Consider the following 72,089-nt stretch of genomic DNA (forward strand, 5'->3'; position numbering starts at 1 on the left):
CAGACACTCCTATCAAGGTATCTTTACACCATGCTTCTTAGAAGTGGGCGTACCCAAACTCACGTTGGAATGGCACGGATGAATCCTATCAGGGTATCTTTTAGCACTTGAATGGTTATTCTATCCGATCCTTAGAGATTTCACCAATCAGTGCGTAGTAGTAAAAGGAATCTGATAATATTCACTGATGCCAATACGTATTTATATCCAAAAAGATTCAAATATAAACGGTGATATAAAAAAAGGTTTTTTAATCCATTCCAGAAAGAAAGTTTAAAAAGTACATATAAAAATGCATAAAAAATCAAAACAACATGAAAAAAATTCTCTCTCTGTCGAGAAAAATTCTTCCAAAAAAGAGTGTGGAATAAGGCTACTCACAGTCCAGATAATGTCGACGCGTTTCGGTCAGTGGACCTTTGTCAAGACATATCTGGACTGTGAGGAGACTGAGTATTTATGAGGCACCCTGCCTATCCGTGAGTAGCAGGAAGTGAGGCAATTAATTAGCCACCTTCCGATTCCTTGGTTGTGTTAATTGAATCAAAATGTCCAAAATACAATAAATATAAGTTGAAAACTAAGAGTTCCACCATATTGCTAAGGTGGAATGCATATAGTTCGTGTTCTTTGTATAGAAAGTCCGTTCCCGGAGCATCGTAATTGCCGCGCTTGGCCTTCTGGGAATCGTAGTCTTCTTATTCAGCTATGATGTCCATATATGGTTTTTCCGCCGGAACCGGAAGCGGAAATGACGTCTCGGCCGCTCGGACCAGCGTAATACGCCAAGCATTCTGGATCTTGTAGTATAACACCCCGGACTTAGTTGGAAACGAATTTCTTAACAATAAACGAAATAAAGTTCAAAGTAAATGTAGAAGATCGATCATCATGTTAAAAGTCAAAAACATAACTGAAATTACTTTTTTATATTAATAATAAGATTTTTTGTTGAAACATCACTATAATTATTATACCCCCTTCAGTAATGTGAAGAATCCTGCAAAAAGTAGTGCAATAATAAAGATATTCCTAATAGTAATTGAAGTAATCTCTGATTGTTCCTCCCTTAAGTTATTAAAAAATCATCCTCACACGTCTGCCAATCAGACATATTATGAAACAAATTTTCCTTTTCATTGGAAACAGATACTGCTGGTATGTCCATTGTCTTAATGACATAGTGTCATCCCATAATATCACAAACGGTGGATATAATTTAAGATGCCAAAAACTTGGTTGATTGGTTAGCCTAACCCTGTGTGTATATTCAATCCATGGTCCTAACTGATATTATAGGAACCACTTCAACTCAAAATCACTGTTGAGACCTCTCGGAGTCAAGGTGTTATATGTGAAGATAGCCTTCATTTCAGCTTTTGCAAGTTGGGACATTGTGTCCCTATATCGGATGTTATTTTTGATATGTTTAATTCCATAAAAACCAACAATATTGGAAACTGCACAGTTATGGACCTTTTTGAAATGTGAAGAAAGTGAGTGGGTCACAAGACCCTTTTTAATATTTCTTACATGTTCCCCCATTCTAACTTTCAAATCTCTTGTGGTTCTTCCAATGTAAAATAGGGAGCAGGTACATTTGATTGCATAAATTACATTTTTCGTGTGGCAGGTAATGAAGTCGGTAATCTTGACTTCAATATCATTTATGCAGATACTTTCAATCTTGTTATGTCCTTCACTGGTAATATTTTTGCATCCCTGGCAACCCCCACATCTATAGAAGCCTTTGGAAGTTATTCTTGATATATGCGGGGCAGAAGGGAGATTGCTAGAGACAAGTTTGGACTTCAAGTTGGGTGCTCTATGATAGATATGAATGGGCTTTTCCGGAACAAGGGTGCCTATTATGGGGTCTTTACGTAAAAGCTCCCAATGTTTTTTGAACACTCCTTCAATCGAACGGTGTTGGGAGGTGAACTCAGTGATAAATGCCCATTCAAATTTGGGATCATTCTGTGACACTGTTTCATTGTTAGTTTTTTTCTCAAGAAGACTCTCCCTATTAATGCCCGTGAGTTTGAGTTTGGCAGTGTCTACCTTATTCCGATCATATCCATCTACGTTCTCTGCCTGAAAAGCCCAATATCAGCTAATATCAGCTCAATATCTGTGCTCAGTATCAGTGCTGCATTGTGGTGACTGTATACTACAGTACAATAGTCCATTGCTGCATCTTGCTGCTCCCGTGTCAGTTCTAGTATCCTCATCAGTGCTCAATATCTGTGCTCAGTATCAGTGCTGCATTGTGGTGACCAGTATATAATACCACTAAAGTACAATAGCCCATTGCTGCATCTTGCTGCTCCGTGTCAGTTCTAGTATCCTCATCAGTGCTCAATATCTGTGCTCAGTATCAGTGCTGCATTGTGGTGACCAGTATATAATACCACTAAAGTACAATAGCCCATTGCTGCATCTTGCTGCTCCGTGTCAGTTCTAGTATCCTCATCAGTGCTCAGTACCTGTGCTCAGTATCAGTGCTGCATTGTGGTGACCAGTATATAATACTACAGTACAATTGTCCATTGCTGCATCTTGCTGCTCTGTGTCAGTTCTAGTATCCTCATCAGTGCTCAGTATCACTACTCATTGTCTTGTGCTGCATTGTGGTGACCAGTATACTACAGTACAATAGTCCAGTGCTGTTCTCGCTGCCCAGTGTCAGTTCTAGTATCCTCATCAGTGCTCAGTATCACTACTCATTGTCTTGTGCTGCATTGTGGTGACCAGTATACTACAGTACAATAGTCCAGTGCTGTTCTCGGGGTAATTCTGAGTTGATCGCAGCAGGAAATTTGTTAGCAGTTGGGCAAAACCATGTGCACTGCAGGGAAGGCAGATATAACATGTGCAGAGAGAGTTAGATTTGGGTGTGGTTTGTGCAATCTGCAATCTAAATTGCAGTGTAAAAATAAAGCAGCCAGTATTTACCTGCACAGAAATAAAATAACCCACCCAAATCTAATTCTCTCTGCACATGTTATATCTGCCTCCCCTGCAGTGCACATGGTTTTACCTAACTGCTAACAAAGTTCATGCTGCGATCAATTCAGAATTACCCCCATAGTGCCTGTTGTAGCGTTGAAAGAAAATTGGCTATGTACAGTATGCTCCAGTAATGAATGTATGGTAATAAATTGGTGGTTCGGTTCTCCAGAAATCCAAAACCACACAAATTTTGAGGATCCGAACCAAAACCAGATCCAGATTTTCACAGAAAATTTGATCCAAAACGAGTCCCGAATTTCGGATTTTGTATTGCAAAAATTACATGATTTAGCTATTTTCAGTGATTTCTATCAGTGATTATCGACTATTTTTATAAAAATATTTTTAACCAAAGACCAAATCTGAACCAAAACACTTAAGGGTGGTTTTTCCAAAACCAAAACACAATGATGAATTAGAACCAAAACCAAAACATTGGGGCCCATGCATAGCTCTACTTAATAATATAATTTTGAATATCCTTGATAACTTTCACCTTTATAGAGTGTCAGGTTGTTAATATTTCTTTATTGCTCAGATTATCCTGTGTTCAGGATTATTAATAAGGGTTATTTTAGCAGCTTGTTTTGGGGGAAGTCATTTCTTGAAACAAAGCCTTGAAACAAAGCCTCTGCTGTTTCTGCTTAAGACCCTAGAAGTAGCAACACTTAATCTATTTTTTTCTTTAAATCTCGGAAACCAAGCCATAAACTGAAACAAGCAGAAACCCTTTGTTTTTTTCTTAGATTCTCCTGCATTCTTCAGGTGCTGTAATTTTTATGCTCACATATCGCTGCTCCCATGTACTCTGGTAATGCTAACTAACGCCATCTTCAAATCTCATTTTGAGATAACTTCCTGGGGGAGAGGGATTATTAACTACATAAAAAAAAACAAAATGCAGGAGTACAGGGCTGGCTCCAGGTCATAAAAACAAAGTATTTGATGGCAGATAAGAGTCACTTGGCCCATCTAGTCTGCCCATGTACATATACATACTTACACAATAGGGTTATTTTTTTTTTGTGGTGGTAGCTAATTAATCTACCAGTATATTTTTGGATTTTGGGAGGAAACTCATGCAAGTACGGGAAGAATATACATACAGTTAGGGCCATAGTAGAAATTGAACTCATAACCTCATGCTGTGAGGCAATAATGCTAACCAATACATCACATCCGTATTGCCAGGTTGACTATAACCATATGCGAGAAACGTTACGATGCCTCCCCCCCCCCCACTCATCTAACTATATCCATATTTATTACAGTTATCATTAAAAAACACACATTGCCCCCCACATGAAAAAAAACTCATATTGGCCCTCATGGGGAAAAAACACACACAAATTACATGAAGAATAAAGAAACACATTGGCCCCTACAGGAAAGTTAATAGCACACATGCAACCACAGGAAAAACACTTGAATTGCCCCAGCCCCCCACAAAAGATCAAGAAGAGAGAGAGGAGCTCCCAGTCCTTCCCTTGCCCTCAGCTGCTGCACTGTTATATATATGAGCAGCCCAGTGCTTGCTGTCATCCATATGGTTACAAGTACATGTCTAGTATACATGGATGACCCTCACACTGAGAGCAGGGTCACTCAACATGATGTGCCCACACACAGAGACACTGGCCCCCATAATAACCACAGCCCAGACCAGTGTTTTCACTTTAAAAATGTGCATACCTGGGTCCCGGAGCGATGGCTGCACTGCAGGGTAAACACTCCACTGGTGATGCTGCTTGAGGCTGGCATTAGGATTGCCTCCAGTTGTAATAAGTCCAGGCCCTTGGCAACAGACGCATTTAGCCCCCCATGGGGAGGAGCCCCCGTTTAGTTGCTGTATTAGAACGGGTTTTGAGCAATCCCTGCAGGAGTAGGTAGAGGTGTCAATTTCCCCTGTACCTAATGCCCACGTTCCACCTGCGCCAAATCCTGCAAGGGACTGCAAGAAGTAAAAAAGGTATTTGTATTGTCCTTAAGAAAGGTGCCCTCCAGTGGCCAGCACCAGTGGCATCACTTGGGGGGTGCAAGGGGTGTGGACCTCACCGAGTGTCACCCTCCAAAGGGGGAGGGCCAGCACCAGTGGCATCACTTGGGGGGTGCAAGAGGTGTGGACCTCACCGGGTGTCACCCTCCAAGGCACTGGCGTTTCTATAATGGGTGCAGTGTGTGCGGTGCACATGGGCCCCTGAGTCCAGAGGGGGCCCCCACCGCACACACTGACTGCACCCATTTTTAAAATACTCACCCCTCCGAAGTCCAGCGCCGGCATACGTAGCGCTATTAGAACTCCGTGAAAATGGCTCAGCTGCCATTTTCATGGAGTTCTGCGCATGCGCAGTAGAGAAATCTCAGGGAAAATGGCCGCCGCGCCATTTTCCTGGAGATCTGCGCATGCGCAGTAGAGTCTGAGTGCTCTAGTGCTCAGACTCTACAGCTCTCTGGGCAGAGAGGAGGGGGCCCGAACGGAGGAGGCTGAACACAGGCCTCATCCTCTCTTAAATCGCCCCTGCTCCAAGGGGTGAGACTAAAGTGACCGGGATCCGGGTGCTGCTCTGTGACATTATCATAAAGGCTGTGTTGACAATTGATAGGAGCTGATTGATTGGTACTTTTATCTTTCACCTTGGCTTAATACATCTCCCCCATCAACTTGAAAACCAATATTCATGTAACGAATACATACTGTATGATATTGGCAGACGGTATGCCGGCTGTCACTATACCGACAGCGGCATCCTATCTGCTGGAATCCCTGCATCGAGTCCCCTCGCTACGTTTGCCACGCATCAGGCCCGGGGGCTCGCTTCACTAGCAACAGGTTCTGTTTCCACTCGGTTGGTGGCGTGGACCCACCAACCGAGTGGGAATACTGGGGAATTCCATCTATTGCTAAAATGCCGGCTGTCGGGATTCCGCGTCAGTCTCCTGCATGCCGGGATCCCGACAGCTGGTATATTGACTGCATCCCGTGTAACATCTATGTTACAACTGACTTTGTTTTGCCACTAAGGGGCAGATTTACTAAGCAGTGAAAAGAGTGGAGAAGTGAGCCAGTGGAGAAGATGCCCATGGCAACCAATCATCATTGAAGTAACATTTATAATTTGCATACTATAAAATTATACAGAGCATCTGATTCGTTGCCCTGGGAAACTTCTCCACTGGCTCATTTCTCCACTCTTATCACTGCTTAGTACATCTCCCCCTAAAGGGGGCTGAACATGGAGAGATCCATGCTTAAATTCTGACTAGATTGCTTAGAAATTAAGCACGGATCTCTCCGTGTGTAGGGTGCCGGCGACAGCGATGCGCGGTCCCGCGCGCAGCTATCGCCGGCTCTAGATTTGGCATTCATGCATGCCAAATCTAGTGAGATTGCTCATTTCACCGCTGGGTTAAATGAGCGGCTCCCCCCCCCCCCCCCCCTCGCTCAGCACATAACGTGCTGAGTGGGGGGGGGGGAGGGGGGAGAGGTGTGTCCTGAGCGGTCTGTGCTAGATCGCTCAGCACAAATCTCCCCCGTGTGTATGGGGCTTAAGTTTGCCAGTAAATTTACTGTCACTTGGCAATCTTGCATTGAACAAATGTATATTACTGATATTGGATTGTTCCCTTCTCTAACAAATTGCTGGTTGGTATTGCACCATCCTGCACACTGCAGCTCACTGTGTGAAAATGAGGAAAACAAGGTCTAGCTTCAGAAAGTGGCGGGGGATTTGCGATAGAACAGAACTACATTTCCAAAATGTTGATTATATGCTCCATTAAATTATGATTAAAATGTAAGTAAGCCTGGGTTACTGCTCCTAAATCCTCCGTGCTTTATGTGCATTCACAGCTCTGCACTTCAGCTACTCATAGTGAGGGGAGCCAGGGAGATTTATTCCGGGCTGGGGGTGGAGAGACCGCCCTTCTCACAAGCACCACTCTTTAAGTGCTTTCTGATTCCTTCACACCTGGAATTTAAAGGATTTTATTCTGATCTGCATTTTTCGCACATTCCTACTCAGTAATCCTCACCATGAAATGTTCCATAAAAAAAAAAAAAAAAGAACTTAAGGGATTTTTGGTTTCATCACAAAGCAATATGTATTTTCTGTGTTCACTCTGGCAAGTCTCTTAACACTTGGTATAGTATGTTGATAGAATATATGATCCTGGTAATTCATTGCTGTGTATTCCTTGAAACCAGCCAAAAAAAAAACAACATATAATAATAATAATAATAATAATAATAATAATCATCATCATCATCATCATCATCATCATCATCATCATCATCATAATCCTGATAATCATAAAATAAAAATGAAAGCTGTGTTATTCTAATTCAATTTGGCTGTGAGTCTCCTTTGTTTTCTGATTTCTTTCTTGAGTAATGTAACCAGAAGGTGCTTTTAAAACTATGGGGTTTATTAACTAAACCTTGTGGAGAGATAAAGTAGAGAAAGAGTGGGCTCTATTTACTAAGCCTTGGAAAGAGATAAAGTGGAGAGAGCTAAAGTACCATCCAAGCAGCTCCTGTCATTTTTCAAACACTGCTTGTAACATAGCAATTAGGAGCTGATTGGTACTTTATCTATCTCCACTTTATCTCTCTTCAATGCTTGGTAAATAGGCCCCAAAGCACCACCACCAATCAGCTCCTATCATTTTTCAAACACTGGGGCAGAGGTATTAAGTCTGGAGAAGTGATAAAGCAGTGATAAGTGGAAGTTGATAACACACCAGTCAATCATTACTGATTTGAAAAAAAGACAGTTAGGAGCTAATTGGCTGCTGCGTTATCACCTTCCAATTATCACTTCTTTATCACTTCTCCACCACTGTCTGTAACATAGCAGTTAAGAGCAGATTAGCAGATACTTTATCTTCCTCCACTTTATCTCTCATCAAGGATTAGTACATAGACCCCTTTGTCTCTAGTTTTGGTGGCTCAAAAGGAATAGGGAGAATCATTAAACCTTCTAAAGAGGACAATCAGAGCTGTTGCCCATAGCAACAAATCAGGCTCTAGTTATCATTTATCTAGTACTGTCTGTTAAAATTTCAGCTAGGATCTGATTGCTTTATATGGCCACACCTCCACTCTTTAGAAGGTTTGATAAATTCCCTCTTAAATTCTCTCATAATGAACAGATCAGCGATAGATTGTGCAATGTTTTTTATGTACGCGAACCACACCACATTGACATAGACACTTACAAAACATTTATAGACTGTAATAAAAATTTGCCTGGCCGTCTACACGTTGCAGGGATCACGTTTGACCCTCCATTCCCTCCTGTTTCCCCCTGTCAGACAAATGTTCCATGTTCACCTTGTTAGTGAAGGGGAAAAGCGCATAGACTAGTAGTGGATAGTAGCCAGCAGATCTGGGATTGATTACAAATAAAATCTTGGATAGGATCAGGAAAATTTAACCCATGTCTGTGAAATATTTATGTTAGTGGAACAATGTTTGAATGTCATTTTCATACATGGTATGCATCATAGCTCTTTCTGAGGACCATTAACAAAGTGGCTACAATTTGCAACAAGCCCGGTTGGATTTCTTTCTATGTACTGACCTCATTGGTCAAAATTGCCCCATTTGTTGGTACGTTGACAGCTAGTCAAAACGGAGGAACCTGTTATGATCAGAATTGCGGACTGTTTCTTTTAAAACTTTACTACTTTTGTTTAGACATCTTGCAAACCACTTAAGGTGCTTCATGTCATAGGGGGAGATGTTTCAAACCTTGGAGAGAGATAAAGTAGATAGATAAAGTACCAACCAATCAGCGTGTGGCATTTTACAAGCTGTGTTTGAAAAATGACAGAAGCTGATTGGCTGATCCTTTATATTTTACCACATTATCTCTCTCCATGGTTTGAGACATTTCCCCCTTTAGGAGGGCTTGCATTCACATTTTAATCAAATTCTTTGGAGGGGTTCCTTCCCAAAACCCTTGCAGTATGTGTGATACTTCCTAATTGCTGGTATTGAGTTGGAGTTTTTTTGGGAACTGGTGATGTTGCTCATAGCAATCAATCAGATTCTACTTAACATCTATCTAGCTTCTTCTAGAAGATAATAGATAGAATCTGATTGGTTGCTATATGCATCATCACCAGTTATAATAAAACAAACTCCCACCTTAGTAAATTTACCCCTGTGAATTTTGCTGGAGATCCACAAGCACTGCAGGAGAGAATGGAAATGAAATGTCTAGTCATTTTTTATCTTCCTGGCATATTTGTATTCTTGTTTTCCTAGTAAAAATCAACTCAGCCTTATATTGTATGTTATATTAATTCTCGTCGATGTTTTTATTACATATTGTACTTAGAATTGTTTCCATACATTTCCTTCCATTTATAAAGAACAGTCAATGAAAAAGATGCTTCATTGACAATATAGGCTAATATCCAAACACTGACACTTGGGAGGAGGGTTGAAAGTCAGACTGTTTTACAAATGGAAAGTGCTCTTTGGCATAATATCCACCTCTTGGACCTCATGTAAAATCTGATGCTGAGTTTGCTTATATGTGCTGTGGAATATGCTGAGACTGTAAATAAATTGTGCAGAGAACAGACACTACTCTACCATGTTCCTAAAATCAGAATGAGCACAATACCATATCTGTGTAGTAAATACCATATTTGAAACCTATGTACTTTCCCATATGAATACTGATAATTGTAAGGGGAAAAAAAACAGTACAAAGCAAAACCATTTTTCCAGCTTTATAATTTATCCTTTTTGTCCCATGTTTAACTAAGTACAAGATAACTGCCAACTGTTGATTTCTGAGATCAATCTATGACAATGTATCCAGTTATTTGTTTAACCAATTATAATACATTTATTTTCTTGCTGTAGTCGGAGAGTAAATTGTGTACAATGGCCCTCATTCCGAGTTGATCGCTCGCTAGCTACTTTTTGCAGCCGTGCAAACGTATAGTCGCCGCCCACGGGGGAGTGTATTTTCGCTTTGCAAGTGTGCGATCGCATGTGCAGCTGAGTGGTACGAAAAAGTTTCTTGCAGTTTCTGAGTAGGTCTGAACTTACTCAACCCTTGCGATCACTTCAGTCTGTCCGGTCCTGGAATTGACGTCAGACACCCGCCCTGCAAACGCCTGGACACGCCTGCATTTTCCCTACCATTCCCAGAAAACGGTCAGTTGACACCCATAAACGCCCTCTTCTTGTCAATCTCCTTGCGATCGGTTGTGCGAATGGATTCGTCGCTAGAAGCATTGCACAGTAACGATGCTGTTTGTACCCGTACGACGCGCGTGCGCATTGCGGTGCATACGCATGTGCAGTAGTAACCTGATCTCTGCACTGCGAAAAACGTCAGCGAGCGATCAACTCGGAATGAGGGCCAATGTTTTTATATCAAATATTAAAGAGTGTGGATGGGACATTGGTTATGTGTGTATAAAGGACGGACATCAAAATTGACCATTTATTCTGAATTAAAAGAGCTTTTCCTAAATGTTTAAAGGATTTGAGGTTGACAATCAGCCATTTGATATAATGTCTCTATTCCTTTAACAGCTCCATTGCCTCAGTGGCTGCACAGTAGATGTCTCCTGTGAGTGTTAGACTGTTCCTGGGAAAATCTATTACTGGAGTATCATTAATCTGAGGCTGCCGCCTCTGGCATTTTCTGCCTATTCTATTTTATGGGTCTTTGCTTCCCGTGCTCTGGGGGGACGCTGTTTTGCTCTCTTGATCAGCTTTGTTTAATTATCAAAATATTTGATGCAGAAAATTGACATTAGTGTTCTGCAGCTTTGGCCTCCTGTTCTCTCTCCTTATGCTACTTGGTGACATTGAGGTCCTGTGTAGGTTAGACTTTCATTAAAAACAAGCACCGGGGTTTTACACTTATGCAGACGGTCTACAGCTACTGCAGGTAGGGCTGGGAAGTTTTAAAGAGTTTTAGAGCACAGAGACTTTCTAGAGACAGAATTTGTAGGCTAAACATTTCTGCTAAGGGAAAAACGTGTTACTTTATTTAAAATAAACAGAATCTTGAAACTTTACAAAAATAGCAGAGTTCATACTTGTTCCGTGATCAGTCTGACAACAATGACTATCTTCTAACTCAAATTTTATATATATATATATATATATATATATATATATATATAGAAGAGAAATATTCGGCACTCACACTTGTAGAGAAATTCACCTCACCGGGTGCCCTCCAAGCTAAAGAAGCTATGTAGGTAGACGTAATGGCGGCACTCTCGGATTTCTCCAGTGCAGTAACGGAGATCACTCGGTACTGCTCAGACTTAACGTTTCGGTTTTATTCAACCGTCATCAGAAGATACAAAATATCTTATAAAACAATCTTACCTTTATGCTCTAAAACACCCCCACGTGCACAGTCCCCGGCTCACGCCGCCGGACTTACTTCCGGGTACGTCATCACTTGGAGACCACAGAGTCAACGTGATGACGTTTACCCGACCAGTGAACTAAACCATCACCATGGAAACAGTAAAACAAGACAGAATCGTTTGCAGAACTGGAAACTAAGTTACATTCATGCTTTATGTACTATGTATACTTCTAAATACCGCAATGTTGAAATGGTTACTGTAAACCTATCCAACAATACCAAAGTTACAATTATAATGGCTATTAAACTTTCTATTCAATACATAATGCATCTTCTATTTCACAGGAAACAAGCAAGTGACAGTGTCTCATTTAGGCCGTTAGGAGCCACCGTATTAAGCCGGTGTATCCAACGTGCCTCCTTTTGTAACAGAGTTTTCTGTCTATCTCCCCCTCGCTTAGTTAAAGGGACCTGTTCCAACATTTTATACCGTAAGGTGGCAAGACTGTGTTGATGTGCTTTAAAATGTTTAGCGACCGGTTGGTCCACTTGCTTACCCTCCAGTATTTGTTTTATTGCACTTCAGTGTTGGCCCATGCGTACTTTAAATGGGCAGGACGTTTTACCTATATAATAGAGCCCACATGGGCATTTGATGCAGTATATTACGAAATCACTTGTACAGGTGAGAACTTGTTTAATTTTGATCTTAGCGCCGGTGTGTGGATGTGTTATATAATCACCGGTTTCAAGATACTGACAAGTAACACAGCCAATGCATTTATAATTCCCTGTTTTTTTTGTTAGAAAAGTGGCCTTCTCTGTAGCAGCATATCGTGAGATGTCATTGTGTACAACAACATCTCGTATGTTGCTACCCCTCCTGTAGCATGACATCAGTTTACTAGAACTAATACTAGAGAGATCTGGGTCTCTCTGTATTATCGGCCATAATCTTTTAGCTGTTTTATTAATTCTTTGACTGGATGTGGTATAATCAGTTACACAGACAATCACGTCCTTGTCCTGTTTTTTCTTTAAGGCCGTTACAGCAACTGGAATTTTTGGTTGAGACATGGCTTTTTTTCTAGCTGATCGCAACAAGTCACTATTGTACCCCCTCTCCAGGAATCTGGAAGTCATAAGTTCCATTTGTTTATATTCTTCATCCGTACTGCTACAAATCCGATGTACCCGTAGGTACTGTGAGTACGGAAGACCACTTTTCAAGGGTTTTGGGTGATGGCTGGAGGCCATTAGTAGACTGTTGACATCAGTCGGCTTTTGGTAAATGGAGGTAATAAATATGCCATTTTTTCTAATAATTTTCACATCCAGGAAATTAATGGTCTCTGCCTGTATGTCAAAAGTGAATTTAATGGAATCATCCATCAAATTTACTTGATGCATCATGTCTATAAATGTCTCACGTGTCCCTGTCCATAGCACGAACACGTCATCAATGTAGCGAGTGTACATAGCTATATTGGATTTGTACTGGGGATTGGAGAAAAATAATGCCTGTTCCACACAGAACATGAAAGCATTGGCATATGCCGGTGCGGCACAAGACCCCATCGCACAGCCTTTTATTTGTTGGAAAAATTCATTGTTGAATAAAAAGTAATTCCTGTTAAGTATAAGCTGCATTAGACTCATAAAAAATTGAATCACCGGACCTGTAAATTTGGAATTACCAAATCTACATTGATGACGTGTTCATGCTATGGACAGGGACACGTGAGACGTTTATAGACATGATGCATCAAGTAAATTTGATGGATGATTCCATTAAATTCACTTTTGACATACAGGCAGAGACCATTAATTTCCTGGATGTGAAAATTATTAGAAAAAATGGCATATTTATTACTTCCATTTACCAAAAGCCGACTGATGTCAACAGTCTACTATTGGCCTCCAGCCATCACCCAAAACCCTTGAAAAGTGGTCTTCCGTACTCACAGTACCTACGGGTACATCGGATTTGTAGCAGTACGGATGAAGAATATAAACAAATGGAACTTATGACTTCCAGATTCCTGGAGAGGGGGTACAATAGTGACTTGTTGCGATCAGCTAGAAAAAAGGCCATGTCTCAACCAAAAATTCCAGTTGCTGTAACGGCCTTAAAGAAAAAACAGGACAAGGACGTGATTGTCTGTGTAACTGATTATACCACATCCAGTCAAAGAATTAATAAAACAGCTAAAAGATTATGGCCGATAATACAGAGAGACCCAGATCTCTCTAGTATTAGTTCTAGTAAACTGATGTCATGCTACAGGAGGGGTAGCAACATACGAGATGTTGTTGTACACAATGACATCTCACGATATGCTGCTACAGAGAAGGCCACTTTTCTAACAAAAAAACCAGGGAATTATAAATGCATTGGCTGTGTTACTTGTCAGTATCTTGAAACCGGTGATTATATAACACATCCACACACCGGCGCTAAGATCAAAATTAAACAAGTTCTCACCTGTACAAGTGATTTCGTAATATACTGCATCAAATGCCCATGTGGGCTCTATTATATAGGTAAAACGTCCTGCCCATTTAAAGTACGCATGGGCCAACACAGAAGTGCAATAAAACAAATACTGGAGGGTAAGCAAGTGGACCAACCGGTCGCTAAACATTTTAAAGCACATCAACACAGTCTTGCCACCTTACGGTATAAAATGTTGGAACAGGTCCCTTTAACTAAGCGAGGGGGAGATAGACAGAAAACTCTGTTACAAAAGGAGGCACGTTGGATACACCGGCTTAATACGGTGGCTCCTAACGGCCTAAATGAGACACTGTCACTTGCTTGTTTCCTGTGAAATAGAAGATGCATTATGTATTGAATAGAAAGTTTAATAGCCATTATAATTGTAACTTTGGTATTGTTGGATAGGTTTACAGCAGGGCCGAAACTAGGATTTTTGTCACCCGGGGCAAGGTAGTCATTTGACACCCCCCCCCCCCCCCCCCCCCCGCAAAAATAAATAAATATATATATTTTACAATAAATTAATAAAAATAATAAAATAAAATAGAAAAAATAAAAAATAAATGAATAAAAATATTATATATATATATATATATATATATATATCTCTCTTTCAGAACTTTTTTACCTGAGAAACTGCCTTTTCTAACATAAATTTCATATCCAGGAAAAAGTGTCCCCATTTTACACAGTACGACAGGCAAGTGTCCCCATTCCCCATTTTACACATTGCGGCAGACAGGTGTCCCCATTTTACACATTGCGGCAGGAAAAAGTGTCCCCATTTTACACATTGCGGCAGGAAAAAGTGTCCCCATTTTACACATTGCGGCAGGCACAGGTCCCCATTTTACACAGTACGCTGGCAAGTGTCCCCATTTTACACATAGCGGCAGGCACAGGTCCCCATTTTACACAGTACGCTGGCAAGTGTCCCCATTTTACACATTGCGGCAGGCACAGGTCCCCATTTTACACATTGCGGCAGGCACAGGTCCCCATTTTACACATTGCGGCAGGCACAGGTCCCCATTTTACACAGTACGCTGGCAAGTGTCCCCATTTTACACAGTACGCTGGCAAGTGTCCCCATTTTACACATTGCGGCAGGCACAGGTCCCCATTTTACACAGTACGCTGGCAAGTGTCCCCATTTTACACATAGCGGCAGGCACAGGTCCCCATTTTAAACAGTACGCTGGCAAGTGTCCCCATTTTACACATAGCGGCAGGCACAGGTCCCCATTTTACACAGTACGCTGGCAAGTGTCCCCATTTTACACATTGCGGCAGGCACAGGTCCCCATTTTACACAGTACGCTGGCAAGTGTCCCCATTTTACACATAGCGGCAGGCACAGGTCCCCATTTTACACAGTACGCTGGCAAGTGTCCCCATTTTACACATAGCGGCAGGCACAGGTCCCCATTTTACACATAGCGGCAGGCACAGGTCCCCATTTTACACATTGCGGCAGGTGGTGGAGGGAGAGAGAGAGAGAGAGAGGAAGGGAGAGGGGCTGACTTACATTTGAAGCGGTTCTCGCCGCTCTTCAGCCGCCTCTCCCTCCTCGTCTGCGCGGCTCCGGGCTCCCCCTTCTCCCTCCTCCGGCGGGGTTTCGTGGAATGACGCGTTTGCGCCGTGACGTCACGACGCAATCGCGTCATTCCGCGAAACCCCGCCCCCCGAGCTGGGCACTCGGGAGAAGGGGGTTTTTAAAAGTAAGTGCCGCGGCGGGTGTTAGGGGGTCTCGGCGCCCCCTCCAATCTGGCGCCCAGGTCGCCTGCCCCCCTAGCCCCCCCCTAGTTTCGGCCCTGTTTACAGTAACCATTTCAACATTGCGGTATTTAGAAGTATACATAGTACATAAAGCATGAATGTAACTTAGTTTCCAGTTCTGCAAACGATTCTGTCTTGTTTTACTGTTTCCATGGTGATGGTTTAGTTCACTGGTCGGGTAAACGTCATCACGTTGACTCTGTGGTCTCCAAGTGATGACGTACCCGGAAGTAAGTCCGGCGGCGTGAGCCGGGGACTGTGCACGTGGGGGTGTTTTAGAGCATAAAGGTAAGATTGTTTTATAAGATATTTTGTATCTTCTGATGACGGTTGAATAAAACCGAAACGTTAAGTCTGAGCAGTACCGAGTGATCTCCGTTACTGCACTGGAGAAATCCGAGAGTGCCGCCATTACGTCTACCTATATATATATATATATATATATATATATATATATATATATAAAATCCATAGAAACAGCCCGGCACTCCGCAGTCCCCGTAGGGGTATCGCTCCGGTGCCCTCCTAGGGGTATGGCAGCCTCAATATGCAGAAGAGTAGGTGGTGGCGGCACTCAGAGTCTTTCACAATTGGTTGAATCAAAGCAAATAGTGCATTTATTGTCAAAATAATGATTCAACCAATTGTGAAAGACTCTGAGTGCCACCACCACCTTCTCTTCTATATATATATATATATATATATATATATAAACTCAACTATCTATCTATCTATCTATCTATCTATCTATCTATCTATCTATCTGTCTGTCTGTCTGTCTGTCTGTCTGTCTGTCTGTCTATCTATCTATGGGATTTCAGACCCAGAGAACACTAGCAGAGAAGCAGTTAAATCTTCTCACTTTCAGAAATTGCCCTTAAGCGGTAGCTTTTCTGGTCAAGAGTCACAGCAGAATATTGTGCTATCAGGGACCCTGACTTTACTCTGTGACACATACCATTATTACAGCTCCAGGGACTCATTTTCTTTGCATGTCCACCCGCTGACCTAGCCTGGAAACCCAACACACATGGAAACGTAACAACAAAATAGGAAACAAAAATATAAATGGAAAAGCAGAGACCTTTCTGAGCAGAAACTTTAACATAGTGTCAGCTATTCTCACTGACAGCGCAATCACATTATCAGCCACTGCTCCTCTAGAATCATTTCCTGAAGATGAAAACTATTTATGTTGTTATTAGCTTGCCTCTTGAAATAGACATCCTGAATATACAGTACGTATTTACGCCATAGTCTAAGACTATATTTCTGCTGCATATATATATATATATATATATATATACATACTGTATTTATATAAATATATATATATATATATGTATGTATATATATATATATATATACTAGAGATGTGCACTGGAAATTTTTCGGGTTTTGTGTTTTGGTTTTGGATTCGGTTCCGCGGCCGTGTTTTTGGATTTTGGCAAAACCTCCCTGAAATTTTTTTGTCGGATTGGGGTGTGTTTTGGATTCAGGTGTTTTTTTTCAAAACCCCCTCAAAAACAGCTTAAATCATAGAATTTGGGGGTAATTTTGATCCTATAGTAGCATTAACCTCAATTACCATAATTTACACTCATTTCCAGTCTATTCTGAACACCTCACAATATTATTTTTAGTCCTAAAATTTGTACCGAGGTCGCTGGATGACTAAGCAAAGCGACCCAAGAGGGCGGCACAAACACCTGGCCCATCTAGGAGTGGCACTGCAGTGTCAGACAGGATGGCACTTAAAAAATTGGCCCCAAACAGCACATGATGCAAAGAAAAGAGAAAAAGAGGTATAATGTGGTCGCTGGACGGCTAAGCTAAGCGACAAAAACACCTCAAACAATATCACAGGAATTATTTGTTCTAATCAATGGTATTATTGGTCCAAATCACTGGAAGAAAATGACAAAATCACAGGAATTATTTGTTCTAATCAATGGTATTATTGGTCCAAATCACTGGAAGAAAATGACAAAATCACAAGAATTATTTGTTCGAATCATTGGTATTATTGGCCCAAATCACTGGAAGAAAATGACAAAATCACAGGAATTATTCGTTCTAATCAATGGTATTATTGGTCCAAATCACTGGAAGAAAATGACAAAATCACAGGAATTATTCGTTCTAATCAATGGTATTATTGGTCCAAATCACTGGAAGAAAATGACAAAATCACAGGAATTATTAGTTCTAATCAATGGTATTATTGGTCCAAATCACTGGAAGAAAATGACAAAATCACAGGAATTATTCGTTCTAATCAATGGTATTATTGGTCCAAATCATTGGAAGAAAATGACAAAATCACTGGAATCATTTGGCAAGATCACTGTAATTAATAATTAATTTTAAATCACTGATATTAATTGGTAAAATCTCGCTATCGCCTGCCTAGAGAAGTGGAGCCTAGATGGTATTTGGTATCGGCTACCTCAAGAAATTCTCTAAGTCTCTGTGAACTAACGCCGGATACCGGACGCACGTCTAACACCAACACAGCTGCCAAGGCTGAGTTATCCGCTTTGCAACAGGATGACTGCTGTGATATTTCATCTTCCTTGCAAAGGACTGTTGGACAGTCAATTGCTTACTGGAAGTAGTACAAGTGGTCTTCCGACTTCCCCTCTGGGATGATGATCGACTCCCAGCAGCAACAACAGCAGCGCCAGCAGCAGTAGGCGTTACTCTCAAGGATCCATCGGAAAAATCCCAGTCAGGAGAGGACTCATCAGACTTGCCAATGACATGAACTGCAGGATTATTGGCGTTCCTGTCTAAGGAGGAGGAAATTGACACTGAGGGAGTTGGTGGTGTGGTTTGAGGGAGCTTGGGTACAAGAGGAAGGGATTTAGTTGTCAGTGGACTCCTTCCGCTGTCACCCAAAGTTTTTGAACTTGTCAATGACTTCTGATGAATGCGCTCCAGGTGACGTATAAGGGAGGATGCTCCTAGGTGGTTAACGTCCTTACCCCTACTTATTACAGCTTGAAAAAGGCAACACACGGCTTGACACCTGTTGTCCGCATTTCTGTTAAAATAATTCCACACCGAAGAGGTGATTTTTTTTTGTAATTTGACCAGGCATGTCAATGGCCATATTCATCCCACGGACAACAGGTGTCTCTCCGGGTGCCTGACTTAAACAAACCACCTCACCATCAGAATCCTCCTTGTCAATTTCCTCCTCAGCGCCAGCAACACCCATATCCTCATCCTGGTGTACTTCAACACTGACATCTTCAATTTGACTATCAGGAACTGGACTGTGGGTGCTCCTTCCAGCACTTTCAGGGGGCGTGCAAATGGTGGAAGGAGCCACCTCTTCCTATCCAGTGTTGGGAAGGTCAGTCATCGCAACTGACACAATTGGACTCTCCTTGGGGATTTGTGATTTAGAAGAGCGCACAGTTCTTTGCTGTGCTTTTGCCATTTTAACTCTTTTCAGTTTTCTAGCGGGAGGATGAGTGCTTCCATCCTCATGTGAAGCTGAACAACTAGCCATGAACATAGGCCAGGGCCTCAGCCGTTCCTTGCCACTCCGTGTCGTAAATGGCATATTGGCAAGTTTACGCTTCTCCCCAGATGCTTTTAATTTAGATTTCTGGGTCATTTTACTGAACTTTAGTTTTTTGGATTTTACATGCTCTCTACTATGACATTGGGCATCGGCCTTGGCAGACGACGTTGATGGCATTGAATCGTCTCTGCCATGACTAGTGGCAGCAGCTTCAGCACTAGGTGGAAGTGGATCTTGATCTTTCCCTATTTCACCCTCCACATTTTTGTTCTCCATTTTTTAATGTGTGGAATTATATGCCAGTAATATTATTATATCAATAGCAATGGCCCACTGTACTGTACAACTATATACTGTTGGTCACCAAAATGCTGCACTATACTACTATATATACTGCTCACAAAAATGCAGCACAGATATGGAATGGATACTTGCAGTGACACAGAGCTGCTAGATACAGCAATGGCCTACTGTACTGTACAACTATATACTGTTGGTCACCAAAATGCTGCACTGTACTACTATATATACTGCTCACAAAAATGCAGCACAGATATGGAATGGATACTTGCAGTGACACAGAGCTCCAAGATACAGCAATGGCCTACTGTACTGTACAACTATATACTGTTGGTCACCAAAATGCAGCACACTGAGCACAGATATTTGCAGCACACTGAGCACAGATATGGAGCTTTTCAGGCAAAGAACGTAGATATTTGCAGCACACTGAGCACAGATATTTGCAGCACACTGAGCACAGATATTTGCAGCACACTGAGCACAGATATGGAGCTTTTCAGGGAGAGAACGTAGCCACGTCCTCTCCGTTCAATCTCCAATGCACGAGTGAAAATGGCGGTGACGCGCGGCTCTTTATATAGAATACGAATCTCGCGAGAATCCGACAGCGGGATGATGACGTTGGGGCGCGTTCGGGTTAACCGAGCAAGGCGGGAAGATCCGAGGCTGCCGTGTAAAATAGGTGAAGTTCGGGGGCGGGGGGGTACGGATCTCGGAGAATCGAACCCGCTCAGAAGTCTGGTGTGACGAAACGCGTTGGTTTCCCTGCAGTGACCCCCTTGCCTATCTTAAAGTTAAGTCAGAATTCCTTACCTTTTACAAAGACCTTTATGCTTTTACCAGTGTTTGTGAAACTTTTTATGTTTTATTCCACTTTTATATATTATTAAAAAACTTGTTTGTAATATTATATATTTTTTGGCTCATAAATTTTAAGTTTTAATGATCATGTTTTAAACAACACAAGTCGCCGGTACCCTTATCCCCCCACTCTATATATATATATATATATATATATATATATATATATAGGGCATGGCTAAACGATGTGGGCATTGTGACATCCGGAGCTGGTGCGAGAGGTTATCCGACCAGATCAGAGGACTGACGGTTTTATTCATGGTAGAGTTTTGCTGAAACAGATGATTTTAAACTATAATGTATGTGGATATCTACTACCAGTATAAAAGTTACCAAATTATACATTGATGTGTGCGCTCTCCGTTTTCAATGCATATATGTGTGTGTGTGTGTGTGTGTGTGTGTGTGTGTGTGTGTGTGTGTGTGTGTGTGTACTGTATATATGTATATAAATGATCAAAAAGTCTCTCCGCAGTTACTGTGTGCTAAGCAAGTATCACCACAAGGAATGTGTGACAACAATTGGTTTTAAACCCTTCATTACATGCTACTTATTTATCTACATCGATAGGCATTTTTAGCACAATCAGAACCGCCCCATATCACATTGCGATAATTGAATACACAGTTGTCGAAGTGGAAATTTTAAAATGGGGGTATGGAAAAGTGAAGGTTGTAATTAAGGGGGCATGGCCACTCAAAAGGGGGCGTGGTCACTCAAAAGGAGGCATGTCCATAAGTGTAGTGTACCAAACCATACACACATTATGCACCACAATAGTAGGACCCCTTATACTAGCTAGTACTGGTGCCCCTTACACATTATCTCACAAGGAATGAGCCAAATTCACATTATGCCACACTGAATGAGCTAAAATTCCCACAGAATGATCCAAAATTCACATTACACCACACAGAATGAGCCAAATAACTATATGCCACACGGAATGAGCCAAAATTCACAATATGACACACAGTATGAGCCAAAATTCTCAATATGCCACACAGTATGAGCCAAAATTCTCAATATGCCACACAGTATGAGCCAAAATTCACAATATGCCACACAGTATGTTCCATAATTCAGGGACAGGGAGAGAGAGTGACAGTAGTGACAGGGAGAGTGACAGCAGGGACAGAGAGAATGACAGCAGTGACAGGGAGAGTGACAGAGGGACATAGGGAAGCAGGGGAACATTACCTAATGAGATAAGCAGTGGAGGTGTGGAGGGAGCTGTGGTCGGCGGCTGTGCAGAGGTGTAGTCGGCGCTGGTGAGGAGGAGGCCGTGTGCGGTGGCGGAGGAGCCCATGGGCAGCGTCGGTGAGGAAACCATGGGCGGCGGTGGCGGCGGTGAGGTCCCTCTGAGATTTGAAATCTGGCGTGGACCGGCAGCCACTCAGGAGCGGCCACGCGGCCGCTGCTTATTGGCTGCCGATTCCACAGCTCCGATTGGCAGCACGGAAGTCAGCAGGGGAGGGAAATCAGTCGTCAAAGTGCCGATATGCCATACCGGTGTATACTGGCCCTCTTCGAGCACTGTGAATACATCAAAGGATGTTATCAACTATCGCATGTGGGTACAGAGCTTGCGAGAAAGTACAGCAAGCTTACCGCAATTCTCAGGGTATCCTGAGACTGTACAGCGCATTTGCCGCCACTGTTTACCCCCCAAGACACCTCCACTACCTACGCTACTTACACTACCAGCCAGGACCCGTGATCTGGGAGAGCAGCCAGTCATCTGATCCTGTGCTATACTGTGACCACCAGTGTTGTAAAGTGAGATGCCTACTTTACAACACCAGAGGCACAGTGATCGGATGACCGGCTGCCCTCACTGGATCATCAATAACCAGTTCCTGGGTGCAGGGAAGTATTTTTTTACATAGTGATCAACCTATGTGTCCATCAGACACACATGGCTGAACAGAGGGGCCAGAACCCATCTCACCCTTCATTGCCAGTAGGCAGAGAAGGCTGTGCACGGGTAGGGGAAGCAGAAGAGAGCCCTGATGTTATCTCAAAACATCATTATTATCACAGGGCTTCCTCTGGTATATTTTTTACAACTGTTCTTGTTTTTTACAAGTATTGGAAATGCGATCTGCTTACTAAGAAAATGCAAATTCATGAGCGTGGAGGGGGAATTTTAAGAATTCACCTCCAACTGCCCTTTAGTACAATCAGGTGACACTAAAATAATGTGAAACGGGTGTGAAAAAAAACACCCTTTTTCACATTATTTTACCAAAAATAATTTTGATAAATATGCCAGTAAGTGTTGGAAGTGTTGTTCCTCTCTGTCCTCATATTGCTGCAGAGGAGATATGCAAAGACAGCATCCACTACGGAGGGGCTTTTTCAAGGATCCCTGCAGAGATGAGGGACACATGCCTACCATACACTGCAGGGTTACATTAGCTGCGGCTTTCACGAGGAGGTGACACTGTAAGTCCCAGCATGCCTTGCCATTGATCAGTCACAGGTGGTATATACGGTATATACAGTTCCCAGGGGCAAACACAGGATTTGTGAAGGGGGGTTTCCAATGTGGGTGTGGAGCCATGCATACAGTAGGTGGGGCAGGGGAAGGACTAAAGTGACACTATATATGTACATAAATATATAGCACACATACCTCTTTCACGTTATACGCACACAAACACCTCTTTCACTTATTACGCACACACAATCTCTTTCCCTTTGTATATGCACACACACCCCTTTCACTTTGGTGGTCATTCCGAGTTGTTCGCTCGCAAGCTGCTTTTAGCAGCATTGCACACGCTAAGCCGCCGCCCTCTGGGAGTGTATCTTAGCTTAGCAGAATTGCGAACAAAAGATTCCAAAATTGCGAATAGAAATTTCTTTGCAGTTTCTGAGTAGCTCGAGACTTACTTTGCCACTGCGATCAGTTCAGTCAGTTTCGTTCCTGGTTTGACGTCACAAACACACCCAGCGTTCGCCCAGACACTCCTCCGTTTCTCCAGCCACTCCCACGTTTTTCCCAGAAACGGTAGCGTTTTTTCACACACACCCATAAAACGGCCAGTTTCCGCCCAGAAACACCCACTTCCTGTCAATCACATTACGATCACCAGAACGAAGAAAAAAACTTGTAATGCCGTGAGTAAAATACCAATCTTCTTAGCAAATTTACTTGGCGCAGTCGCAGTGCGAACATTGCACATGCGCAATTAGCGGAAAATCGCTGCGATGCGAAGAAAATTACCGAGCGAACAACTCGGAATGACCACCTTTATACGCACACCTCTTTCTCTTATTACACACACTTTTCACTTATTACGCGCACACATGCACATCTCTTTCACTTTATACGCACGCACACCCCTTTCACTTTATATGCAGACCGCTTTCACTTATTACAAACACACACTTCCAACTTAATAACACACACACACTTCACCTTAATAACACACACACACGTCACCTTAATAACACACACACACACACACACACACACACACACACACACACACACACACACACACACACACACTTCACCTTAATAACACACACACACACACACACACACACACACACACACACACGCACACACACACACTTCACCTTAATAACACACACACACACTTCACCTTAATAACACACACACTTTACTTTCCCCTCTCCCGTATATCTCTTAATAATATGTACGCAAATAAACACAGGTGGATGCGATGCCTCCCCTGCCGTCCCCCAGCACCCCTTACTTGCGCCACACATGCTTGATCCGCGGGCTCATACTTGTGCCTATCGCTGGCCGGGACGGAGGAAGAGAGTGCTTCTCCCGGCCAGCATTGTTACCATGGGCACTGCTGCTCCTGAGGAGCTGTGCTCTCCAGCGCCACCTATTGCAGAGTCAGCCCGCTGCCGGCGGCTCTATGAATATAAGGAGGCAGCTGCCGTGTCATAGACCGGCAGCTCCTCCGTCTTATTAAAAAAAACAAAAAATTAATCGTTCAGCTGGGGCGATGGAGTGGAGAGCAGGGGAGGTTTCTAGGTACTCAGAAACCCCCCCTGCGTGCGCTAGTGAGTTCCCCAGGTGCTCATTAATTGGTATGCTTGGGTGAGGTTCTGTCTCTTTAAGCCAATGAGCTAGTACACCAAACCCATAAAAAAAGCATAATTTGTGTTTAAAAGCTGGGTTATACCTTGTGGCAAATGATGCAGATGTCAGGGTAGGCACTGGCCAGAAGGGAAAACTTTGACATTATTTAGCCGGCTTGATAAATTTTTGCAATATTTTGGACCAACATTACCTGAATTTAAATTAAATAGAGTTTGAAGTGTAATAAGAGTGCAGAGCATGTATGTTTTTTTTATTCAATTGTGTGCTCACATATGTCAAGCACTGCAGATAGTATTTTGCAAGCCCCATACTTGTTGCCAGTATGTTCTCTGAGCTTGCTTCTGGTACAGTATCTATACACTCCCGAACCACTCCTGTGCAGAGAAGGGACCCTAACACCCTGTACTCATTGAAATGGCAACAGATAGATAGATAGATAGATAGATAGATAGATAGATAGATAGATAGATAGATAGATAGATAGAACATCTTGCACTTTGTTTTAATGAGATTAAAACTTGTAACTGTGAGTCTGGCTGTGGCAGTCTTTGGCATATCTATAACAAGTGCAGAGTGTGCGGTGCCCACGGGCCCCTGGCACAATGCCAGAATATACTGTGCAGCAGATAGGAGGGGGCCCGCATGGAGTCTGCACACTGGCCGCCTCCTCTGTTAAACCACCGCTTGTTGCAGCCCACCTTAATCATACAGATACAAAACTCTAAATCGTGCACTGAAGAATACACATTACATTTTGATAAAGTTTTAAAGCTGCCATAGCACATTTTTGTCCACCACTTTGCAGCATACTGTAGTGTGCCTCCCAGTAACCTGTCAACCAGTGCCAATACATTTGTATCGACTATACAGGCGCCCAACACATAACCCCCCCCCCCCCCAAAGCAAATAACCACTGCCACTATATTACATTTGGAATACATATGTATTCCCGGCGGATGGGATGCTGGCTGTCAGTATCCCAACAGTGGCATCCCGCCCACCAGAATGCCATCAATGTGGCGAGTGCTACGAGTCCCCTTGGGGGCTCGGTAGGTCGCTGCTCTCACCACAGGATCTATTCCCACTCCAGGGTTGGACTGGCCCACAGGGGTACAGGGGAAACCACCAGTGGGCCCTACTGCCTGGGGTCTACCCCCTCCTCTAGGGATCAGGTTCCAGACTGTGCTGTTACTAATCTAGTACATTATCATGCATGCGCTACAGTATTTACTGTATATATATTTATTTAGGGGACCAACACTTGCAAAATGGTTAGGTAAACCAATGTGGCGGCTGGGCACACCCCCTCTAGAGACTGGCCACACCCATAAACATGGGCCTCTACCACTGTATTCCCCCGGTTGGCACTACATGCCCCAGTCCGACACTGTCCCACTCTATGGGTGTTTTGGACACCCACGAGTGGATATAGCCCCTGTGAGCCGATATTCCAGCTGCCGGCATTGTTGGCTGTTAGGATTCCGGCCTCGGTATCCTGATCGCCGGGAACCTCATAGCCTGCAAATTAATTGCCTCCCTTACGTTTACTAGGCTAAAGATATTTCTATCTACTTTTTTGTATATATTTGTAGATAACATTGTAGCCCCAAGTTCCAAACTCATTCCAGTGCTAATACATTTGTAGTTCCCAGTTCTGAACATTTTGTTTCCCCCAATGATGAGTAATGAATAATGGGTTATGGATAGTTCAATATCATGTGTCACTCCATGCTCATACTGTATGTGACAAGTGATGAATGATGAGTAATGAATAATGGGTGATAACTATTTGCATATCACCTGTCACTTAATGTTCTTACTGTAGGTGGCAAGTGATGAATGATGAGTAATGAATAATGGGTGATGACTAGGTCCATATCACGTGTCACTCCATGTTCATACTGTAGGTGACAAATGATGAATAATAAGTAATGAATAATGGGTGATAACTATTTACCTATCACCTGTCACTCAACGTTCTTACTGTAGGTGGCAAGTGATGACTGATAAGTAATGAATAATGGGTGCTAAGTAGTTACCTATCACCTGTCACTCAATGTTCATACTGCAGGTGGCAAGTGATGACTGATAAGTTATGAATAATGGGTGATAACTAGTTACCTATAACCATTCACTCCATGTTCATACTGTAGGTGGCAAGTGATGAATGATGAGTAATGAATATGGGTGATGACTAGATACCTATCCCGTGTCACTGAATCTTATTACTCTAGGTGACAAATAATGAATGATGAGTAATGAATGATGGGTTATGACTGGTTCCCAATAGCATGTTACTCCATGTTCATAGTTGACAAGTAAGGAATGATGAGTAATGGAAGACTGGTGATGAATAGTTCCCCATCACGTGTTACCATGTTTATAGGTGACAAGTGAATAATGATGAGCAATGAATAAAGTCACTCATATTTATGAGTGACAAGGGAACAGGTCAGTTTATGGTGGAAGAGGATTGAGTTACAAGAGTATGAGAAATTAGGATTAAAGTTAAGAAGATAAAACCTTACTACATCATAATTTGCTTCTAATTAGAATTTTTAAATACAGGCACAGGTCATCAAATAAGGCTGATTGTTGCTGATATGGCCCATGACTTATAATTAGACTTCATTCTGACCATGTCATTAAACATCCCTTATTGAACATGACACATTCCTTATAGTTCTTCACTCATCTCTCATGACTGCCACTCAAAACTCATGATTTGCCCCTCATAAATCATGGTTGGTCCCTAATCTCTCAGGGCTTGTCAGTCATCACTCATGCCTTGTCCCTCATCACTCTTGGCTGGATCGTCATCTCTCAGATCTTGTCATTAATCATTTGTTACTTGTCACTAATTTCTCATGGCTTGTCCCTCATCACTCATGGCTTGATACTTATCCCTTATGGCTTGTCATTCATCTCTCAAGGCTTGTCACTTATCACTCGTGGCTTGTTCTTCATCTCTCATGGGTTATCACTGATCATTCATGCCTTGCCCCTCATCAATCATGGTTTTTCTCTCATCACTCATGACTTGTCCTTCATCACATATGGCTTGTCCCACATCACTCTTGATTTGTCTTTCATCACTAATGGCTTGTCCATCATCTCCCATGGCTTGTCCTTTATCTCTCAAGGTTGTTCCTCATCACTTGTGGCTTGTCACTCTTCTCTCATGTGTTGTCACTGATCATTCATGGCTTGTCCTTATCACTCATAGCTTGTCCCTCATCCAGCATGGCTTGTCATCCATTACTTGTGACTTGTCACTCATCACTCATGACTGTCACTGATCTGTCATGGCTTGTCCCTCAACACTCATGATTTATCCATCATCTCTCATAACTTTTCCCCAATCACTCATGGCTTGTCTCTTATCACTCTTAGCTTGTCCCTCATCTCTCATGGCTTGTCACTAATCATTCATGACTTGTCCTTCATCTCTCATGTCTTGCCACTGATCATTCATGACTTGCCATCCATCACTTATGGCTTGTCCTTCATCTCTTATGTCTTGCCACTGATCATTCATGACTTGCCATCCATCAATTATGGCTTGTCACTCATCACTCATGACTTGTCACTCATCTGTCATGGCTTGTACCTTATCACTCATAACTTGTCCCTCATCTCTCATGACTTTTCCCTTATCACTCATGGCTTGTCTCTCATCACTCATGACTTGTCACTTATCTGTCAAGGCTTGTACCTCATCACTCAGGACTTTTCCCTCATCTCTCATGACTTGTCCCCAATCACTCATGGCTTGTCTCTCATCTCTCATGGATTGTCCTGCATCTCTCAAGGCTTGTTCCTCACCAGTCATGGCTTTTTCCTCATCTTTCATGGGTTGTCACTGATCATACATAGCTTGTCCCTCATCTCTCATGACTTGTCTTTCATTACTCATGGATTGTACTTCATCTCTCATGGCTTGCCACTGATCATTCATGATTTGTCATCCATAACTTATGGGTTGTCACTCATAACTCATGGCTTGTGCCTCATCTCAAACGTCTTATCTCTCATGACTCTTGGCTTGCCCCTCATCTCTTATGACTTGTCCCTCATTTTGAGTGGCTTGTTACTGGTCATTTATGGCTTGTCAGTAATCACTCCTAAATTGTCCCTTATATCCCATGGCTTGTCCTTCATCATGCATGACTTGCCCCTCATTGTGCATAACTTTTTCCTTATCACTCATAGCTTCTCCCTCATCTCTCATGGATTGTCACTCATCACTCATGGATTGTCACTAATCATTCATGACTTGTCCTTCATCTCTCATGTCTTGCCACTGATCATTCATGACTTGCCATCCATCACTTATGGCTTGTCCTTCATCTCTTATGTCTTGCCACTGATCATTCATGACTTGCCATCCATCAATTATGGCTTGTCACTCATCACTCATGACTTGTCACTCATCTGTCATGGCTTGTACCTTATCACTCATGACTTGTCCCTCATCTCTCATGACTTTTCCCTAATCACTCATGGCTTGTCTCTCATCACTCATGACTTGTCACTTATATGTCAAGGCTTGTACCTCATCACTCAGGACTTTTCCTCATCTTTCATGACTTGTCCCCAATCTCACATGGCTTGTCTCTCATTTCTCATGGATTGTCCTGCATCTCTCAAGGCTTGCTCCTCATCAGTCATGGCTTGTTCCTCATCTTTCATGGGTTGTCACTGATCATACATAGCTTGTCCCTCATCTCTCATGACTTGTCTTTCATTACTCATGGATTGTACTTCATCTCTCATGGCTTGCCACTGATCATTCATGATTTGTCATCCATAACTTATGGGTTGTCACTCATAACTCATGGCTTGTCCCTCATCTCAAATGTCTTGTCTCTGATGACTCTTGGCTTGCCTCTCATCTCTTATGACTTGTCCCTCATTTTGAGTGGCTTGTTACTGGTCATTTATGGCTTGTCAGTAATCACTCCTGAATTGTCCCTCATCTCCCATGGCTTGTCCCTCATCATGCATGACTTGCCCCTCATTGTGCATAACTTTTTCCTTATCACTCATAGCTTCTCCCTCATCTCTCATGGATTGTCACTCATCACTCATGGCTTGTCCCTATTCACACATGGCTTGTCCCTCATCACTCATGGCTAGTCCTTCATCTCTCATGGTTTGTCACTCATCATTTCTACCTCACTTTCTGTTCGTTGCTCGACAAGAGTCACACACTACGTCTCATGCTCCCTCTTCACACATTACACAATTGTTTAATTCAGACTTACTTGTTTGAGTTTGAAAAATGATAGTATCATAAATAGACATTTTACAGTTTAGGTTGAACTCCACTAAATGAAAATAGTGAAATTACTCCAACAGTATTTAATTAATGTTCACTCCAAACTGCCTGGCTGTGTTTAAAGCTTGCTTTCTTGCATTCGTTTACACACCTGCTAATTAAACCTGTTATCTGGATAGAACAGAACAAAATATATCAAGTATATGCAGAGGGATGATACATTTTCCGTATATGACCTGGCGAGATGTGTGTGTGAAGGGGAGGGGGGGGGGGGGGAGCGGGTTGCTGTGTCTTCTCAAATGACACTTGCAATGCTACCCTCCAATTGTATAGAAACTGTATAACAGGCAGAACAGTCGAGAGCCAGGATGGGCCCAGGTACTTTTCAAGGGGCGTGGCCTAATCACAAGAGGTGAAATGCTGAAAAAATAGTATTTTAAGCACCTCCATGGCCACACTGCAGCCCAGGCCACAGCAGAGTGTGCTGGGCTGAAGAGAAGAGCTGCAGCTGCTACTGTCAGGTAAAGGGGGAGGGGGCCTGGGCCCCTACTGGATCCTCACTGGGCCCCTCCATCGGACCTGGGCCCTGGTAATTTGTACCCTTCCCCCCCCCCTCTCTCGGCACCACTGATAGCAGGTACAGTAACTATGCACTGCTAGTAAGACTACAGCAGAGAAATTACTAAACAACATATGTCTAAACCTTTAAAGCCATTTGGGATCTTACAGATTCAGGATAAATAGACAATTAGGGACAAAATAGGAAACTAACAACAGTTTTTTCCTCTTGTGTAAATTAGAGTTTCATTGCTTATATACCCTCCAAAAACTATTTTTTTTTACATTTAATTTACAGTCAATATTGATTTTGAGAGAGGAGTATTATATCTAGGTGTCTGTTGTCTTTATTGACTGTTCTAAATGAAGCGTGTGACACAAATGGGAGAGGCTACTACTTGAATACTTAAGGGTCTTCTTGTCTTTTGTAAAGCTTAACTACAACACATTGAAAAGATAATAAAAAAAAATATTTCCAACTATTCAGGTGAACATACTGTAAGAAACCATAAAGTACCACGTTCCCTTATACTTTGCAACCAACGTTTATTCCATTGAGCATTGTATGAGGATTTGAACATGCGGGGTCATCTGAAGTTGGCTACACAAGAGTTTCCAAACATTAAGACACATTGTTCGCCATTAGCAGAGAGGACAAACCATCTGATTCTTGTTTGAGTCTTTTCTACTGAGGTCATTCTCTTGTGCCAAGCACTGAAAGATTTACTTTGGCTATTGGTGTGGTATAGAAAGGATATGAATGTGTGGCTCTCTTCCAGAGTTAAGTGAACTGTGAATGCTCTGATAGAACGAAGAGTTTAGCGTAGAAAACGTGAATTTGTGTACAGACACTGCAGACAGGAGCCGTCACGCTCACAGATCAGAGCTATGATAGCAAGGTCAGGAAACTGTTAAGGTTTGATGGTAACGGGAGGTGGACTCATTATGGTTGCAGAGGTGATGCATGTGGTCCCCTATGCTTTGGATTTGTAGAAATGAAATGACACACAACATAAAATTACAGTAGGGGATATAGGAATGTTGAGTTTGTTGTGGAGAATGCTTATGTTGAATAGTCAGTACTGTAAAGTGAAAAAATATGAGTATGATAATTTAATTCATAAAAACAATCTATTCGTAATGGTGGAAGAATTTGTGAACTTCCTATTGGAGGTCAGCATTTGAAAAAATCAACTATCTTACAGTATAGCTTACAGATTATTGAGTCGCTCAGACAAGTTGGTCTATTGCATAACTAATGCTAAAAAAGAATCACAACTACTATTTGTATTTTTAAGATCCAATGTTTGGGATGTGAATGGGGGTGTGAATTTGAGGTATACGCCTTAAAGATGGGCTACCAACAATGAAAATATTTTCCTAACGTGCTCCCTTTCCTTACTTGGAACCCCTGAACGCTAATAAATAGAGTTACATTTCCCTGGATTTTACGCTATCACTGTGGTGTTGTCTCAAGCCACTATATTATGGTACCTTCTTTTCTAATGTTGAACGACAATGGCAAGGACACTAGCATAAATATGGCACTGTACAGTGAGCAAGCACAAAAATCTATGATTTACAGTGTTGCTCACCTATTTTGTAGTATGAGGTGACCAGTAACTTGTAAAGGGGGGCTGAACTGCACACCCTAAGTTTAAACATAAGAGGGGCTACCTTGTTGAGACTTGTAGTGCCCCACAGAATAAAAGGAAATTGCAGGTGCACACTCAAAACACTAAGAACACTGGTAATCAAAACAATTATAATAAACTCTGCAATTTTACATAAAGAAAAACTGAGGTTCTTAGTATAATTTTTGTCCAGAAATGTGGGCCCACCTACCACATCACAGTGACACCATCAGGTGAGTCCCTATCATCCCTAATACTGACATATATGATATTATATAAATGTAAACAGTTTTAATAAGCCACGGTGGGGGAGGGGAAGGGTGGTCAGAAATCCCTCTCAGGGGAACGCTGATAAAAGCTTCTATAGGCAACACCATCTACAGACAGCACTGCCTATCCGGACAAAGCTCCAGATCTTGATACATACCAACGCATTGCAGCCCCATAACATTCTATTGGGATTGTAGTGCTGGCAGGCCACAGCGGATATATCTGAAATCTTCTGTGGATCACTTTTAAGTATCTTAATAATGCAGAATTTTTAAGCATACTGCATCCCCCATGAGTGTCAAAATGGGTTGAAAAATTCAACAGGTCGAATGGCATTAGATAAAAAGAAACCATTATCCAAAAAGGACCAGAAAATTGAAGAATCAAAATAATTGCTGCTGCTTGGTAATGGTTTTACACACAGAAATGACCACCAAAGGGCATATTCAATTAGCTGTGAGGAAAAGTCTACGAGAAAACAGCACTGCCGGGGGTTCAAATGCAGGGAAAATCGATTGATTCTGCAGTGTGCGTGGGCGGTATTCAATTCTTTTCACCCCCTTTCACACCCGTTCTGTTTCTGCTGACGTGTGTGGTATAATCATTTCAGCTCGCTACCCCAAGAGTAGTGAAGGCACCCAACCCTTTACGCAGCAAAACCTGATTACTATGGGCGCAATATGTGTGATAACGGGGATCACTTTAGATAGGAGATTGGGTGTGATATATCATTTGAATACCGCCCAGTGAGTTTCCACGCAGTAATCCCCAATCTTAAGCACATAGGAAAGGCTATTTAATTGAGTAGCTTTTCCCCTTGCCATGAGCTAATTATCCATCAATGAGCTGCATGATAGACCTCACAGTTAATTGAATATATCCACAAGTGTAAGTTCACAAAGTCATGGGGCTAATTCTGAGCTGGAAGGAAAGCAAAGACAAAAACATCTAACTTTGCACCTTGGTAAAACCATGCTGGTCTGACAGATATATAAAATATGAAGAACGCTTTAATCGTGGGAGGGGCGGGTCCAAACCCAGATCTAAATTGCAGATAGATAGATAGATAGATAGATAGATAGATAGATAGATAGATAGATACTGTACGTAGATAGATAGATAGATAGATAGATAGATAGATAGATAGATAGATAGATAGATAGATAGATAGATAGATAATGCAGGGTAAATTGCACAATGATGTTGGTGACCAAGAGCTGCTGCTCTATACAGTATTATCAGTAGTTGTCCATCATCCATTATCCTCCTCCTACCAGGGTCACCCTCCCACCCCAGGATCCTCTATGACGGGTTTACACTAGCACTGTGTGGTAGGTCTATAAGAATGAAATAGCACAAATTACAGTTATCCCTTTCCGAAGACCATCCACACATTTCAGGTGATCTTCCATTGCCAGGCTACATCAAAGGAACATTTTCAATGCTGTTTATCATTAAACAAGCAGACCTCTGATCTACACAGTAATAACCATATAGCGGAGGCCATGAGTGAGAATTAAGTATACAGTTTCCGAGTCCTCAGCTGCTCCGCAGAATAAAATCCATTTGTATTTCCATTGCAGATGTTGCCATCACATTGTTGTGGCACACTGTGACATACAACTCTGTCATCCCCGCAGAAGGGGCACATTATCTCAATTAATGCTTCACATAAAACATGACACTGATAGTATTCATGGGAGTACAGCCTATTAGCATTTGCATGGTGACTAGTGCGAGAAATATGACTACATACGTATGCTCTTGCAAAGTGTGGCCTCGGGCTCTGGTTTTATTTTTTTTTGCTTGTGACAATGTTCCCTCTTGCCCCCTCCTTCTGTTTTGATTTCTACTTAAAGTTTTATGATACTGTTCCCCCCAGGGCACTATTATCTTGTATGCTAATAAGACTATGCATATTCTATTAGCAATGTCAATGTAAGATAAGAGGCCCATTCAGACAGAAAAACAATTGTGGTTTGCAGCCCAGCATGAATGCTCAGTGTTATCACCTTATCAATTTACCTTCACTTCCTGGCAAAACACTCGTGGCCAGTTTACAAATATGACTTTGGAACATGGAGATTAATGGGCGGTTTAGTAACTGTAGTGGAGAGAAGGGACGAGAAAATAAAAAGTATTCTTGGCTGCCGGAATATTACAGCATGTAATATAATTGTAGATGAATATGTTATCTAGTGCTGGGTAGACCGCACTTCCTGCGCTTGACCTTGAGCAGAACGGGCTAACGCTTAGGAAAGACTACTGGGATGGGAGTGCAGGCGCACACTTCACCTGTTGGGACGGGACTACTTCCAGATGGAAATACTTCTACCTCATACAGTTAGTGCTTTAGGAAATCAAACAAGCACTCACTCTAAAGACAATTCTGATGGAATGCAACATTGAAGAACTGTAGGAGAAAGGATACAGGGTGGACATCCACTCAAGGTCGGACTGGGTTCAAGGAGTATAGGGAAAATCACCAGTGGCCCTACTGCCTGAGGGCCACACACCCTTGTCTAAAGGTTCCAGACTGTGCACTGGAATTCTACATTTTTACTGTATTAGGAGCCTATTTATTAACATTTTTACTAACGACAATGTGAAAAAGGGTGTTTTCACACCCCTTTTCACATTATTTTAGTATCACTTAAATGTATTAAAGGGCATTTGGAGCAGTTTTCATGAAAAACTGCTCCAAACCCTTTAATTCACTTTTTTTTAGTAACCCACATTGCATTTCCCATACTTAAGGGGGGTACTCACGGAGCGATATTCTAAGCAATCTGACTGGATTGCTTAGAATATCAGCATGATTGCTCCGTGTGTAGCCCCCTCAGTGATAGCGATGCGCGGCCCCGCACATCGCTATTGCTGCTGCTAGATTGGCCTGCATGCAGGCCAATCTAGCGGGTCGCTCGCTTCACCCGCTGGGTGAAATGAGCGGCCCCCCTGTCTCCCCCCGCACGATCAGCACAGATCACGCTGTGCTGAGCGGCAGGAGAGATGTGTGCTGAGCGGTTCGCTCAGCACACATCTCTCCTGCATCGGCCCGTGGGTACTGGGCTTTAGAATGGGAAATGCGATCTGGGCTAAATTTAGTTACTAAAAAAAAAAATGTGAAAAAAAAATCGCAGTGAGCCCTGTAATAATGGCAAAATCACAGGGCAGCACTGCGATCTGCTGCCTTCTGCCCAGCTTTCTCTGCCTCCTGGCAGAGAAAGCTGTGCAGGGACCAGGCAGTGTGATCAATTCTGTGTGTCCGATGGACACACAGGCTGATCACTTGTAGAAAGAAAAAAAAAGTAAAAAAAACAAAAAACAAAAACACACTTACCAGTCCAGGAGCCAGTGATCGGTGCTCCAGAGCGGGCTGCCGGGTGCCGGGTCCTCCATATGCTGCATCGTGACCTCCAGTGCAGTAAAGTGATGCTGCAAAACTGCAGCTCACTTTACAGCAGCGGGGGTCACAGTAGCACACAGGATCTGGCGCTCGGCAGCCCTGCAGGAGCAGTGATCACCGTCTCCCTGGACCGGTTATTATATTTCCCATGCGTGGCATGCAGGGGTATTCGCCTTGTACATGATTACCACTTTAAAAAAAATCTAAGTTCGGCTGGCATCCCACATGACCGCTGATATCAGACTTCATTACACAATGCCCGTGATCACAATCATATGCTTTAATATTATACATACTGTATGTTCCATTATAAAACTTTCCCAGGACAATGGTGTATTCACTACAGTGTATAATCGGGTACAGTAGATTATAAATAACTCAGTAAATCAGTACTTATTGTATATAAGGGGGCCCTGCACTGTAGTATCCCTGTTGCCTGCAGGCTATGTCCTATCTAATGCTTGACCAAGCCTCTGTGGTAATAAGATAAAGGTCACTTATGGGCCTGATATACTGTAAGTCTTGTAGCAGGATTTCTACCTCCCTAATGCTTTGATATCCTCCAATAGGCGCCCCTCACTGACTGCTGATGTTGCAACCCCTACCCTAAAGAATTAAGGTCTATTTACTAAGCCTTGGATGGAGATAAATCCGACGGAGATAAAAGCCCTCATTCCGAGTTGATCGCTCGCTGGCTTCTTTTAGCAGCCGTAAAAACGCATTGTCGCCGCCCACTGGGGAGTGTATTTTAGCTTTGCAGAAGTGCGAACGCTTGTGCAGCAGAGCGCCTGCAAAATCATTTTGTGCAAAACAAGACCAGCCCTGTAGTTACTCTTCATGTGCGTTGATTCTAAGGACGGAGGGACGGCTTTTGACAACACAGACCCACCCAGTGTTTGTTCAGCCACGCCTGCGTTTTTCCAGACACGCCTGTGTTTTTCTAAGCACTCCCTGAAAACGGTCAGTTGACACTCAGAAACGCCCACTTCATGTCAATCTTCCTGCATTCGGCCGTGCGACTGGAATCTTCGCTAGAACCTGTGTAAAACCACAATACTCTTTGTACCCGTACGTCACGCGTGCGCATTGCGGTGCATAGGCATGCGCAGATTAGCCTAACAACAGCAGCTAGCGATCAACTCAGAATGACCCCCAAAGTCCCAGCCAATCGGTTCCTAATCGACATTTTTCTAACACAGCCTATGACCTTGGTCCTTGGAAATGTGTATAAACTGGTTCCTCCATAACAAGGACTGCATCTGCCCTAGAGTGACCTTCTTTGCTCCTGCACAATAGCTTATCTCCCTACCTAGCTTCTCGACCTTCTCTGCAGGCAGTCTACACTCAAATTCCCCAGGCATGCTCTGGAGCTTGCGCAGGCAGAAGCCATCCCCAAAGGTCCGATTGTGGTGCCCCCACCAGCAGGAAATCATCTACAGTAAGTAGTGAGCTATACAGTAGAGATGAGCGGGTTCGGTTCCTCGGAATCCGAACCCGCCCGAACTTCAGGTTTTTTTACACGGGTCCGAGCGACTCGGATCTTCCCGCCTTGCTCGGTTAACCCGAGCGCGCCCGAACGTCATCATCCCGCTGTCGGATTCTCGCGAGGCTCGGATTCTATCGCGAGACTCGGATTCTATATAAGGAGCCGCGCGTCGCCGCCATTTTCACACGTGCATTGAGATTGATAGGGAGAGGACGTGGCTGGCGTCCTCTCCGTTTATAGAGAAGAGAGTGAGACTAGAGTAGAGAGAGACACAGTATTTACTTTAATAATTTTGGGGAGCATTAGGAGGAGTACTACTACTTGCTGAAGTGATAGTGTGACTGTATATCTGACTTGTGGGGGAGACAGTGGGGAGCAGTTAGAGTCTGAGAGCAGGAGTACATATTTTAACGTACAGTGCACACTTTTGCTGCCAGAGTGCCACACTGCCATTGTGACCACACTGACCACCAGTATATATTGTGATTGTCTGCTTAGGAGTACTACTTGCAAGTTGCTGATAGTGTGACCAGTGACCTGACCACCAGTTTAATTAATCACCACCAGTTTAATATATATATATATATATATATATATAATTGTATATAATATATATATAATTGTATACCACCTACCCGTGTTTTTTTTTTTTTTCTTTCTTCTTGATACATACTACTATAGTAGCTTACTGTAGCAGTCTGCGGTGCTGCTGAGCTGACAGTGTCCAGCAGGTCCGTCATCAGTCATTACATAATAAATATATATACCTGTCCGGCTGCAGTACTAGTGATATTATATATATATATATTAATTTCATCTCATTATCATCCAGTCTATATGAGCAGCAGACACAGTACGGTAGTCCACGGCTGTAGCTACCTCTGTGTCGGCAGTCGCTGGTCCATCCATAATTGTATACCACCTACCCGTGGTTTTTTTTTTTCTTTCTTCTTGATACATACTACTATAGTAGCTTACTGTAGCAGTCTGCGGTGCTGCTGAGCTGACAGTGTCCAGCAGGTCCGTCATCAGTCATTACATAATAAATATATATACCTGTCCGGCTGCAGTACTAGTGATATTATATATATATATATATATATATATTAATTTCATCTCATTATCATCCAGTCTATATTAGCAGCAGACACAGTACGGTAGTCCACAGCTGTAGCTACCTCTGTGTCGGCAGTCGCTGGTCCATCCATAATTGTATACCACCTACCCGTGTTTTTTTTTCTTTCTTCTTGATACATACTACTATAGTAGCTTACTGTAGCAGTCTGCGGTGCTGCTGAGCTGACAGTGTCCAGCAGGTCCGTCATCAGTCATTACATAATAAATATATATACCTGTCCGGCTGCAGTACTAGTGATATTATATATATATATATATTAATTTCATCTCATTATCATCCAGTCTATATTAGCAGCAGGCACAGTACGGTAGTCCACGGCTGTAGCTACCTCTGTGTCGGCAGTCGCTGGTCCATCCATAATTGTATACCACCTACCCGTGGTTTTTTTTTTTCTTTCTTCTTGATACATACTACTATAGTAGCTTACTGTAGCAGTCTGCGGTGCTGCTGAGCTGACAGTGTCCAGCAGGTCCGTCATCAGTCATTACATAATAAATATATATACCTGTCCGGCTGCAGTACTAGTGATATTATATATATATATATTAATTTCATCTCATTATCATCCAGTCTATATTAGCAGCAGACACAGTACGGTAGTCCACGGCTGTAGCTACCTCTGTGTCGGCAGTCGCTGGTCCATCCATAATTGTATACCACCTACCCGTGGTTTTTTTTTTCTTTCTTCTTGATACATACTACTATAGTAGCTTACTGTAGCAGTCTGCGGTGCTGCTGAGCTGACAGTGTCCAGCAGGTCCATCATCAGTCATTACATAATAAATATATATACCTGTCCGGCTGCAGTACTAGTGATATTATATATATATATATATATATATATATATATTAATTTCATCTCATTATCATCCAGTCTATATTAGCAGCAGACACAGTACGGTAGTCCACGGCTGTAGCTACCTCTGTGTCGGCAGTCGCTGGTCCATACATAATTGTATACCACCTACCCGTGGTTTTTTTTTTCTCTTTCTTCTTGATACATACTACTATAGTAGCTTACTGTAGCAGTCTGCGGTGCTGCTGAGCTGACAGTGTCCAGCAGGTCCGTCATCAGTCATTACATAATAAATATATATACCTGTCCGGCTGCAGTACTAGTGATATTATATATATATATATATATATTAATTTCATCTCATTATCATCCAGTCTATATTAGCAGCAGACACAGTATGGTAGTCCACGGCTGTAGCTACCTCTGTGTCGGCAGTCGCTGGTCCATCCATAAGTATACTAGTATCCATCCATCTCCATTGTTTACCTGAGGTGCCTTTTAGTTGTGCCTATTAAAATATGGAGAACAAAAATGTTGAGGTTCCAAAATTAGGGAAAGATCAAGATCCACTTCCACCTCGTGCTGAAGCTGCTGCCACTAGTCATGGCCGAGACGATGAAATGCCAGCAACGTCGTCTGCCAAGGCCGATGCCCAATGTCATAGTACAGAGCATGTAAAATCCAAAACACCAAATATCAGTAAAAAAAGGACTCCAAAATCTAAAATAAAATTGTCGGAGGAGAAGCGTAAACTTGCCAATATGCCATTTACCACACGGAGTGGCAAGGAACGGCTGAGGCCCTGGCCTATGTTCACGGCTAGTGGTTCAGCTTCACATGAGGATGGAAGCACTCAGCCTCTCGCTAGAAAAATGAAAAGACTCAAGCTGGCAAAAGCACCGCAAAGAACTGTGCGTTATTCGAAATCCCAAATCCACAAGGAGAGTCCAATTGTGTCGGTTGCGATGCCTGACCTTCCCAACACTGGACGTGAAGAGCATGCGCCTTCCACCATTTGCACGCCCCCTGCAAGTGCTGGAAGGAGCACCCGCAGTCCAGTTCCTGATAGTCAGATTGAAGATGTCAGTGTTGAAGTACACCAGGATGAGGAGGATATGGGTGTTGCTTGCGCTGGGGAGGAAATTGACAAGGAGGATTCTGATGGTGAGGTGGTTTGTTTAAGTCAGGCACCCGGGGAGACACCTGTTGTCCGTGGGAGGAATAGGGCCGTTGACATGCCTGGTGAAAATACCAAAAAAATCAGCTCTTCGGTGTGGAAGTATTTCACCAGAAATGCGGACAACATTTGTCAAGCCGTGTGTTGCCTTTGTCAAGCTGTAATAAGTAGGGGTAAGGACGTTAACCACCTCGGAACATCCTCCCTTATACGTCACCTGCAGCGCATTCATAATAAGTCAGTGACAAGTTCAAAAACTTTGGGCGACAGCGGAAGCAGTCCACTGACCAGTAAATCCCTTCCTCTTGTAACCAAGCTCACGCAAACCACCCCACCAACTCCCTCAGTGTCAATTTCCTCCTTCCCCAGGAATGCCAATAGTCCTGCAGGCCATGTCACTGGCAATTCTGACGATTCCTCTCCTGCCTGGGATTCCTCCGATGCATCCTTGCGTGTAACGCCTACTGCTGCTGGCGCTGCTGTTGTTGCTGCTGGGAGTCGATGGTCATCCCAGAGGGGAAGTCGTAAGCCCACTTTTACTACTTCCACCAAGCAATTGACTGTCCAACAGTCCTTTGCGAGGAAGATTAAATATCACAGCAGTCATCCTGTTGCAAAGCGGATAACTGAGGCCTTGACAACTATGTTGGTGTTAGACGTGCGTCCGGTATCCGCCGTTAGTTCACAGGGAACGAGACAATTTCTTGAGGTAGTGTGCCCCCGTTACCAAATACCATCTAGGTTCCACTTCTCTAGGCATGCGATACCGAGAATGTACACGGACGTCAGAAAAAGAGTCACCAGTGTCCTAAAAAATGCAGTTGTACCCAATGTCCACTTAACCACGGACATGTGGACAAGTGGAGCAGGGCAGGGTCAGGACTATATGACTGTGACAACCCACTGGGTAGATGTATGGACTCCCGCCGCAAGAACAGCAGCGGCGGCACCAGTAGCAGCATCTCGCAAACGCCAACTCTTTCCTAGGCAGGCTACGCTTTGTATCACCGGTTTCTAGAATACGCACACAGCTGAATACCTCTTACGGCAACTGAGGAAGATCATCGCGGAATGGCTTACCCCTATTGGACTCTCCTGTGTATTTGTGGCATCGGACAACGCCAGCAATATTGTGTGTGCATTAAATATGGGCAAATTCCAGCACGTCCCATGTTTTGCACATACCTTGAATTTGGTGGTGCAGAATTTTAAAAAAAACGACAGGGGCGTGCAAGAGATGCTGTCGGTGGCCAGAAGAATTGCGGGACACTTTCGGCGTACAGGCACCACGTACAGAAGACTGGAGCACCACCAAAAACGCCTGAACCTGCCCTGCCATCATCTGAAGCAAGAAGTGGTAACGAGGTGGAATTCAACCCTATATATGCTTCAGAGGTTGGAGGAGCAGCAAAAGGCCATTCAAGCCTATACAATTGAGCACGATATAGGAGGTGGAATGTACCTGTCTCAAGCGCAGTGGAGAATGATTTCAACGTTGTGCAAGGTTCTGCAACCTTTTGAACTTGCCACACGTGAAGTCAGTTCAGACACTGCCAGCCTGAGTCAGGTCATTCCCCTCATCAGGCTTTTGCAGAAGAAGCTGGAGGCATTGAAGGAGGAGCTAACACGGAGCGATTCCGCTAGGCATGTGGGACTTGTGGATGGAGCCCTTAATTCGCTTAACAAGGATTCACGGGTGGTCAATCTGTTGAAATCAGAGCACTACATTTTGGCCACCGTGCTCGATCCTAGATTTAAAACCTACCTTGGATCTCTCTTTCCGGCAGACACAAGTCTGCTGGGGTTCAAAGACCTGCTGGTGACAAAATTGTCAAGTCAAGCGGAACGCGACCTGTCAACATCTCCTCCTTCACATTCTCCCGCAACTGGGGGTGCGAGGAAAAGGCTCAGAATTCCGAGCCCACCCGCTGGCGGTGATGCAGGGCAGTCTGGAGCGACTGCTGATGCTGACATCTGGTCCGGACTGAAGGACCTAACAACGATTACGGACATGTCGTCTACTGTCACTGCATATGATTCTCTCCCCATTGAAAGAATGGTGGAGGATTATATGAGTGACCGCATCCAAGTAGGCATGTCAGACAGTCCGTACTTATACTGGCAGGAAAAAGAGGCAATTTGGAGGCCCTTGCACAAACTGGCTTTATTCTACCTAAGTTGCCCTCCCACAAGTGTGTACTCCGAAAGAGTGTTTAGTGCCACCGCTCACCTTGTCAGCAATCGGCGTACGAGGTTACTTCCAGAAAATGTGGAGAAGATGATGTTCATTAAAATGAATTATAATCAATTCCTCCGTGGAGACATTGACCAGCAGCAATTGCCTCCACAAAGTACACAGGGAGCTGAGATGGTGGATTCCAGTGGGGACGAATTGATAATCTGTGAGGAGCGGGATGTACACGGTGATATATCGGAGGATGATGATGAGGTGGACATCTTGCCTCTGTAGAGCCAGTTTGTGCAAGGAGAGATTAATTGCTTCTTTTTCGGTGGGGGTCCAAACCAACCCGTCATTTCAGTCACAGTCGTGTGGCAGACCCTGTCACTGAAATGATGGGTTGGTTAAAGTGTGCATGTCCTGTTTATACAACATAAGGGTGGGTGGGAGGGGGGCCCAAGGACAATTCCATCTTGCACCTCTTTTTTCTTTCATTTTTATTTGCGTCATGTGCTGTTTGGGGAGTGTTTTTTGGAAGGGCCATCCTGCGTGACACTGCAGTGCCACTCCTAGATGGGCCAGGTGTTTGTGTCGGCCACTAGGGTCGCTTAGCTTACTCACACAGCTACCTCATTGCGCCTCTTTTTTTCTTCTTTGCGTCATGTGCTGTTTGGGGAGTGTTTTTTGGAAGGGCCATCCTGCGTGACACTGCAGTGACACTCCTAGATGGGCCAGGTGTTTGTGTCGGCCACTAGGGTCGCTTAGCTTACTCACACAGCTACCTCATTGCGCCTCTTTTTTTCTTTGCGTCATGTGCTGTTTGGGGAGTGTTTTTTGGAAGGGCCATCCTGCGTGACACTGCAGTGCCACTCCTAGATGGGCCAGGTGTTTGTGTCGGCCACTAGGGTCGCTTAGCTTACTCACACAGCTACCTCATTGCGCCTCTTTTTTTCTTCTTTGCGTCATGTGCTGTTTGGGGAGTGTTTTTTGGAAGGGCCATCCTGCGTGACACTGCAGTGCCACTCCTAGATGGGCCAGGTGTTTGTGTCGGCCACTAGGGTCGCTTAGCTTACTCACACAGCTACCTCATTGCGCCTCTTTTTTTCTTTGCGTCATGTGCTGTTTGGGGAGTGTTTTTTGGAAGGGCCATCCTGCGTGACACTGCAGTGCCACTCCTAGATGGGCCAGGTGTTTGTGTCGGCCACTAGGGTCGCTTAGCTTACTCACACAGCTACCTCATTGCGCCTCTTTTTTTCTTTGCGTCATATGCTGTTTGGGGAGTGTTTTTTGGAAGGGCCATCCTGCGTGACACTGCAGTGACACTCCTAGATGGGCCAGGTGTTTGTGTCGGCCACTAGGGTCGCTTAGCTTACTCACACAGCTACCTCATTGCGCCTCTTTTTTTCTTTGCGTCATGTGCTGTTTGGGGAGTGTTTTTTGGAAGGGCCATCCTGCGTGACACTGCAGTGAAACTCCTAGATGGGCCAGGTGTTTGTGTCGGCCACTAGGGTCGCTTAGCTTACTCACACAGCTACCTCATTGCGCCTCTTTTTTTCTTTGCGTCATGTGCTGTTTGGGGAGTGTTTTTTGGAAGGGCCATCCTGCGTGACACTGCAGTGCCACTCCTAGATGGGCCAGGTGTTTGTGTCGGCCACTAGGGTCGCTTATCTTACTCACACAGCTACCTCATTGCGCCTCTTTTTTTCTTTGCGTCATGTGCTGTTTGGGGAGTGTTTTTTGGAAGGGCCATCCTGCGTGACACTGCAGTGCCACTCCTAGATGGGCCAGGTGTTTGTGTCGGCCACTAGGGTCGCTTATCTTACTCACACAGCTACCTCATTGCGCCTCTTTTTTTCTTCTTTGCGTCATGTGCTGTTTGGGGAGTGTTTCTTGGAAGGGCCATCCTGCGTGACACTGCAGTGCCACTCCTAGATGGGCCAGGTGTTTGTGTCGGCCACTAGGGTCGCTTATCTTACTCACACAGCTACCTCATTGCGCCTCTTTTTTTCTTTGCGTCATGTGCTGTTTGGGGAGTGTTTTTTGGAAGGGCCATCCTGCGTGACACTGCAGTGAAACTCCTAGATGGGCCAGGTGTTTGTGTCGGCCACTAGGGTCGCTTAGCTTACTCACACAGCTACCTCATTGCGCCTCTTTTTTTCTTTGCGTCATGTGCTGTTTGGGGAGTGTTTTTTGGAAGGGCCATCCTGCGTGACACTGCAGTGCCACTCCTAGATGGGCCAGGTGTTTGTGTCGGCCACTAGGGTCGCTTATCTTACTCACACAGCTACCTCATTGCGCCTCTTTTTTTCTTTGCGTCATGTGCTGTTTGGGGAGTGTTTTTTGGAAGGGCCATCCTGCGTGACACTGCAGTGCCACTCCTAGATGGGCCAGGTGTTTGTGTCGGCCACTAGGGTCGCTTAGCTTACTCACACAGCTACCTCATTGCGCCTCTTTTTTTCTTCTTTGCGTCATGTGCTGTTTGGGGAGTGTTTTTTGGAAGGGCCATCCTGCGTGACACTGCAGTGCCACTCCTAGATGGGCCAGGTGTTTGTGTCGGCCACTAGGGTCGCTTATCTTACTCACACAGCTACCTCATTGCGCCTCTTTTTTTCTTTGCGTCATGTGCTGTTTGGGGAGTGTTTTTTGGAAGGGCCATCCTGCGTGACACTGCAGTGCCACTCCTAGATGGGCCAGGTGTTTGTGTCGGCCACTAGGGTCGCTTAGCTTACTCACACAGCTACCTCATTGCGCCTCTTTTTTTCTTTGCGTCATGTGCTGTTTGGGGAGTGTTTTTTGGAAGGGCCATCCTGCGTGACACTGCAGTGACACTCCTAGATGGGCCAGGTGTTTGTGTCGGCCACTAGGGTCTCTTAGCTTAGTCATCCAGCGACCTCGGTGCAAATTTTAGGACTAAAAATAATATTGTGAGGTGTGAGGTATTCAGAATAGACTGAAAATGAGTGGAAATTATGGTTTTTGAGGTTAATAATACTTTGGGATCAAAATGACCCCCAAATTCTATGATTTAAGCTGTTTTTTATTGTTTTTTGAAAAAAACACCCGAATCCAAAACACACCCGAATCCGACAAAAAAAAATCGGTGAGGTTTTGCCAAAACGTGGTCGAACTCAAAACACGGCCGCGGAACCGAACCCAAAACCAAAACACAAAACCCGAAAAATTTCAAGTGCACATCTCTACTATACAGGGTCGGGTTAAGCCTTTGGGGTCCCCGGGGCACTTAAGACAGGGGGCCTTGGTGGAAGGAGGAGGGGTAAGAGTGTATATTAGATTGTACATACCTCCCAATATGACCCGTTCCATTAGGGACAAGATGCTCTCTATCTGGAATTTTCTCTTAATATATGATTGGCGTCACTGTGTTGATTGCAATCATAAATTATGAGGGAAATCCAGGTAGAGAGCATTTTGTCACTCCTGGAATGGTTCTGTTGGGAGGTATTGATTGTTTATATTAAATTTTAAAAAATTGTGTATATTATATTTAAACGAATAGTTTAATAATGCCTGAGTACTGTCTATAGCTCCTCCAACTATTTTATAAAGTTTTCTTGTAGTGGAACAAAAACAACTTAAACAACCTTAACATACACATAGAAAATAAAATCTATCATTCATCGTGTCACATGTAGAATAGCAGCAGCCTCTGTACTACTTACACACTGGGACAGGAATCAGGAGGACTCTGTGTGTGTCTCTCTCTAGACCCAAATGCTCTCATTACATAACAGGTTACAAAGGACAAAGGCGGGGAGGAGAAGGAGCTGGGATACTTTGGTCACTTACAGCTCTCTCCTCCCTTCTAGCTTTCCTCTTGTCGGGAAGCTCCGTCGGTAGCTCATGAAACATGATACTGCTATGTCTCTGCCTGCACTGCATACTGTCCTGCTCACATTCTTGCTGCCTGGTTCTGCTACTGCACAAGAAGAAGAGCTAGTGATGTCACTATGCTCCGGCCAGGGGGCCCGGGGTACAGTATGCCCTGCACCCCCCCCCCCTTAATCTGGCTATGGCGCTATGGCCTCCCACCCTCCAACCACCATTGTAAGAAAGAGCTAAAAGCATCAAAGAATATGCACGAAATGACACAACCCATGGGTAAGGCAGTATAGAGCTTGGCTGGGCCCATGTGCTTTTCTGTGTGGGCCCTGGATCTTCTCCTCAGCCCAGCGGCTGAGAAGAGCTGCTGCTGCCAGGTGAGGGGGGAAGGACTTGGGCACCCTCTGGGCCCCTCCATCAGTCCTGGGCCTGGGTAAGTAGTACCCCTCCCCCCTCTCGGCGCTACTACCTATGGGCAAGCATCTGTCTATGTAAAAATATCAGTTGAAATGAAAACCCATGGGCCTGAAGCCTTCCAGATGCAGGGTCAGCAGCCTGAAAGCCAATTTGATATCCAGCTTCATCAGTAAAGGCCCATATAGACGGGCCGATGCGAACTGCTCAGCACACATCTCTCCCCCCGCTCAGCACAGCGCGATGTGTGCTGAGCGTGCGGGGGGAGATGGGGGGGCCGCTCATTTCACCCAGCGGGTGAAGTGAGCGACCTGCTAGATTGGCCTGCACGGCAGGCCAATCTTGCACCAGCGATAGCGATGCACGGGGCTGCGCATCGCTATCGCTGTAGGGGGTACACACGGAGCGATCAGGCTTAAATGATAACCATTCTAGTCAGATTGCTTAGAATATCGCTCCGTGACTATCTTGACAGCTCTTTCAAATAACTAATACTGTACTGAAAACAGATCCCTATCTAGAGCATCATTGACTAACGCTCCCTCGGGATAAGATAGGTCCTGAATGAGCCTAAACTTCCCAAGCACTTTCTTCAGGACCAACCCGAGAGGTGAAATGGTCTCTATTGCACAAAGCCCAAGCGCAACTCTGCCTGAATTTGCAATGTGTCTGGGTGCCCAGAACTTAAGGTCCTGCTTTTATTTGCAAGGCCGCTTAGTACAAAACCCCTGTGAAGCTTTTCTCTGCTAAGCCACTAGCCTACACTCTGAGCCATGTTTAAATCCCTGTTTCCAAAATCAATGGGTATCCCACCCTGCACTATTTATCAGCTTCGTCAGATCTGCACCATACGACCCACCGTAATCCTTGTACACTGAATAGATGAAATCTGTATCAACATGCCCATATCTACCTCCAGGTAGGCCTCCATATAACAGCTTGTGTAGACAACCTTCCCGTCAGCCAGTGGTTCATATTCTTATTAGTGATGTGCACCGGAAATTTTTTGTGTTTTGGTTTCGGTTCCGCGGCCGTGTTTTGGATTCGGACGCGTTTTGGCAAAACCTCCCTGAAAATTTTTTGTCGGATTCGGGTGTGTTTTGGATTTGGGTGTTTTTTTACAAAAACCCCTCAAAAACAGCTTAAATCATAGAATTTGGGGGTCATTTTGATCCCATAGTATTATTAACCTCAATAACCATAATTTCCACTCATTTTCAGTCTATTCTGAACACCTCACCCCTCCCAATATTATTTTTAGTCCTAAAATTTGCACCGAGGTCGCAGGATGACTAAGCTAAGCGACCCAAGTGGCCGACACAAACACCTGGCCCATCTAGGAGTGGCACTGCAGTGTCAGACAGGATGGCACTTCAAAAAAATAGTCCCCAAACAGCACATGATGCAAAGAAAAAAAGAGGTGCACCAAGGTCGCTGGATGGCTAAGCTAAGCGACACAAGTGGCCGACACAAACACCTGGCCCATCTAGGAGTGGCACTGCAATGTCAGGCAGGATGGTACTTCAAAAAAAATAGTCCCCAAACAGCACATGATGCAAAGAAAAAAAGAGTCGCAATGAGGTAGCTGTGTGAATAAGCTAAGCGACCCAAGTGGCCGACACAAACACCTGGCCCATGTAGGAGTGGCACTGCCGTGTCAGGCAGGATGGCACTTCAAAAAAATAGTCCCCAAACAGCACATGATGCAAAGAAAAAAAGAGGCGCAATGAGGTAGCTGTGTGACTAAGCTAAGCGACCCAAGTGGCCGACACAAACACCTGGCCCATCTAGGAGTGGCACTGCAGTGTCAGACAGGATGGCACTTCAAAAAAATAGTCCCCAAACAGCACATGATGCAAAGAAAAAAAGAGGTGCACCAAGGTCGCTGGATGGCTAAGCTAAGCGACACAAGTGGCCGACACAAACACCTGGCCCATCTAGGAGTGGCACTGCAGTGTCAGGCAGGATGGCACTTCAAAAAAATAGTCCCCAAACAGCACATGATGCAAAGAAAAAAAGAGGTGCACCAAGGTCGCTGGATGGCTAAGCTAAGCGACACAAGTGGCCGACACAAACACCTGGCCCATCTAGGAGTGGCACTGCAGTGTCAGGCAGGATGGCACTTCAAAAAAATAGTCCCCAAACAGCACATGATGCAAAGAAAAAAAGAGGCGCAATGAGGTAGCTGTGTGACTAAGCTAAGCGACCCAAGTGGCCGACACAAACACCTGGCCCATCTAGGAGTGGCACTGCAGTGTCAGGCAGGATCGCACTTCAAAAAAATAGTCCCCAAACAGCACATGATGCAAAGAAAAAAAGAGGTGCACCAAGGTCGCTGGATGGCTAAGCTAAGCGACACAAGTGGCCGACACAAACACCTGGCCCATCTAGGAGTGGCACTGCAGTGTCAGGCAGGATGGTACTTAAAAAAAATAGTCCCCAAACAGCACATGATGCAAAGAAAAAAAGAGGCGCAATGAGGTAGCTGTGTGACTAAGCTAAGCGACCCAAGTGGCCGACACAAACACCTGGCCCAAGTAGGAGTGGCACTGCCGTGTCAGGCAGGATGGCACTTCAAAAAAATAGTCCCCAAACAGCACATGATGCAAAGAAAAAAAGAGGCGCAATGAGGTAGCTGTGTGACTAAGCTAAGCGACCCAAGTGGCCGACACAAACACCTGGCCCATCTAGGAGTGGCACTGCAGTGTCAGACAGGATGGCACTTCAAAAAAATAGTCCCCAAACAGCACAAGATGCAAAGAAAAAAAGAGGTGCACCAAGGTCGCTGGATGGCTAAGCTAAGCGACACAAGTGGCCGACACAAACACCTGGCCCATCTAGGAGTGGCACTGCAGTGTCAGGCAGGATGGCACTTCAAAAAAATAGTCCCCAAACAGCACATGATGCAAAGAAAAAAAGAGGCGCAATGAGGTAGCTGTGTGACTAAGCTAAGCGACCCAAGTGGCCGACACAAACACCTGGCCCATCTAGGAGTGGCACTGCAGTTTTCTAGCGAGAGGATGAGTGCTTCCATCCTCATGTGAAGCTGAACCACTAGCCATGAACATAGGCCAGGGCCTCAGCCGTTCCTTGCCACTCCGTGTCGTAAATAGCATATTGGCAAGTTTACGCTTCTCCTCAGACGCTTTTAATTTTGATTTTTAGGTCATTTTACTGAACTTTTGTGTTTTGGATTTTACATGCTCTCTACTATAACATTGGGCATCGGCCTTGGCAGACGACGTTGATGGCATTTCATCGTCTCGGCCATGACTAGTGGCAGCAGCTTCAGCACGAGGTGGAAGTGGATCTTGATCTTTCCCTATTTTACACTCCACATTTTTGTTCTCCATTTTTTAATGTGTGGAATTATATGCCAGTATCAATAGCAATGGCCTACTACTATATATACTGCGCACAACTGAAATGCACCACAGGTATGGATGGATAGTATACTTGACGACACAGAGGTAGGTAGAGCAGTGGCCTTCTGTACCGTACTCCTATATATTATATACTGGTGGTCAGCAAAATTATGCACTGTACTCCTTCTATATACTACAATGCAGCACAGATATGGAGCGTTTTTCAGGCAGAGAACGTATAATACTGGTGGTCACTGGTCAGCAAAACTTTGCACTGTACTCCTCCTATATAATATACTGGTGGTCCCCAGTCCCCACAATAAAGCAGTGTGAGCACAGATATATGCAGCACACTGAGCACAGATATGGAGCGTTTTTCAGGCAGACAACGTATAATACTGGTGGTCACTGGTCAGCAAAACTCTGCACTGTACTCCTATATAATATACTGGTGGTCCCCAGTACCCACAATAAAGCAGTGTGAGCACAGATATATGCAGCACACTGAGCACAGATATGGAGCGTTTTTCAGGCAGAGAACGTATAATACTGGTGGTCACTGGTCAGCAAAACTCTGCACTGTACTCCTCCTATATAATACTGCTGGTCCCCAGTCCCCACAATAAAGCAGTGTGAGCACAGATATATGCAGCACACTGAGCACAGATATGGAGCGTTTTTCAGGCAGACAACGTATAATACTGGTGGTCACTGGTCAGCAAAACTCTGCACTGTACTCCTCCTATAATACTGCTGGTCCCCAGAATAAAGATATGCAGCACCCTAAAACAAAGTGAGACGACGCTAGCCACGTCCTCTCACTATCATTTCCAATGCACGAGTGAAAAATGGCGGCGACGCGCGGCTCTTCATATAGAATCCGAATCTCGCGAGAATCCGACAGCGGGATGATGACATTCGGGCGCGCTCGGGTTAACTGAGCCATACGGGAGAATCCGAGTATGCCTCAGACCCGTGTAAAATGGGTGAAGTTCGGGGGGTTCGGTTTCCGAGGAACCGAACCCGCTCATCTCTAGTTCTAATAGGCATCTGTCTGTATCCCACCCTTTACCATAGCTCTTTCCCTATCCCTTAACACTGCCTCAGTCAAAGAGCATATGCCAATGAAAACACCCATTTCAATTACCTTCTAGGTTTGCTTTGTCAATTGCCTTGCTACTGACCCCAGGTTGCAACCTTAGTGCAGGATTCCAATTAGCCACGGTTAAATACCGCAGCTAATTGACTCACCTATCTAACCTATTAGCCTCGATAAGCCGGTGCAACGCGCAGTTTATTGGGGATTTTGTTTCACCTGCCGCAAAATTTCAGTTTTTTGCGCCTAATGTTTCTTCACCTCAAATTGGATACCCCCCTTAGTGTGACTCCTTCCTGCAGGAACTCCCTTGCTTTCTTTTGCTGTACCTGTCCCATGTGGTTCCTAACCACATCTACCCCTGGAATGCTTGCCTTTTTCTTCTTACTATTTGCCCTCACAATCTTAAGCTGCTCTTTTAACACTTCACATGCTTCATGCTCATCTGACTCTGATGAAATATTGTCATGCACACTAACCTGTACCTTTTCATTATTATTAGATACTCCTGTAAATTTGACAGTAGCATTGCTAACATTCTAAACAAACCTTGCAGCATTTCAATTGTGTACATTGCAAATTATTACTGATGTTCTCGAAAACCATCGCGCTGTACGTGGTAGTGGATACCTGGCTTATCACTGCAGGAGCCCCACTGAATGTAGGGTGGGCTGAGTCGCAATGCCCTTGAGATGCTCTTCTGGAAACAGCTACAGCTACCAGGGATGTGCAGTGAGCTAAATGGCTCAGGAGGTACTGACTAACACCAGAGCCAGAATTCCATGCAATATATGAGCCAAAGGGTACATCTGGGGATTATACACAGGTGCAGCAGTATAAACTCCTGGAAATCTGGTGAGTTTTGATTAGAGATGTATGGAAAGGATACACAGGTGAGGCACTGCCTCACCTGCCATAGACTTATTACTCCAGAGTTTCGGCTATAAAAATTATTAGAATAATGCAAAGAAGATATTTCAAACAAATTATTAATATTTTTCATATACTTTATTCAGTCAAAACTCTGGTTTAAACGTAAGTATGACAGGAAATGCTCTGCCTCACCTTCCTCACCCCACCGCACGTCACTGACAGCTACTGATTCCCACTTGTGCTGGAATACTGGCGTGCAGGTGCTGCAGACTGCAGTGTTGCTTGCTCCTGCGGCTTTGTAAAAGTTGCTGAACATCCTCTTGCATGTTTTGCCAGCAATGCCTCTCAGAGTGTTTGCAGCCGCAGTGGTAGATCTGGTGCTGCGCACTGTTACATAGTTACATAGTTAGTGAGGTTGAAAAGAGGCAAAATGCCCATCGGGTTCAACCTGTATTCTGTGTTAAGCTGTTCCTATTATAATGCGCCTGCTAAAGTAATGGTTTAGTACCAGTTGACAACAATGATTCTTACCACTCCCAGCTTAATGTCACTATGTTTAATGCTATAACCCTGGATACTTTTTCCAGTCAGAAATGTGTCCAATCGGTTTTTCCATGCATTTACAGAGTCTGCCATTATTACCTTCTCCTGCAGGGAGTTCCAAATTTGTATTGCCCTTACCGTGAAGAACCCTTTCCTACGTTGTGTACGGAATTTTCTCTCCTTTAGCCTCAGCGAGTGCCCACGTGTCCTATACAGAGTTCTTTTAATAAACAAATCCTCTGCTAACTCCTTGTAATGACCCTTTACATATTTTAAGATATTAATAATGTCTCCTCTTAGACGCCGCTTTTCTAATGTATACATATTTAACCTAGTAAGCCTTTCCTTGTACTCCAGTGTCTCTAACCCTTTAATCAATTTAGGAGCTTGCCTTTGAACTCTTTCTAGTTCCCCAATATCTTTTTTATAATATGGTGGCCAAAACTGAACACAATATTCTAGGTGCGTACGTACCAATGATTTGTACAGTGGCAGGATTACATCCTTGTCCCTTGTCTCAATCAGAGCCGGCCATAGGTATAGGCAAACTAGGCAATTGCCTAGGGCATTTGATATGCCTAGGGGCATCAGCAGCTTCTGCTGATTAAAATGATATGCGGCATGCCTATATTCTGTGTGTTGCATTTCATGTGCAGATACAGCCACAGTCTCACACAGTATATAGGCATGCTGCATATCATTTTAATCAGCAGAAGCTGCTTGTGCATCCTAGCCACATAGCAATGCTAATAAGATGCATTTTCATTAAAAAACGTGCCCGATGTTATCATTGAGGCAAGATTTATGAGGACACATCTGTATCCAAGCAGAGGCAGAGGTCACAGTGTTAGTAGCAGTGTGAGTGCTGTGTGCATGTGAGTGGGTTGGTTGTGCAGTAGTGTTCAGAATATGTGTAAGGAGCATTATGTGTGTCATGTAAAAATGCATCATTAATGTGCAACATATGTGTAAGGGGCACTGTGTGTAATTATGTGTATAAGGGCATTAATAATGTGCGGCATATGTGTAACAGGGTACTACTGTATGTGTGTCATTATGTGTAAAGGGGCACTAATAATGTGCAGCAAATGTGTAGGTGGCACTGTGTGTGTCATTATGTGTATAAGGGCATTAATAATGTGCGGCATATGTATAAGGGACATTATGTGTAAAAGGGCATTAATAAAGGTTCTCATAATGTGTAAGGCGCATTATGGTTATAAGGACATTAATAAGGTGTCTCATATTACTGCATTACTGTGTGGAATTGTGTGTATAAATGCATTACTAATGTGTGGCATTTTGTGTGTAAGGTGCTCTACTATATGGCGTTGCGTATAGAAAGGGCACTACTGTGTCGTCTAATGTGAATAAAGAGCAATAGGGTGTGGTGTAATGTGAATAAGGAGCAATTCAGTGTGATGTAATGTGAATAAGGGGCTCTACTGTGAGGAGTAACGTTTATAAGGTAAAGTGATACTACTGTGGGATGTAATATGAATTATGGACACTATCGCATGATCAAATGTGAATAAAGTTGCAGTACTGTGTGGCGTAATTGGAATTGGGGTTACTATTGTGCGGCCATGCCCCTTGTCAGCAACCCCCCCCCCCTTTTGGGCTGTGCGACAAATGTGCGAGCTGTTCCTATTTAAAGTATAGGGGGTACAAACACCAAAATAAGGACTGCTATGGGTGAGGGGTGGTGGTGCTGGGAAAGAGGTGCAAGGTCAGAGGCAGAACCAGCGGTGGTGCTAGGGGGCACCAGCCAAAATCTTGCCTAGGGCATCATATTGGTTAGGGACAGCTCTGGTCTCAATGCTCCGTTTTATGCATGCGAGCACTTTGCCTTTTTTGGAGCATTTTGACATTGTGTACTGTTGTTAAGCCTATTATCTATGAGTACCCCCAAATCTTTTTCCACCACAGTTACCCCTATAATTTCCCCATTTAGAGTGTACGATGCATGTGTGTTTTTTGTCCCAAAATGCATAACTTTTTCTATATTGAACCTCATTCCCCATTTAGACGCCCAGGCTTCAAGTTTAAATAAGTCATTTTGTAGAGACTCCACATCACTATCTGAATTAATTACCTTACACAGCGTAGTATCATCTGCAAATATTGACACTGTGCTTTCCAGGCCAATTCCTAGATGAGTTGGTAAATATATTGAACAGTAGCGGGGCAAGTACGGACCCTTTTTGGTATTCCACTGATTACTGGTGCCCAGCTGGAGAACATGCCGTTGACCACTACTCGTTGTACTCTGTTATCCAGCCAATTACCTATCCATGTACATATAGTATATCCTAGACCAAGTTCCCTTAATTTGATGATCAGTCTCCTGTGAGGCACTGTGTCAATGGCTTTTTCAAAATCTAAATAGACCACATCCACTGCTTTTCCTTGGTCAAGATTCTCACTCAATTCCTCGTAGCAGCTAATGAAGTTAGTTTGACATGATCTGTCCCTTACAAACCCATGCTGACTTTGCTAATAATTCTATTAACCTGCAGATAATCTTCTATGCTATCCCTCAAGATACCTTCCAATTTTTTACCTACTATAGAGGTTAAACTAACTGGTCTATAGTTACCAGGATTAATTTTAGTTCCTTTTTAAATAAAGGCACTACCTCAGCTATGCGCCAATCTTTAGGTACCCTGCCTGATCTGATTGAACTATGGAAAATTAAGTATAGGGGCCCTCATTCCGAGTTGTTCGCTCGCAAGGCGAATGTAGCAGAGTTACACACGCTAAGCCGCCGCCTACTGGGAGTGAATCTTAGCTTCTTAAAATTGCGACCGACGTACGCGCAATATTGCGATTACAAACGAGTTAGCAGTTTCTGAGTAGCTTCAGACTTACTCTGCCTGTGCGATCAGTTCAGTGCTTTTCGTTCCTGGCTGACGTCACAAACACACCCAGCGTTCGCCCAGGCACTCCCACCGTTTCTCCAGCCACTCCTGCGTTTTTTCCGGAAACGGTAGCGTTTTCAGCCACACGCCCCTGAAACGCCGTGTTTCCGCCCAGTAACACCCATTTCCTGTCAATCACATTACGTTCGCCGGAGCGAAGAAAAAGCCGTGAGTAAAAATACTTTCTTCATAGTAAAGTTACTTGGCGCAGTCGCAGTGCGAACTTTGCGCATGCGTACTAAGCGGATTTTCACTGCGATGCGATGAAAAATAACGAGCGAACAACTCGGAATGAGGGCCCGGGGTTTTGCTTGAAGTGACCTAAGCTCCATAATAACCTTCGGATGAAAACCATCTGGGCCTGGTGATTTATTAATCTTTATTTTGCTTAGTCTCTCCAGGGCTACTTCCTCACTTAAACAAACATCAAGCCAAGGGGGAGATTCAAATGTTTGAAAAGTCAGTTGGGAGTCTGTTTTTTCCTATCTAATAGACAGAAAAACACAGACACCCAACCGACTTTTCAAACATTTGAATCTCACGCCAAGAGTCATTACCCTCACTATCGTTATGCACTACTCTCACCGTCTGATCCTCCCTGGTGAATACTGAGGAAAAAACATTGTTCAGTATTTCCACTTTTATTTTATCATCGTTTAACAAAGCTCCAAATTCATTTTTTAATGGGCCTACATTCTCCTTCTTTAACCTTTTACTGTTTATGTATTTATAAAACTTTTTAGGATTGGTTTTACTCTCTATAGCTATTTTCATAGTTACATAGTTCCTTCATGGTGGTGAAAACTGTTGGTAAGGTGACCTGGTGGGTGATATCTGACCCCGTCAGCTATCCTAGGGGGATAGGTGATGGTTTATGCTCCTGGGTGAGAGATGTGCTGAGGGGAGCATTGGTGCTGGTAATGCTCCCTGCTTAACTGATTATTATGGTGCCTTGACCCCACTGTGATGGGTTGAACTCTGCTACCCATACCCCTGGGGTGAAAGGAGGTGGCTGCATGGAGGCAGCATACACCCACGAACCTTGTGTTTTTGATGCTGGGTCTTGCTCATTGTCCAAATCCCCTGTGCCTTGGTGTTGCCCCAATTACTCCTCTGGTAAGTCAGCCTTTCCGCTTGGATATGTTGGTTAAAGGGTAACTTAGCCTGCTTGAAATTCGGGTGAGCTGGGGGTGATCAATGGCTGTGGGCTGCGGCTACCAGCAAACATTTTGCCCCTCCCCTCCTGACTCTGATTCTGTTGCCACAGGGATATCTTCATAGGGCTGGCAATGCACTCACCCCCTGCAGATGCTCCATGCTGAGAGGTACCACCAACTGGCTTTTTGTCTTTGCCTGCTTACTGCTGGATCTGTTACTTTTTGTGTCCAACACACACTTTGCTGCTCTCCGGCCACCAGGGGGAGCTCTAGCAGCGTGATTCCCCAATAGCTGCAGCTGACTTCTACCACTCTGTGCTGCGCTGGGCTATGTGTCTCCCTGCTCCACTGCCTCCCAGAATTGCTGATGCAAAAAATCTTTCTCATTGCCCACTCATATAGGACCTCCATACTGTTTAAGACAAGGGATTCTCTGCTGGACTAAACATGCAACAGCTGAAATGCTTCCTGTGCTATTCCCCTAGAAATGACCGAGCCACTCCCCTGCCTCCTGCTTTAAGCTTCCGTAGGCTGCACAACCCCTGCTGTCACTCACTGGCTGATTGGGTGATCCAGATGTGAAAGAAAGGACAGGCATTACCTGCCCACCCCCGTAATTCCTGCTGCTGGCCCTTGGGTCACCTGGCACCCCTCCTCCATCACTGGCACCATTTTTGCAGAACTTCAGCTCCCGTTACATATCAGAGGGGCGTGTCCAAACTCACATCTAAATTGCAGTGTAAAAATAAAGCTGTCTAAAACATATGGGGGGTTATGCAGAGATGAACGCAGACCACTGCATATGCATGTGCTGGGTGGCCCCCGCACATGCTGGGGGCCACCCAGCACAGGGCAAGTCCACCCAGAATGTGTGAGGCCGCCCCCAATGCGTCCAGTCGCCCCCGCAATGCCATAACTCCGCCCCCTCAACACCAGCGCCTGTCAATCACATTGCAGCCGTATCCTTCAGGGATGCAGCTGCAATGTGTAAGGTTATGCATGAACACAATGACTGGTGCGTGTGTGCAGATCATCTGGATGTGGCCGCTGCAAACAACCGTGCGGTTGCGTCCAGGTCTCAATCAGGCCCATAGACTACATGCATAATCAGCCGGTATGGTATGCCCAGCAGCCCAGGTAAACAGTTACTTGCTCTTTTTTGCTTTACTCCCAACCCAATGAGAGAAATTCCATAATAGGGGGAGGAACAACGCGGAGCCATCTTTAAATGTGAGTCAGGATATTTTAAACATTGTTCTATAATATACAAAAATAAATTACATTGTGTGGAAAATACTAAGCTTTCCAGTGAACAGAGCCCATAGCTATACTGTATGTGTATGTACTGTATAAATACATGTGTGTGTTTTCTGGGATCCGAGGGAATCCGAGACCTGGCTTGTGTTTTTTTCTACCAGGCTCGGATTCCAAAATGAGGCAGAACATCATCTTTCCTGCACTGGATCTAGCGTGTTTTGGATTTAAGATAAGTCCCTCCCATAATGATACGGGTGCCATGTCACAGCAGATGCCAGTCTAAGAGCATTTTCACTAGGCTGCCAGGGCAAATATCAACAATATTATCCCCCTAATACAGAGGCATCTTAACCCACTATTGTTTTTTTTTCTTCCTGCCCACAGTGCAGTATTAACCCTCTATTGGGGCACACTGGAGCATGCCACCATTACTGTAACTATATAAGAGCAGTGATTCACAACAGTGTGTAAAAAATAAATAAATATTAAAATAAACAAAAATGTAAAATTTTGTGTGTTCATGTTCATAAATATAAGCACTGAATCTGCAGTGTGACTTGTCATTTGCAAAAAAAAAAAAAAAACAAGAAAGATGTTTTTATATTTTTGTACAACTTGTATGTTCAATAAAGCTCAGTAGGTGCTGTGCCCCGCTGCGTTAAAAAATATAAGCACTGTGGGGTAAATTTACTAAGGTGGGAGGTTTTTTTTTTTAGAACTGGTGATGTTGCTCAAAGCAACCAATCAGAATCTACTTAACATTTATCTAGCTGCTTCTAGAAGATAATAGATAGAATTTGATTGGCTGCTATGGGCAACATCACCAGTTCTACAAAAAACTCCCACCTAAGTAAATGGAACCCAGTGAGTCTATATGGATAACAATCAGTCGATAGAAGAGTAGGGGCAGCAACAAAGTACTAGTGCTGTGGCTGCTGCTAGTCATGATGGTCGTAATATTAGTATGTAGTACTTCAACATCAAATAAAGAAGGTGCTCAAGGGTATAGAGGGTTTAAGAAAGGGCACCTGAAATTAAAACAATACTTCACAATGCTAAAGGAAAAAAACATCACCTCTGATAAAGAGAAAGCTTACTGCCAAAAAATATAAAATTGCCAACACTGGAATCCACTATTACAGAAATCTCTGTACGTAGTTGCATTGGGTGGCAAAAGTCTTCATTGTAGAATTTGTAGTTATTTTTTATCCACATTTTTCCACATTTCATTAGTTGCTATTTCAAATGGTTTCACTAGCTTGCTTAAAACAGAATATTCTCCAGAGTGCTGGAGTAAGATATATTTTAGCGCTGTGTGCAAGATAGGGCATCAGCGCCCCCCCCCCCCCCCTCTATGTAAAAAAGGGGCAGTGCGAGCTGTAGGCGTGCGCAGAAAATAAAGGGGCATAGCTTCATGGGGGAGGGGTGTGGCTACAAAATAATACCAATTCATATTACATATTATAGTGGTCTCTATTATTCAAATTACACCGCACAGTAGCACCACTACACCAGGTACAGCCCCTCTTACACATTACGGCTGACAGATTCCCCTTTTACACATTACGGCAAACAGCATCCCCTTTACACATTACAGCAGATAATCCTCCTTTTTACACATTACGATAGATAGTCCCCTTTTTTACACATTACGGTAGATAGCGTTCCCTTTTTACACATTACGGCAGCCAGTCCCCCTTTTTACACATTATGGCAGACTGCATCCCCCTTTTTTACACATTACGGCAGACTGCGTCCCCTTTTTACACATTACGGCAGACAGTGTCCCCCTTTTTACACATTACGGCAGACAGCCTCCCCTTTTTACACATTACGGCAGACAGCGTCCCCTTTTACCACATTACGGCAGACTGCGTCCCCTTTTTACACATTACGGCAGACAGCATCCCCTTTTTTACACATTACAGCAGACTACGTCCCCTTTTTACACATTACGGCAAACTGCTGTTAGGCGCCGAGGGTCCGCCCGTCAGTGCGGCCCGGCGCCTAGCAACTAGGGACACCGCAGGCAGACAGCCGCCGGCTCCCTAGCAACGCTAGACGCCGGGCGCACGGAGCCGCTCAGACCCTAGCAACGGGGACGCCACGGTCGGACCGCGTTCCCCGTTGCTGGGTCTTAATTAATCAGTTCAATTGTATCCTGGCCGTGCAGCATGCAGCTGCACGGCATGATTATGTAATTACCCTGTCTGGATCTTGATTGGAGGGCTCCCAAATTTAAGCACTCTCAGGACTTCTCACAGACGCCGGTGATAGCTTCCTGTTTGCTGTGTCAGTTACAGAGAGTTTCCAGTCCTGCTCAATCCGGTTGTTCCTGTCCTCAGTGGTCCTGTACTCGGAAGTTGTCATCTATTCCTGGAGTCCGACCGAGCACCTTTAACATCCTGTGGTGTTCGTGAGTCGCGGCGTAGCCGTGTGTTGCGGCTTGACCGCTTACTGTTTATGATTTAGTTTCATTGTGTTCCGGAGCTTTTGCGGAGGATTCCGCTCCCACAAATCCACTCTGGTATCCAGCGGTGCTGGATAGGAGTAACGGATCAGTGGATCTTTGGTTGTCCTTTTCCCTGGCGGTTTGTCCGCACATACTTTTGGTTTAGGTTAGTTAGCTTGTAGCCCCTGGCCTGGTTGCTTAGTCAGAGGGCCCCTTGTTATCACCCTGTCTCGGATTTCCCTTTGTCTCCCATTAAGACCTGAGGGGGCATCGAAGTTGGGCAGACATAATCCGCCCTTCAAACGCGGCTGCCATGGGCTCAAGCAACCATAGTCTCGCAGGGGATTTCTGTTCTGATAACACGGGCGAGACAACGGAGTTAGGGCGCCAGGGGTTACTAGGCTTTCCTGCTCCCGTAACCAGCATATCTTTCCAGTACTCAGACCTCTGCCATAAGATCTCCTCTGGTCTGGAGTACGGGAATCATAACATTATCACCGGCCAGACTAAAATTTAAAATTAACAGGATTTAATTTTTTCCCTTATTCAGTTGGAAGATTTGTCGGCCTCATGAATCCCACCGGTGTTGGGCCAAATCCTGGCCAGCTTCTAGTTAGCCAGATTCAAGAACTTACTCAGATGGTTCAGGATCTGTCCCTTCGGGTGAGGTCACAGGAAGATCTGTTACGGACTTCCCCGAGGGTCATTCCTGAACCAAAAATGCATTTGCCTGACCGTTTTTCTGGGGATAGAAAGCAGTTTTTTAATTTTAAAGAGTCTTGTAAACTTTATTTTCATTTAAGACCAGTCTCCTCAGGTACGGAATCTCAGCGGGTTGGAATTATTATTTCCTTACTTCAGGGGGATCCTCAGACCTGGGCTTTTGGTTTAAGAACAGACGATCCGGCTTTATTGTCTGTAGACGCCTTTCTGGGGTCTTTAGGGCTATTGTATGACGACCCTGATAGAGAGGCATCCGCCGAGAGTCAGTTGCGTGCTCTCAGACAGGGTAGGAATCCCGCAGAGATTTATTGTACGGAGTTTCGCCGTTGGTCGAACGACTGTGGATGGAATGACCCAGCCCTGCGCAGTCAGTTTCGCCTCGGCTTATCCGAGTCTATAAAAGACAGTCTCCTTCAGTATCCGGCTCCTGAGACTCTCGATAAACTCATGGAGCTCTCTATTAAGATTGATCGTCGTCTCAGAGAGCGGAGGGCTGAAAAAGGAGCATCTGTCGGGTCTACTCCTTGTGTTTTTTCCATTCCTGTGGACATAGAGGAGCCCATGCAGATAGGCCTCTCCAAACTGTCTCCTGAAGAAAGAACCAGAAGGCAAAATTCTGGTCTTTGTTTATACTGTGGAGGTAAGGGACATTTTGCCCGTAGTTGTCCGAACAAGTCGGGAAACGCCTCGACCAAGTGATTTGTGAGGGGGTTCACTTTGGTCTGCAGCTTATCTCCTCAAATAATTCACTGTTAGTTCCAGCTAAAGTTTCCTTTGGCAGCCTCTGTTCCTCGGTCTCGGCTTTTGTGGACAGTGGAGCTGCAGGGAACTTTATGGATTTAACATGGGCCAAGGCCTTAGGTATTCCTCAGTTAGCCTTGGGTAGGTGTGTCACCATGCATGGTTTAGATGGGAGTCCCTTGTCCAATGGGGTTATTTCTCTCTGTACACCTCCTGTTCTACTTTCGGTAGGAGCTCTGCATTCTGAAAAAATTGAGTTTTTCCTTACCCATTGCCCAGCAGTTCCAGTGGTTCTGGGTCACCCTTGGCTGGCCTTTCATAATCCCATCATTGATTGGCAGTCGGGGGAGATCTCACAATGGGGTACCATCTGTAATAAGGAATGTATTACGCTTCCCATCAGAATAGCTGCTGTCATTCCCGCACCCATTCCTGTGGAATACCAGGATTTTGTTGATGTATTTTCCAAGGGCAATGCGGACATTCTGCCTCCCCATAGGCCTTATGATTGTGCTATTGAGCTAATTCCTGGTGCCACTTTGCCTAAGGGAAGGTTATATGCATTGTCCGGACCAGAAACTGTGGCCATGAATGAATATGTTAAAGAAAGCCTAGGGAAAGGATTTATCAGGCCGTCTAAATCCCCTTTAAGTGCAGGCTTCTTCTTTGTGGAGAAGAAGGATGGATCACTCAGACCTTGCATTGACTTTAGAGCCTTGAATAAGATCTCAGTAAAAAATACTTACCCTTTGCCGCTGATTTCTGTCCTCTTTGATCAGCTACGTTCGGCTGTGATTTTTTTCTAAGATTGACCTGAGAGGAGCATATAACCTCATCCGGATCAAGTCAGGGGATGAGTGGAAAACGGCATTCAGTACTCAGTCGGGTCACTATGAGTATCTGGTTATGCCATTCGGCCTGTCTAACGCTCCGGCAGTTTTCCAGGATCTCATTAACGATGTGCTCCGTGAATTTCTTGGAAGATTCGTTGTAGTCTACTTAGACGATATTTTGATATATTCTGACTCTATAGAACAACATGTTACCCAGGTGCGTCAGGTTCTAAAAAAATTACGTGAAAATCACCTATATGCCAAGCTGGAGAAGTGTGAATTTCATGTCACGGAGGTATCCTTTTTAGGGTACATCATTTCCCCTCGGGGATTCTGTATGGAACCAAAGAAGCTCCAAGCCATCCTTAGTTGGGCGCAACCCACCAACTTAAAAGCAATTCAGCGCTTTTTAGGGTTTGCGAATTACTATAGAAGATTTATTCACTCTTTCTCCGACCTAGTTGCTCCCATTGTGGCACTGACTAAGAAGGGAGCAGATCCTACCAACTGGTCACGTGAAGCAGAGTTATCTTTTCAGGCCTTGAAACAAGCCTTTGTCTCAGCCCCAGTCCTCAGACATCCCAACCCAGAATTGCCTTTCATTGTTGAGGTTGATGCCTCGGAGGTTGGAGTAGGGGCTATCCTATCTCAGAAGGATCCGGATTCTCTAGAATTACATCCTTGTGCCTTTATGTCCAGGAAATTCTCATCTGCTGAATCCAACTACGATGTTGGTAACCGGGAATTACTGGCTATTAAATGGGCTTTCGAGGAGTGGAGGCATTGGCTTGAAGGAGCCACTCATACCATTTCAGTTTTGACTGATCACAAAAATCTTCAATACATTGAATCAGCTAAACGGCTGAATGCCCGGCAAGCTCGTTTGTTCTTTATTTTTTACTCGTTTCAAGTTCATTATCACCTTCAGGCCAGGTTCCAAGAATACCAAGGCAGATGCCCTGTCACGCAGTTTTCTTCCAGTTCAAGACAATAGTCCTGTTACTCCCATACTTCCGTCTTCAGTCATTCGGGCAGGCCTCACACAAGATTTATTTACCCAGTTAAAGCAGCTTCAACATCAAGCTCCTGGAAATACTCCTGCTGGTCGTCTTTATGTCCCCGAGTTTTTGAGAGCAACTGTTTTGACGGAGTTTCATGATAGCAAAGTTGCCGGGCATCCGGGGATCGCCAAAACTTTTGAATTAGTTTCCCGCTCGGTATGGTGGCCTGGTCTTTCCAAAGACATTAAGGAGTTTGTTTTTTCTTGTCAGGTCTGTGCACAGCATAAGGTTCCCCGTTCCTTGCCTATCGGTCAACTTATGCCCTTGAATGTTCCTCTTAGGCCATGGTCTCATATTTCCATGGATTTTGTGGTGGACCTCCCTCTGTCAGCCGGATGCCGAGTCATATGGGTGGTAGTGGACCGTTTTAGCAAAATGGCCCATTTCATTGCTCTTCCCCGATTGCCATCTGCCCAGGGATTGGCAGTCTTGTTCCTCCGCCATGTTTTCAGACTCCGTGGGTTACCCACTGATATTGTTTCTGATCGGGGTCCACAATTCATTGCACAATTTTGGAAGTCTTTTTGTGCCTCATTAAAGATGAAATTATCTTTAACGTCTGGCTACCATCCCCAATCCAACGGGCAGACTGAGCGAGTTAATCAATCATTAAAACAATATTTGCGTTTGTACTCGGCCAAACTCCAAAATGACTGGTCTGAGTTTCTTCCGTTGGCGGAGTTTGCTTACAACAATGCCTGTCATTCCTCCACCAATGTGTCTCCATTTTTTACAGTTTTTGGTTTTCACCACAGAGCTAATTCCTTTTTTCAACATTCCTCTGTCTCCTCACTGACCTTGACCTCTCATCTCAAACTCATTTGGAGAAAAGTGCACCTGGCTCTCAGAAAAACGGCATTTCGGGAGAAAAAATTTTCTGACAGGCTCCGGCGGCCGTGCACTTTTAAAGTAGGAGATAGGGTATGGTTGTCGACTCGCAACATTAAACTTCAACAAACCTCAGCCAGATTGGGTCCTAAATTTATTGGACCATTTCATATTATCAAAAAAGTCAATCCAGTTGCTTTCCGGTTACGTTTACCAAAAACTTTACGGATCGGAAATACCTTCCATTGCTCCTTGTTAAAACCATATGTTTCGTCCAGTAGATTTCCTCGCAAGATCTCTCAGGGGAAATCACCAATAGATGTACAGGGTCAGCAGGAGTTCTTGGTGGAGAAGGTTCTCGATTCCAAGTTGTCCCGGGGTCGGCTTTATTTTTTGGTACATTGGAGAGGTTATGGTCCAGAAGAAAGGTCTTGGGTCCTGGATGAGGATCTCCATGCCCCGAGGCTCAAAAGGGAATTTTTTCGAGAATTTCCTCAGAAACCTGGCCTTAGGGGTTCCTTGACCCCTCCTCAAGGGGGGGGGGTACTGTTAGGCGCCGAGGGTCCGCCCGTCAGTGCGGCCCGGCGCCTAGCAACTAGGGACGCCGCAGGAAGACAGCCGCCGGCTCCCTAGCAACGCTAGACGCCGGGCGCACGGAGCCGCTCAGACCCTAGCAACGGGGACGCCACGGTCGGACCGCGTTCCCCGTTGCTGGGTCTTAATTAATCAGTTCAATTGTATCCTGGCCGTGCAGCATGCAGCTGCACGGCATGATTATGTGATTACCCTGTCTGGATCTTGATTGGAGGGCTCCCAAATTTAAGCACTCTCAGGACTTCTCACAGACGCCGGTGATAGCTTCCTGTTTGCTGTGTCAGTTACAGAGAGTTTCCAGTCCTGCTCAATCCGGTTGTTCCTGTCCTCAGTGGTCCTGTACTCGGAAGTTGTCATCTATTCCTGGAGTCCGACCGAGCACCTTTAACATCCTGTGGTGTTCGTGAGTCGCGGCGTAGCCGTGTGTTGCGGCTTGACCGCTTACTGTTTATGATTTAGTTTCATTGTGTTCCGGAGCTTTTGCGGAGGATTCCGCTCCCACAAATCCACTCTGGTATCCAGCGGTGCTGGACAGGAGTAACGGATCAGTGGATCTTTGGTTGTCCTTTTCCCTGGCGGTTTGTCCGCACATACTTTTGGTTTAAGTTAGTTAGCTTGTAGCCCCTGGCCTGGTTGCTTAGTCAGAGGGCCCCTTGTTATCACCCTGTCTCGGATTTCCCTTTGTCTCCCATTAAGACCTGAGGGGGCATCGAAGTTGGGCAGACATAATCCGCCCTTCAAACGCGGCTGCCATGGGCTCAAGCAACCATAGTCTCGCAGGGGATTTCTGATAACACGGGCGAGACAACGGAGTTAGGGCGCCAGGGGTTACTAGGCTTTCCTGCTCCCGTAACCAGCATATCTTTCCAGTACTCAGACCTCTGCCATAAGATCTCCTCTGGTCTGGAGTACGGGAATCATAACAACTGCGTCCCTTTACACATTACAGCAGACAGCATCCCCTTTTTTACACATTATGGCAGACAGCATCCCCTTTTTTACACATTATGGTAGACAGCGTCCCCTTTTTCACACATTACGGCAGACAGCGTCCCCTTTTTTACACATTTCGGCAGACAGCGTCCCCTTTTACACATTAGGTAGATAGATAGATAGATAGATAGATAGATAGATAGATAGATAGAAAAATAGATAGATAGATAGATAGACAGATAGAATAGATGATACTTACCATCACTCCGCTGGCTCAGGCAGTCAGGCTCCTCGGTGCTGGAAGCTCCGGGGGCAGGGGAGAAGGAGGAGGAGGGAGCCGCAGCAGCGCAGTGTAATTGCTGTCAGCGCCGCATGCAGCTGTCCCTCTCCTTCCATATTGGCTGGCCACCGCCGCTGTGAATGCTGGGATGAGAGAAGCACATCCTAGCATTCACAGCAGAGCCGGCAAGCCAATGCGGAAGGAGAGGGACTGCTGCAGCGGCGCCGCCACCAATTACATTGCGCTGCTGCGGCTCCCTCCTCCCCCTCCCTCCTCTTTCTTCTCCACTGCTCCCTCTCCTCCTCAGGCACAGATGGCTTGTAATGAATCAGTTTGACGCATTACAAGCCGCTGACTTCAGGGAATGGGGGCCGTTGTCCCTCAGTGCAACTGCGCTGTGTGCCAGGCACACCTAGCACAGACGAAGTTATGGCACTGTAAGATACATTCCCCCTCCTCTCCCTATATTATCGCTTCTTGTGTAGGTTTTGATGGCTTGTTGCTATTCCTCCATTTGCTGAAGCATATAAAGGGTACAATTCCACCTGGTCACTGCCTCTTGCTTCAGTTGATGGCATGGCAAATGGAACTGTTCATGTAGCCTTTTACAATCTTCTACATGCGGTTGCTGAATGAATGCTGAAAATGTCCAGAAATTTTTGGCCCACAGACAGCATCTCCTGCCCCTATCATTTTAAAAAGAAATTCTGAACCACCAAGTTTTATGTGTGGACAAAACTACCCCCCCTCCTCCCTCATCAATTTTCTTAGTCAATAAAATAAAACAATTAAATTAATTGTTTGTGCTGTCCACTGCTGTCGCTTAGCTTAAGGGGGTACCGCTCAGCACACATCTCTCCCCCCGCTCAGCACAGCGCAATGTGCTGAGCGAGGGGGGGCAACGACGGGGGGGGCGCTCACTTCACACAGCGCTGAAGTGAGCAACCCGCTAGATTGAGCCTGCATGCAGGCTCAATCTAGCACCGGTGATAGCGATGCGCAGGGCCGCTGGGGGGCATACACACCTCAGATCCGTGCTTAATTTTAAACACGGATCTCTCCGTGTGTACCCCCTTTAGTCAGTCAGCTTGCTCGGTGCAACCTTTTGGCCTAAACTGTATGAAAACCAAATTGTGAGCGGTGAGGTTGTCAAAAGTATCTGGAAATGACTGGAAATTAATGATTTTGAGGTTAATAATATTGTAGGAACAAAAAGGCCCAAATTAATTGATTTTAGCTGTTTTTATACATTTAAAAAAAATACAGATCCAAAACCAAAATAGGTGATGGCGTTTTTTTTTTAACTAAAACCTGACAACGAATTAGAACCAAAACCAAAACATAGGGGTCGATACACTAGGGACATGCGGTGTGGTAAACAGTTCAGGAGGCACTGGCTAGTACCAGAGCCATGCTGGAAATTTGGTAAGTTTTGATCAGAGATGTGAAAAGAGAGGCAGGGGGGGCACTGCCTCACCTATTATAGACTTTTTACTCCAGAGTTTTGACTATAAAAATGATTAGAAATAAACAAAGAAGATATTTCTAACATATTCTTTGTGTTTTTAATATACTTAATTTAGTCAAAACTCTGTCTTATACGATAGTATAACAGGAGAGGCTCAGCCTCACTTCACCGCACCCCACTGCGATACACATCTCTAATACCAATGTGTACTTTAAAGCTTGCTATTTTACCTGTCTTTTAATGTGGCTTATTTACTAAGAAGCAGGTTGCTTCCTGATGTGTTTAATTCCAAAATGTAAAAGGACAATGGGGGTCATTCCGAGTTGTTCGCTCGCAAGTGAATTTTAGCAGATTTGCTCATGCTAAGCCGCCGCCTACTGGGAGTGAATCTTAGCATCTTAAAATTGCGAACGATGTATTTGCAATATTGCGATTACACACCTCGTAGCAGTTTCTGAGTAGCTTCAGACTTACTCGGCATCTGCGATCATTTCACTGCTTGTCGTTCCTGGTTTGACGTCACAAACACACCCAGCGTTCGCCCAGACACTCCCCCGTTTCTCCAGCCACTCCTGCGTTTTTTCCGGAAACGGTAGCGTTTTTTCCCACACGCCCATAAAACGGCCTGTTTCCGCCCAGTAACACCCATTTCCTGTCAATCACATAACGATCGCCAGAACGATGAAAATGCCGTGAGTAAAATTCCAAAGTGCATAGCAAATTTACTTGGTGCAGTCGCAGTGCGGACATTGCGCATGCGCATTAAGCGGAAAATCGCTGCGATGCGAAGATTTTTACCGAGCGAGCAACTTGGAATGACCCCCAATGCTTTTAATATCAAAACACCCTGTTTTGCTATTAAAAACCCAGGAAGTAAGTAAACTCCCTAGCCTTGTTTTATTATTGCAGTTGTCTCCCGTTGCAAAGTGCTAAATAATATGCTGTCTTTATATAAATACACCTTAATAAACAAATAAATAAATAAATAAAAACTAAACTTTGAAACAACTTTTCTCAAAAGCAAGGTGTCTGAGAGATTCTCAATGGCGCAGAAAAAGATGTATGGAAACAATTAGGTTATAAAATGCCAATTTTGGCATTCTCTATTGTAGCTTTAAGATCTTTATTTATGAAGCCCATTCTAAGGGTCCTAATGAAGCAATCAAGAGAAGGGTCTCTCCCCTTTGATCTTAATGTGGTAATTTTTTGCAAAAACATGGCCAAGTGATAGACACTCATAACTCAGAGACCTTAATCGCACTTAATTTGTTTGGAATACAAATGTGCTTTTAATTAAGCAAGATCAGAACTCGTATGTTTAAAGACCGCTGTCACAGAAAATTAAAAGCTAGTTTGACTTCTACGTTGCTGTTTTGTATCACAGATAGACAACAGGAGGTTATGTATAATTAGATAGACAACTAAAGCCAGTGCAAGATGTGAGGACATTTTATAGTTTGTACAAGGGGAAAAAAAAGAAATAAAGAAAAAAAGAAAAGAACATTAAAGTGTTTGCTTGGTTGCTAAACCGTACGCGGCTTAGTAAGAACGTGTTAAGTTTAAATGCTATCCTGGAGTGTGGATTAGACCTGACTGCTATATTTACAGTGCAGCCTATTGACACAGCTTTTAACACTCGATCGGCAGGAGGCATCCCACCACCGCACAAATTGTATTGAATTGCACTCCAACAAAATGCACAGCATCTAGACTGATAAAAAGAGTCCTGTGTACATACAAATCAGATGTTCCTGTGTGCCCGGCGTACCGTATGTGCGCCAATCAATATTAATATATGAACAATACAACACATTATTTTGATGAGAGTACAGCATGTTTGCCGCTATGGCACCTGGAGAAAACATTGGCCAGCTGGGTACTTTTTATATATATTTTTGTTTCTTTTGCTCTGTGTGAGTCTATTGTCACAGCATTACATCAGACATTTCCCCTATACCCACAATTCCAGATTGTATTATAAAAAGAAATACAGTAGTACAGTATATTGAAGTTTACTGCCTTCTCTCTCCCAGCAGACCATAAGAGACCTTCTCTAAAGCATTTTCAGATAAAAATAGCACACAAGACTTCCTCCACACAGAGGTGTCACTAGGGGGGTGCGGGCCGCAGCCGGGTGTCACTCTCCGAGGGGTGACACCAAAATGCCATCTTCTGCTCAGTAACAGGGAGCCGAGTGCAGAACTGTGACAGTCACATCACCATGCAGCACTTGGTTCCAGTCACTTTAGGAGCTGGTAGTGTAGTGCAGCATCTCCAGGAATACTGGGCATGCCCCTGGAGTGATAAGAATGGGGGTCGGGCTGTGAGGCTACGCCCCATTCCCGTGATATCACGCCCCCTTTTCAGCGCACTGGGTGTCACTGACCCCAGTGGTGCGCCTGCATCCACACAGTGGTTAAAGTGAACATATGCCCATTTTCGAGCAGCACAGTTGGTGTAATGGTCAGTACTTCTGCCTCTAAACACTGCAGTCTTCGGTTCAGTTCCCACTATGACCCTTACTGTGTGGAGTTTGCATATTCTCCAAATGCTGGTGTGGGAAAGAGATACGGCTACAGTACAGTAGTCCTTATTCAAAGCTGCCAACATTCTAAAATATTTGACAGTGCAATCTCGCAGGTAACACATAATTCAGTCTTCTTGGACCTTGGAACACTACAACTGAATGTGAATATGATAATAGTGGACTTTGTTGCAATTTAGATAATGGTTTTCAATAAACGCCAGCTTCATAAGCCTGGAATTGGGGGTACATCTAACTTGCAGAAAAATTGAAATGTTTCTTTGCAGTTTAAAAAAACAGGGTTCAATTTAAACCTGTGATTGTCTCTAAAATAGGGAAAGTTGTCAACTATTATTTTATTGAAATAATATTTAAGATGTTAATTAAATTAAAATAACCTGCATTGTAAATCTACAAATTAAAAACAAATCTGTAAAGACTACCCCGATTTTCCACACAATAGGGCACAAATTGACCCAAAATATTCATAACCACAATGTCATGGAGAACAGGAAGGTTTACAAGCATCAAATGATTAACTGAAGAACTGAAATTTTTTTAAATATGAGCGCTGCTCCCCACCACATCTGAAGGATAATCAGCCAGTCAGGCACCGAGCACCTTCATTTATAAACGTTTCCGAGAGACAAGATTAACCACTTTGTTGGGCTGGTGGTATTGTATTGTAATGTTATGTGGTGCATTCAGCCCCAGATATACATATTCAGTACAGTATGTCACATATTTGTTCTCCATTCATTGAAACAGAGTATTGGTTCTCAACTCCAGCCCCGCCGGTCCTTTAATCATGAATTGAGGGGAGGGGGGTCATCTATTTTAGTGGGTTAGTAGTTATCCCCAGTGTTGGACTGGTCCACAGGAGTACAGGGGAAACCACCGGTGGGCCCCCACCTTCACCTCTAGGGTTCAAGGTTCCATACTGTGCACTTGAATTATACATTATACATGTGTGACCTTATACTGCACAGGACTATTTTGTATTTTCTGCAGTGCATTGCTGTTATTAATCTGGTACATCATCATGCATGCACTAGCAATATTTACTATATAAATATACTAAGAGCCCAGATCATGCACTCCCTAATGGTTAGCCAAGCCTCTGTGAATTGCTGGACACACCCCCTCTGGAGAGTGGCCACACCCCTAAACATGGGCACCTACCACTGTTTCCCCGCCGGTGGGTCCTTCATGCCCCAGTCTGACACTGGTTATCCCTTCTGTTTCCACATATACAAATCCTGAAAACATTATCTGATCAGGTTCTTGGGGACTGTAGTTGAGAGCCGCTGAAATAGAACTAGACAGCAAGAAATATAGTTGACCAATGACAATGATACAATATGAACATCTGACAAAGATTTGTGAATTTGTGTACAGTGCGGATTCTCTTCAGTTAGGGACACCGTCTGATAGGCAGAAGTCCTTTGTTCTAACACTCCACATATAGAGCCTAATTCAGATCTGGACACTGCAGTGGCAGCGGTCACAGGCTGAAGCCCAGTGAGGGGTGCAAATGCGCAGGAGCCGCACTGCGAAGACATCTCACTTGTGCGATCGCCTCTGCCTGATTGAAAGGCAGAGGCGGTCGCGGGTCATGTCGGCGGCGTTACAGCTGTGTTTTCGGGGAGTGGTCCGGACAACGCAGGCGGGTCCGGACCGTTTGCGGGGCAGGCAGCGGTGGCTGCGTGATGTCACATGCAGCTGCTGTGACCCTAAACATGGCAGAGAGCTACTTGGCAGGTGTGAAAGCATCGTCCTCAGCCATGCCCCCGTTTTTGTCACTGAGGTGGTATGCCGAGTGC

This window comes from Pseudophryne corroboree, chromosome 10, assembly GCF_028390025.1.
Source record: "Pseudophryne corroboree isolate aPseCor3 chromosome 10, aPseCor3.hap2, whole genome shotgun sequence".
In the NCBI taxonomy this organism is placed as follows: Eukaryota; Metazoa; Chordata; class Amphibia; order Anura; family Myobatrachidae; genus Pseudophryne; species Pseudophryne corroboree.